Genomic DNA, 72,089 nt, shown 5'->3' with positions numbered 1-72,089 from the left:
GCCATCCATTCCTTGGTGATACTTTTTCGCAGGGTCGAATGCATTATGCATTTCGCTCCATATTGAATACCCCTATAAGTGGGGTAAACCATTGGGCGATGATTTCCCTCAGTTTCTCTAAGAGGTTGTCGGCGGTGTGCCTCTTACTGAAACCGGTGATACACAGCACAACCTGCCTTGGAATGAGCTGGCGTTTCTGAGATGCTGCTATTGGTGACACTGCTGCATAAGGCGATACATCTACCCAGTGGGCTGTCACAGTCATATAGTCCTTAGGCTGCCCTGTTCCACATGTCTGTGGTTAAGTGGACATTGGGTACAACCGCATTTTTTAGGACACATTTTCTGACATCTCTGTACATTCTCGGTATCGCCTGCCTAGTGAAGTGGAATCTAGATGGGATTTGGTACCAGGGACACACTATCGCCATCAATTGTCTAAATCCCACTGCACTAATGACGGATACAGGACGCACGTCTAACACCAACATAGCTGTCAAGGCCTCAGTTATCTGCTTTGCTTCAGGATGACTGCTGTCATACTTCATACTCCTCGCTAAGGACTGTTGGAGGGTCAATTGCCTAGTAAAAGTAGTAGTGGTGTTCCTACTTCCTCTGTGGGATGATGAACGACTCCCAGCAGCAGCAGAAGCAGTAGGCGTAGCAATGCAGGATCCTCCGGAGGAAGCCCAGATAGGAGAGAGTCAGTCATGCCAGTGACATGCCTGCAGGACTACTTCTGATCCTGACTGAGGAGGAAATTGACGGTGAGCTTTGCAGGTGCTTGGATACAACAGGACAAAGGGATTTAGGTGTCCCTGGACTGCTTACGGTCTTAGCCACAGTTTCTGAACTTGACAGTAACTGTTTATGAATGTGCTGCAGGTGACAAATAAGGGAGGATGTTCCTAGCTGGTCAACGTCCCTACCCCTACTTATTACACCTTTACATATGGCAAGACAGTTGTTGTCCAGATTTGGATAGAAATATTTCTAGACCAAAGAGGTGGAATGTTTGGTCTTCTGCCCAGGCATGACCATAATGGGATTTTCATCCACAGACAACAACTGTCTCCCCCGGTGCCTGATTTAAACAAACCACCTCACCATCAGAATCCTCCTCATCAACTTCCTCCTCAGTGCCAGTTACACCAATATCCTCATCCTGTTGTACTTCAACAGTGACATCTTCAATTTGAACCAGTCTGACTGAGTCGACTGTGGGTGCTCCTTCCAGCACTTGCAGAGGGCGTGCAAATTGTGGAAGGAGCCACCTCTTCCCGTCCAGTGTTGGGAAGGTCAGGCATCGCAACCGTCTCCACACTTGGACAATCCATGTTGATTTATGATAGGTTAAGTTCTTAGAATTAGAATGCACAGTTCTTTGCTGTGCTTTTGGCAGCTTAACTCATTTCATTTTACTAGTGGGAGGAGGGCATCCATCGTCATGTGAAGCTGAACCACTAGTCATGAACATAGGGGGGACCATAGCCATTCCTTGCCACTCAGTGTCATAAATGGCATATAGGCAAGTTTACGTTTCTCCTTAGACGATTTGAATTTTTTAAGGTAATTTTCCTGAACTTTGTCATTTGGGACTTTATATGCCCTCTACTATGACATTGGCCTTGGCAGACGACGTTAATGGCATTTTATCGTCTGTCATGACTAGTGGCAGCAGCTTCAGCACTAGGAACAAGTGGTTCTTGATCTTTCCCTATTTTATTTTTATCAAACAAATTTTTGTCCTCCATCTATGTGGCTATCAGCCTAGGGTCGGGGTACCCTGGAAAGGGAGACCTCTTTATTGGAGGAGTCTCCAACTCCCCAGGGATCCCTGGCCTGGGCTGACTAGCGGTCAGGGCTGATGCTGCGGCTGGGGGCCCGGTGATAGGGCTCCCCTGGCTGTGGCATCAGTCCCCCATTAGAAAGGGTCCTGGGCTGGTTCTGTGGATTACAGGGAGACCATACGCAATTTTTTCCCTGTAACTGCAGAACCAGCACTGATTCCCATAGCCCAGTGCTGGTTGTTCTAAGTACAGGGAGACCCTACGCAATTTTTTCCCTGTACTTAGTCAACGAGAACTGGGTTTGAACAGTCCGGGGCTGGTTCTGTTTTTGGGGGGGGGTACCTCACATCATAATTTTTTTTTTAACATTGAACTCTATATTTGCTTTTTACAGTTAGATACATGCAGGCATCTCACTGATGTCTGCATGTATCTGTGTGATAATGAACTGCTCATGCTGAAAGTGAAAGCATGAAGCAGTTCAATGCAGTCGGTGATTTGCCGTTCGATTTATACATGAACATGTCAAATCGAACAGCAAATCACTGTTCAAAACCGACTCAAATCGAATTTGTTTTGCAGATCGCAGAACAAATCGAACATTAGTAAAACTTGCAAAATCACTGGCTTTTCAAAATTCAAAGAGTCGGTTTGAGAAGAGCTAAATCGGTCTTCAAATCAACCTTTGATAAATTTACCCCCTAGTCCACTGGGTGAATACAGTCATGCTAAGCATATGAAGATTGTATTTATAACACAAACTTACTTTATTTATCTTGTATAGCTCTACACTTTATATGATCTCCATAATATTCCAGTACATCCCATACTCCGGTTCTATCTGAGGTCATGCTGAAAACCTATGTTCATCTCGTTCCCTCCAGAATACCTCTAAGGGGCATATACAACTAGGTGCAGGGTTTACCTCACAGGATAAAGCTCCAGGTTCCACACCCATAGGTATTTGCTATTTTCCCAGTGTGGTAGACTCTATGGGTTTTCCCACATGTTAAATCCAAGAGGGTGCATGTTAATGCAGATTTTCCTTGCAGCTCCAAGGCTGTGAGGTAAAGTGCACCCTCGGTGCTTAATGTGTGCGGGATACAGGCAGGGGCATAGGGAGGGTGGTTCCACCAGAGCGCGAGCACCAGGCACCTTAGTTGCCAGAGGGTGCCCTGAAGTCGGACTCCGGAAGCAGCTGTCAAGTAGCTGACAGCCCGCCGGGTCCATGTCCAGCCTACCAGGTGCTGTGGATATAGAGCAGCAGCATCCTGTCCTGTCTTCCTGCTGCTCTAGTGAGACTCCGTGGTCAGAGGAGCTTGTGCTGAGCCATGATTGGTGGAGTTCAGCAGATGTTTATCTGACCCCAGCTGAGGGCGAGGCTACAGCAGAATGACAATGAGGAAGAAGCTGCAGGGTCCACATTAAGGTGAGAGAGGTTATACCCCAGTTATGTCTATCATCCTCCCTGCCTGTATGTGTAACCCTTCATGTCTGTACATCTGTATGGATTCTCGCGGGTTTTGGATTCTATAAAAGGTCCCCGCGTCGGTGCCAGTTTTCACTCCGGCTGTGGACAGTAAAGAGGGAGGATGGGAGTTGTGCTGCTGGTGTCCATAGCGGCTGTGTCCACTCCAAAGTTCAAAGGGGCCGGCTGGGCTGTGTTGTGCAGTGTCCTATAAAGGCTGTATTCCTAAAGGGGTGCTATAGTATTGTCCATAGGGGGTGCTCCTCCCCCCCCAAGTGCAAAATAAAATGTTTTTCTGTTTGTGTGCGCTGTAGCCGCACGTGCATCAACAAAGTAGCATCGCCACGTGTGCTCCTGTGTCATAATTAAAGGGCCGGCTGGCTCGTCTGTTGAAGGGCGGTGTAACCCCCAAAGTGCCGGGAAAAAAAATATATTTTTGTGTGCGCCTTAGCCGCACGTATATCAATATCACATAGATGGAGGACAAAAATTTGTTTGATAAAAATAAAATAGGGAAAGATCAAGAACCACTTCCTCCTAGTGCTGAAGCTGCTGCCACTAGTCATGACAGACGATAAAATGGCATCAACGTCGTCTGCCAAGGCCAATGTCATAGTAGAGGGCATATAAAGTCCCAAATGACAAAGTTCAGGAAAATTACCTTAAAAAATTCAAATCGTCTAAGGAGAAACGTAAACTTGCCTATATGCCATTTATGACACTGAGTGGCAAGGAATGGCTAAGGTCCCCCCTATGTTCATGACTAGTGGTTCAGCTTCACATGACGATGGATGCCCTCCTCCCACTAGTAAAATGAAATGAGTTAAGCTGCCAAAAGCACAGCAAAGAACTGTGCATTCTAATTCTAAGAACTTAACCTATCATAAATCAACATGGATTGTCCAAGTGTGGAGACGGTTGCGATGCCTGACCTTCCCAACACTGGACGGGAAGAGGTGGCTCCTTCCACCATTTGCACGCCCTCTGCAAGTGCTGGAAGGAGCACCCACAGTCGACTCAGTCAGACTGGTTCAAATTGAAGATGTCACTGTTGAAGTACAACAGGATGAGGATATTGGTGTAACTGGCACTGAGGAGGAAGTTGATGAGGAGGATTCTGATGGTGAGGTGGTTTGTTTAAATCAGACACCGGGGGAGACAGTTGTTGTCTGTGGATGAAAATCCCATTATGGTCATGCCTGGGCAGAAGACCAAACATTCCACCTCTTTGGTCTAGAAATATTTCTATCCAAATCTGGACAACAACTGTCTTGCCATATGTAAAGGTGTAATAAGTAGGGGTAGGGACGTTGACCAGCTAGGAACATCCTCCCTTATTTGTCACCTGCAGCACATTCATAAACAGTTACTGTCAAGTTCATAAACTGTGGCTAAGACCGTAAGCAGTCCAGGAACACCTAAATCCCTTTGTCCTGTTGTATCCAAGCACCTGCAAAGCTCACTGTCAATTTCCTCCTCAGTCAGGATCGGAAGTAGTCCTGCAGGCCATGTCACTGGCATGACTGACTCTCTCCTATCTGGGCTTCCTCCGGAGGATCCTGCATTGCTACGCCTACTGCTTCCGCTGCTGCTGTGAGTCGTTCATCATCCCACAGAGTAGATAATGTATTGTAAAAATAGAATAATAAAAACATTGGCCCTGATTCAGAGCCGGACGCTCTGACCAGAGCGCTCGCTCTGAATCAGGGCCCACCTCCATTAATATGGAGCGTCCTCCTGGACGCTCGTATAGCTGTGGGTCACCACCCACAGCATATACGAGCGTGCAGGATGATGGTCGCGATGGTCTTGACCATCGCGACCATCGAAACTGCGAGCAGAAGCCTGCGGTTGAGTTTTTCAACCGTAAGGCCAGGAGTGATTTTGGCTCTATCAGAGCCAAAATCACTCCCACTGACATCACTAGTGATGTCAGTGGGGCAGCTTCAGACGGTAGGCGTTCCCTTGGGAACGCCTCCGTCTGGCAGGCACGCCCCCGGCATGCCCACCAAAGGGGGCGTGCTGTCAGTCAACATCGAAAGCACGCCCCCTTTGATGAGACACTCCGAGCGAAGGAAAGTCCTTCGCTCGTCGCGTCTTGCGCATGCGCACGACGGAGCTCCCTCCGTCGTGCGCATGCGCAGTGCAGACCATCGACCCACTTGCGAGCGGACAGCCGCTCGCGAGTGGGTTTGAATGAGGGCCATTGTCTTTACAGTAGAACTGCAGGTCCCAGCAAGCCTCCCCCGCATGCTGGTACTTGGAGAACCACAAGTACCAGCATCTGGGGCATTAAGGGCCCACTGGGACCTGTAAAGAAATGTTGAAAGAAACACACACACGCACACCTTACACAGTAGAAGTTTTATACATTCTTACATACACACTCACACATACTCACCTATATTACCTTAAGTGGTCCCCTTGTCCATTAGGCATCCAAGGTGTTAAAACAACAAATCGATAAGCCCGACCCTCGCACTAAGCAATAATCATCCTAACCAGGATGATTATTACTTCCCGAATGAAGCGCTCAGATGTGGCTGAAGCATGAAGCAGGTCTATTCCTTTGGTGATTTGAATTTTGATTTGAAGTCCGATTTTGAGGTAGATTTCAAATCGAATGATAATTAATAATTGTTTTGTGTGTGTTGGGCTATGTAAAAGTACCAATGTTTTTTCGATGTTCGATTTCAGGTTGATTTGACACAATTTTGCTTTGACATTCGATTTTACATTCGATTTAGCTTTTAGTAAATACCCAAAATTAAACTCGAATACAAATTGAATGAAAATCACACCTCACATCACTCAAAATGCCAAATCAACCTTTAGTAAGTATACCCTTAGGGGTAAACTTACATTTACTAAACTGCTGGTTTTTAAAAGTGGAGATGTTGCCCATAGCAACCAATAAGATTCTAGCTATTATCTTCTAGAAGGTGCTAGATAAATGTTAATTAGAATCCAATTGGTTGCTATGAGCAACATCTCCACTTATAAAAGCTCTCATTTTAGTAAATATACCCCAAGTACTTGGTAGAACCACCTTTTACTGCAATAACAGCTCCAAGTCTGTTGGAGTAAGTGTCTACCATGTTTGCACACAGTTTGGGAGTGATTTTTGCCCATTTATCCTAGCAAAGTTACTCCAGGTTATTCGGATGATGCTTGTGAACTGCAATTTAAAATAGTGCCACAGGTCACATTATTGTCTAGAATAACCTGTGTCTCATTTGTAATATTGTCCAATCTGTTGACTTTTTAGGGGGTTGTATACTTTAGCAAGCCACTGCTTATTATATTTTTGTTTAACTTTATTCAGTGCTTGGTCCAGGATCAGTGGTAGAACAAGGGAGCTGCATATGGGGTACCATCTGTCAGGCCTGGCAGAGGGGGGGCACCACTGGTCTGAGCAATGTCTAGTGCTAGGATCAAGTGTTGATCCCAGAACTGGAAGTCCTATAGTCTGGTGAGTTGTGTTCTCCGCGGGACACATCTCACCAGACTGTTCCCAGTGGCAGGTGACTTTGATGCCAGCTGCACCTCGCGACTGGCCAGCTGCTAACCAATTAGGTCTTGTAGACCGGCAGCCAATAGAAAGCGCCTGCTGCAAGACAATTGTGACCATCCATGTCATGGCTGGCTCTGCCCATTTCTTCTGACATCAGATGCAACTGGGCAGAAAAATCAGTTCAGCGGAGGATGGTGACAATACAGGAAAAAGTCTGGCAGCCATGGATGAAGCCAGAAGACATGGGGCTCAAGACAGAAGAGCTCTGGTGGAGCTGCTGCTGGCAAGGACAAGCCAGTGGCAGAATAATGCAGCTGAGGACCACACAGGTAGGCTACCATTAATCCCTCCCTAGATCACCAGGTTGTCGGGCACTAGGCCCATTGGGTAATTAGGCCTATGACACTGATAGGGTGGGCACAGTTTATTCCCTTGCCTTGGGTATCAAACCCCATAGTTACGCCCCTGTCCAGGATGTATATATCTATTCCATCCTATTAACATTGCTAGTGTTAATAAGATGGAATAGATATAGACGTCCTAGACCAAGCACTATATCAAGTCAAGCAAAAATACAAATTTATCCAGTACTCCTTTACGGTAAAATATAACACAAATTTGGATAAAATGTTACTTGAAACAATTATTAATAATATTATTGAGGGGGGGGGCTTACGGTCATTATTTCCTCTTTGGTCTTTACTGAACTAGCACTCCATCTGCCAATTATTTCGGGAATTCAATTACCCACTGTAAATTACCGCAGGTAATAATGGAAGGTAGCCTCTGGTTTTAAACACTGGTGCTATTTCATTATCCTCCGGAATTCGCCAGATAGCCTTATTAACACACGTTAAACATGTGCGTTCACACAGGATCCATGATACATTTGCGGACCTCTGTGTTAACTGGCAGTAATCACCCGATAACTGCTCAGTTAATGGGAAATTATTTTCAGGTCTCGGGAGACCAAAATAGAAATCCCAGATAAGCGGGGCTAAATGAATATGGGCCGGTGATCAATTAGCACCCGTTCAGTTAATGGGGCTAATTGAATCCCGCCTGTAATCTTGTTTGTTTTACTCATTTACATTTAACAATAATATAGGACTTCACTACTACAGTGCAAACATCTGTGGTTTTCAATAAATAAGTCAATATAATTTATTTGCAGAATAATTATGTAATGATATATTTAAGTACAATGTAAAAAAATAACCTCGTTGTCTCACCTGTAATGGCCTACATTTAATGGAACCAATCAGGCAGGCCAGGAAAAAGAGTACACCATTTCCATCCATCTTGCTCTGTAGTGTCAGTTCTCTGTATCATGTTGTACTATACTTACATGCATACCTTATATTCAGGAGCACATTCTTAACCAATCAGCTACCAGAACAACATTCTATAGCAAATAGACATTTCCTAAGGGTGATTTGATAATGGTACAACAGAAAAAGACAATGGTTCACAGTTAAAACTTCCAGGTTTTAAGTGCTATTGTCTTGTCTAATTAGTAATTGAATCCTCTAATGCACAGGTTCTCAAACTCGGTCCTCAGGACCCCAAACAGTGCATGTTTTGCAGGTCTCCTCACATAATTACTAGTGAAACAGTTTGCTGCACCTGTGGATCTTTTAAAACGTGTCAGTGACTAATGAATACACCTGTGAACCTGCTGGGTGAACTGCAAAAAGTGAACTGTGTGGGGTCCTGAGCAGGGGCGCCGAGGGGGGGGGGGGAGCGGGTACAGATTACCAGGGCCCGGGCTTCCTGAGGGGCCCTCAGCGTGTGCTGAGCTGCAGTGGAGACTGCTCGTGGCTGCCGAGCAGCAGCCACAGCAGTCTCCTATGCCTGTGGGGGGGGGAGCGATCACACTGATCGCACCCCCCCTGGCTTTGAGCAGGGCTGAGGGGACCCAGAGCGCCCCCCTCCCCAGCTGCAAATCTTTTTTTTTTATTTATTTATGTTCGGGAAGGGGGCGTGGTCACGCCTCCCACGATTAGGCCACGCCCCCTATTACCCGGGCCCGCCGCGGCTCTCAGCGGGCCTGGTCCTGAGGACAGAGTTTAAGAACCACTGCTCTAATGAATGCAGAAATTACCCTTTCCTATGTATAAATCACCAAGTAATTCAAAGGGACATATAGACAACAAACTATTGCATAGAAGCGAATCTCTAAATCGCAGCATCAGCATTAAGTGGTCCTGTGTTTGTGCTCCATTAAAAATCAAGCGTATGCAAAAAAAAAAAAATAACACATCACCTCTAGCAGGACTACATTGTCCATGTGCAATCTCAAGATATAGTAGTCTTGGTCAGAATTGTAAACCTGGTGTCTTTAAGCTGTGTGCAAGCAATGGGTGTTGCCCCAAAAGAGACTTCTAATTAAAGCCTAATGATGCAAACACAATATACATACACAGATGATACTGAGCTGTTTATATAGATATACACCCCCCAATAAGGTGCATTATAAGGGCCTGATTCAGACCCGGACGCAAGTGGCCGATCGTACGTTCGGCGTATGTGCCGAAATATGTAAATTTAAGCGCTCGCACGTAATTTCGAACGCACCTAAAATTCCACCCCAAAGTCTACCGACCCCTCCTCTAGCTAACGAGCGAGCCAAATAGCGAGCGTACATCCACAATGTGGCTTGCAGGGAACGCACGCACAAGTACAAACCGGAAGTGGGCCTGTCAGATTCCGATTACCTGCTCGTTTATTCTGCCTACCTCCTTCAATCGTATCATGCCAATCAATATATCAATTAGCTTAATTGCTCTTCACATGTGTTCGTTTTTTTGTTTTTTTTAATTGCAATAAACTTTACTCTTGTCCGTGTTTGTGTTTACCCGCAGAATACGTACGGTTTAAACAATAGCTTTCTTTTGCCAAAATACATGTTTGAGCCAATTATCCATTTGTTTTCCGTGTTTTTACCCACGCATATTTTACTGGGTTGATTTATTTATTTAAATTAGTTTACGCATGTCACTGCATCAAGCCTATCATAACTCACAATAGATTTTTGGCCCTGTCGAACACATGACTCATACACTAACCAATAGAATGGTTCCTGTTAATTTCCCAACTACATTAGCCAATCAAAATTATTTTCTGGTCTTTATTAAAACTGTTTTATGAAAAATACACCATTGCCATCATGAGAGCCTCTGCATTCACCAAGCGAGAGCTTCTGGTTTTAACAGAGGTGATGGACAGGCGGATCACCAGCCTCCCCCCATCAGCAATCGTGAAAAGCGTGCCGCCTATGCGGAGGTTCGCGGACGCCTGCGTTCCTTCGGCTAACGCCGACAGATCGGCCAGCTGGAGCGCAGGTGGTCCGACATTCAACGGTGGACGCCCCGCTTGCTGGCATGCTTTCGCATGCGTATAGCGGAAAGTACGTTTTTTTATCTTTGGTTTTCATGTTTATCTTTGTGGCCCTATCTGCGTGTGCATGTTTTCTTGTATGGCCTGTTTATTCTTTGCACTCATATCTGTGTGTGCATGTTTTCTTGTATGGCCTGTTTTTTCTTGGCACTCATATCTGCGTGTGCATGTTTTCTGGTTTGGCCTGTTTTTTCTTGGCACTCATATCTGCGTGTGCATGTTTTCTGGTTTGGCCTGTTTTTTCTTTGCACTCATATCTGCGTGTGCATGTTTTCTGGTTTGGCCTGTTTATTCTTTGCACTCATATCTGCGTGTGCATGTTTTCTTGTATGGCCTGTTTTTTCTTGGCACTCATATCTGCGTGTGCATGTTTTCTGGTTTGGCCTGTTTATTCTTTGCACTCATATCTGCGTGTGCATGTTTTCTTGTATGGCCTGTTTTTTCTTGGCACTCATATCTGCGTGTGCATGTTTTCTGGTTTGGCCTGTTTTTTCTTTGCACTCATATCTGCGTGTGCATGTTTTCTGGTTTGGCCTGTTTTTTCTTTGCACTCATATCTGCGTGTGCATGTTTTCTGGTTTGGCCTGTTTTTTCTTGGCACTCATATCTGCGTGTGCATGTTTTCTGGTTTGGCCTGTTTTTTCTTTACACTCATATCTGCGTGTGCATGTTTTCTGGTTTGGCCTGTTTTTTCTTTGCACTCATATCTGCGTGTGCATGTTTTCTGGTTTGGCCTGTTTTTTCTTTGCACTCATATCTGCGTGTGCATGTTTTCTGGTTTGGCCTGTTTTTTCTTTGCACTCATCTGCGTGTGCATGTTTTCTGGTTTGGCCTGTTTTTTCTTTGCACTCATATCTGCGTGTGCATGTTTTCTGGTTTGGCCTGTTTATTCTTTGCACTCATATCTGCGTGTGCATGTTTTCTTGTATGGCCTGTTTATTCTTGGCACTCATATCTGCGTGTGCATGTTTTCTGGTTTGGCCTGTTTATTCTTTGCACTCATATCTGCATGTGCATGTTTTCATTATTTTGGGTTAAACAATTAGCGTTTAACAAGGTGATGTTCGAAACTAACCTCAATTTGTTTTCCATCATTTAGGGGCCGAGCGAAGACTACGGCGTCATCGCCGGCAAAGACGGCGCTCTCGTCCCCTCTCCCCAACCCCCAGCCAAACCTCCTCTCCCCAAAATACCCAAAATTCCCCCTCCTCCCCAGACCCTGTCGCCCATCCCTCTTTGCTATTTCCCCTCCATCCCAATTCCCCCTCCCCTCAACCCACCTCTCTCTTGACCACCCCATCTCCTGAATCGGTGATAACCCCTCCCACCTCCTTGGGAAATTTGACCACCTCCGAGGAGGACGAGGGAGTGGTTTCGGGGCCAGCCGTCATTCATAACGGTATGTTTCCCTTTTATCCTTTTTTGTGGTTGAAAATGTGTTGATCTAATCCTTTGTCTGTGCCTTTTTCTTTTTTTTTTGTTTTCAAAAAGTTTGGTTATATATCTGTTTGTATTTACATTTCACAGCTGATTTCCCCATACACATATCCCACATGGCAAAACAGTCAAACGTGTATGTCTGGCTTACGGTTGCTATGTTTTTATGGTTTTTTGTTTGTACATTTTTTGGGGGTTCTGGGTTTTTGTTAAAATGTGGTTTTTGCAATACTATTGTCACTTTTTGATAACTGTCTTTTGCTTGTGTTTTTTTTGAGATTCATAAATTATGGATTCATTGTACTAAGCAACACAATTTTCTAACCCACAGAGGACCAGAGGCGTTTGGCGGACCTAGCCGGGTGCGTCCAAGTTATGCGGGGGCACGTGATCGGCCTGCTGGTGGTCCTGGATCGTATGGCAGGGATCCTGCGTCCCTAATTTTTTTGTTTTACCCTCAAATTATTTTTCTAAAATAAACAGTTACATTTTGATTTCAGTCTCATTCCTTGTCTCAAAATCTTAGATTGTTTAAACTTACATAAGTAGACTCTTGCAGCAAGTATTTGCAACTAATGTCACTAAGATTGTGTTATGTTGTTTTTTTAAAGCAGGCACATGAAACAGCTAACACTAACAATAGGTTTAGCGAGTTTCTTTTTTTTTTTTTTTTAAATAAAAATTTACATGTTACAATTTTGTGGGAAACCTGCTTAGGCCGAGATTCCAAAGCATACTGATTCTACATAATACCTTTTGGTGTTGGTTTTGACCCACAAAGCATAGTTAAATAATGTGCAAATTGCCACATTACAGGATTAACCCTTAAGCAAATTTAACGTGGGTGAACCTGCTTACACTTGCTTGTAATGTACAATAAATTTTTTGGGATTCCAAAAACAAAAAAATTGTTCACCACATAAAAAAAAAACAAAGTGTTGGTTCAAAAACAATACACACAGTGATAACAAAATGTAAAAACCAGCAAACACCATAATAAAAAATACAATAAAAATCAAGAACTGGTTGACGAATGAGCATGCCAACATGATTCCACAAATGTTGCATTTCCAAATTGGGTCCAGAATATATATCCAATGTGTCCCCATGAAGTAATTTTTTGGGAGCAGGAAGTAGTCATCGTTTCAGTCCAAAAGATTATGAAATAAAACACAAGATGGGAAATAAAAAACCAATTAATTTGATGGTCCAAAAAATTCCTTACGACATTGTGTCAAATAACTTCTTTTGTGCCAATAATTACCTAAAATATCTGGCCACCACATCATCGCGTATGCCCCCCCACATACTGACCTCCGACCAACCTCGGGGGGGCCATCCTCAGGCAAGGCATCCTCTGGCTGCATTGGGACACCACTCCTTATGGCGATGTTGTGAAATATCCCACACAGGACCACAATTTTCTAAACCATATCCGGCAAATACATGAGCTCGCCACCAGAGCGGTGGAGGCATCTGAATCGGCCTTTTAAAAGGCCGATACAGCGCTCCACCACTTGCCTGGTGGCTGTAAGTGCGGAATTAAAATTACTTTGTGGCCCTGGTGTGGGAGCCACATAAGGAGTGAGCAGCCAGGGCATGCAAGGATAGCCACTGTCTCCTGTGAAAAAGAAGTGACAACATCAGGAACACTGTGTATCAAGCTTAGCATTGGTATGTACTAAAGGTCTCCACTTACCCAGAAGCCACGCATCACCAGCTTGTAGGTTGTCTAATTTTTGCCATATCCCTGATTGCCGGATGGCGAATGAGTCATGTGCACTCCCGAGTAATTTTGCATTCAGGGAGTGATAGTGTTTGTGGTTCCTAAAAATGGCCTCCAGCCGTGCTGGAGGCTGAAGTGGTATGTGAGTACCATCCACAACCCCTATGATGTGTGGGAAGCCAGCTATTTGGTAAAAATTGGCCTTGGCCACACTAAGGGCACCCATATCCAAAGGCATTTTAATAAAATGATGGAGGTGCTTGAAAAGGGCCTCCATCACTGCCCTCAGGATCCTGGAAAAGGAGGATTGGGATATTCCCGCAACTATTCCCACCGTGGTTTGAAAGGATCCTGAGGCACAGAAATGTAACACCGCCATAAATTGCGTAAGTGGTGGTATTGCTGTAGGACTGTCAATTTGCCGCTCAAGATCACTCTCTATTAATGAGAGAGTGTCTATGATGATTTGGGGCGGAAGACAGTAGCGCCTTAACACCTCATCATCGGGCATTCCAAAAAGGGTGACACGTGTTCTATATATCTGGGGCCTTGCACGCCTACGATGCCTACGCCTGGGACGAGATTGAGGTTGGTCGGCTTCCGGGAGCATGGCCACAACAATCCGACCAAGATCAACCTGAAATGGCAAGAATTGAATTTAAGGTTTGTTTGCCCCAAAAAAGAACGAAAAATACTTATCTTTACGATACAATCCAATGATGCTTACATGCCGGGGTATTGTCATGATTTACAAAGCCTAAAAATCAAAATACCAGAACAAGGACAAAATGTTTGGTGGCCATTTAGGATTCTTAATTGGGTAAAAGACAAAACATAAAAGGGGATAAACACACATTTCTCCAAAGAGCAAACCGACAGTGCGCAGACTTCCACAATTTGGGGCCCAAACAACAACCAAGATTGGGAAGGGTAAATATCACCCAATTTAACTACAGAAAATAAGCAGACAAAAATGCGCTAATTAGTTCGCAATTTAACTACAGAAAATAAGCAGACAAAAATGCGCTAATTAGTTCGCAATTTAACTACAGAAAATAAGCAGACAAAAATGCGCTAATTAGTTCGCAATTTAACTTGAGAAAATAAGCAGACAAAAATGCGCTAATTAGTTCGCAATTTAACTACAGAAAATAAGCAGACAAAAATGCGCTAATTAGTTCAGACATTTAGGAAACACAAAAACAAAGAAAAAACTGTAAGGTCCACAAAAGATGCGTAAAATAAGACATGAACATTTAACAAACAAGTGAAAATCCAAACTTACCAATACAGGATATAGAAGTCACCGAACAAAAAGGTCGTTGGGGCAGAGCCAAAAGAAACCTACAAAAGGAGAATTTGTATAAATTTTTGGAGCCAAAAAAAAAAAAAAAAGAAGGATAGCCAAATTTAACAAAATGAAGACGGAAAAAAACTTACCAAAAAAATACACCACAACTAAAAGAACCACACCAAAAAAAGCGAACGGAAAGATAAACACAAATAAAAAGCACTGAAAAAATCGCCAAACACCGCCAAATACAATTCCCGCCAACAATCCACTCCGACCAACGTAACCTCCAACAAACAACACCCGCCACCTAGACTCGAGACGGCCAAAGCCATAAATAGTGTTTCTTTTCCCGCTCAAATTAAGGAGGGATCATAGGAACGCACAATCAATGATGCGGACGAATAATAAGGACGCATGTATAAATACGTCATGACCAAAAAAAAACGGTCTGGTGTATTTCTTGTTTTGGTATGAGAAATGGCTACAGACCAGCCAAACAATGGCCAAGAGGCGGCCGGTAAGTTTTTCTGGCATTTCCAAACATGGATTATTTTGAGGCAGAATATAGTGAAAGTTGGCCAGCTAAAATTTCACAATTTTATTGAAAATAGGTGTGGAGGATGACATGGAAGAGGCTGCTGGGCCCAGTATTCCGGGCAAAGCAGGGAAAAAGAAAAGGCAGCCACAATTCACAAGAAAGGAGATGGAGGTTTTGGTTCAGAAGTGTGTGGACATCCTGCCACAGGCAGACAGCAATATGGGTGCAAGCCAGAAGTGGAGAATGTGGGAGGAGATAGCCAGTGCTGTCAATAGGGTGGGTGATTATGTCCGTCTAGCCCGGGATGTCAAACGGCGGTAAGTAAAAACTTGACCACCCAAAAAAACAGGGTGAAATAATGCAGGAATAATGGCTACTTTTTCACCCACAGATGGCAAGAATATCGCCTGAAACAAAAAATGGCTGACAGGGCTAGGCATGCAAGGGGGACAGGTGGGGGTCCCACCCCTGTGTCATTGGAGTTTAATGATTTGGAAGAGCTGGCACAGGGGTGTGTGCAGGATGTGGAGGTGTTTGGCGTGTCCAACATGGATACGGACATGCCAGACTTTGCGGCTCCTCATGTTGTCCCAGGTAAATGTTGTGATGTAACCAACTCTGAAATGTTAATGTGACAATATGTAGATTGTAATGTTCCTCTTTTCTCTTTTTTCTCACAGAGACACAGGCGGATGAGTCTGCTCCAGAGGGGAGCCTTGGCCGCAGAATTTCTGCTGGCTCTGCAGGGGAGGAACCAGTACATCCGGCTGAGGACCCTGCAGAAGCCAGTCCTGGGCAATCCCCCTCGCAGGCAGTGGCACTCCTCACAGAACTCAATTTTAAATCGGATTCCCATACGGAGATTCTGCAGAGGATGGACGCCAGTCTGCTACGGGTGGCTGAGGCCCTGGAGCAAAATGCGGCGGCCAACGTGACCATTGGTCAGGCCCTGGCTGAAAATACCAGGGCCAACATCAGAATCGCCAATGCCCTGGAGCAGCTCGTTCGCCAGCACATGGTGGAGCCGACCTCCCTTCCTGCCGGAACATCAGGATCCTCCACCTCTGGCACAACAACAGCCATTCCTCCAAATGTGCCTAGCCCTGTGCCTAGTCCAGAGGCCACAACATCTGCCTCTGGACAGGCCAGCCAGAGGACATCCCGGAGCCGGTCTGGTGCCCACCCTACCCCAGCCAAACGGGGAAAGAAACGATGACAGCACTGGCTACTTTGCCCACACTCCTTCTGTGCTTGCCCCATATTCCTTTCTGGCCAAAACTTCCCTCTCCTTTTTTGTGAATTGTTTTTTTTAATTTTGTCTTTTTTATTCAAAAAATATCATTTTATAAAAAATAATGTTCCAAATATTAGTGGGTAACAATGACCCCAAAAATGTACGTGACAATGCACATGATTTGTTTTAAAATGTGTTTTGAAAATAAAACCTACAAATTGTTCTCAACTGTATTGTGACATTAATTGAAAATTGGTTTATAGTTAATTCTGTCCCACAAGGAAAAAACGAAATCTGAGTTTGGGACTTTCCAAAAATCAAGGGTTAAAACAAAATGTTACTTTAAGGAACACTTTGGAAAAAAAAAAAAAAAAGAAGCAGCCTAATGCAAAAGGTTACAATACACACAAACATGATTACAATATTGTTACAAAATGCAAAAATACTAACCAAATTGTAAAATACATTCCTACAAAAAAACGCTAATTGATTGTGTAATCCTGAAATTAGCAGCCGAGATTTTCAGCTGCGTACGGTTTTGTGCTATTCCAAAGGAAAAAAAAAAAAAAAAACATTACAAGCTGGTTTTCAATCCAAAGTTGATTGTTTATCTGACAAGCCGTGATAAATCGATGAAACATCGAGGAGGCCCGAGCCAAAGGACAAGGCCATCGCCATTGTGGTCGAGTAATCCAGACCCTAAGCTGTGCGAGCAGTTTGAACGGAAAGAGGATCAGCCAGTGACGTATGAGTTGGTACGAACACATTGGACGTTCGCATGAGCTAATTTATGTACGCCCCAAAAACGCCTCGCCACGCCTGCGTTTTTCCATCTCCACCCCCGTCAACGCCCAAAAACAGCCTGTTCTGTCCATCACATTTGACATGTCACTTCCTGTTCGCAAATTGCCGAACGAGTGAAAAAAAGCTCGCAATCTGCCGTACGCACATGCGCAGTGTTACACCGACGCATGCGCGGTTTCTCAACATCGGAACGCAACGAGCGTACTGCTGTTAACGAGCGGCTCTGAATGAGGGCCTAAATCTCCTCTATTCAGGAATTAATTTAAGTTGCATAGCAATGACAAATATAGCTAATCTATGTATTAGTAATTATATAAATATCTGAATCATACTATAGCAAGGATACAATAATCCCCACAGGGAATAGCTATTAAAGTATAACTACTTAAGTGATCAAGTTCCATATGACACAATGGGGTAGATGTATTATAGCGGCACTTAACGTGCGGCTATAACTCTTCCCGCTTTGCCTCTTTACCGAGGCGAAGCAGGAAGCACTATCGATGAGATGTATAAACATCTCATCGGCCGGAGAGGGGGAGCGTTAACTCCCCCCACCGGCGCTACCCGCTAGAGAGCACAGCGCATCAGCCTAGTGCTGATGCGCTGTGTCTCTTCCCGGCCGGCTCCACTGAGCATGCGCGGGATCTCGCAAGTATCGCGAGATCCCCGCGTGCAGCCTGGAGCCGGCAGCCACCACAGCAGGGACATCGCTGTCCCTGCTGTGGGGATAGGCTAGCGCCAGGCTGTAGCTGTCGATAACGACAGCTACAGCCGGCCGAACGGTCAGACGATCTGACCGTTCGTACATAGCCCAGGCTATCGGCGCTGCTATCTTGTAGATAGCCGCGCCGATAATGACAGGGGCGCATAGCGCCCCTGTCATTTACCGCCCAGACCCCCGATCATACATCGGGGAGAAGTGGTATCAGCGCACATAACGTGCGCTGATACCGTTTCTGGGCTTCGTACATCTACCCCATAGTCCATATAGGTACAGTACAGAAAAAACAGTCAATTTGATATTACTAAGTAACCTTCATGCACATACATATAACATAAATAAGTGCAATAACTGGAATTAGCATAAGAAGTCCATACCTTGCTGTTAAGCACAAACATATTCCACAGACAGTCACTGCTCTCTAATACCCCTTTTACACCGGAGCTAAAACCTCGAGTGACCCGGCAATCAAACCCAGGTTACTAGCAGGGTTTAACACGGGCGTAGCCCGTGAAACCCTGCTATGAGAACAGCGCACTCCGGGTCACGATGACCTGGAGTGCGCTGCTAGCCGGCCGATTGGTCCGGCTTCAGTGGCGCTTGGAGATGACGTCATCTCCAAGCGACCACTTTCACTCCGCAAAAGCCGGGTCTATGCAGACCCAACTGCAGTGAGAGCGGCTCTGACTCCGGAATATCCCGAGTCGGCGCCGGCAAAATTCCGGGTCTGATCCGGATAGGAACTTTGTTCCAACTCCGGGTCAGACCCGGAATTTGAGGTGGAAAAAGGGGTATAATGGAGGTAATGAATGCTGGTTGCTGCTAGCCCCAATTTAAGCCCAGATACTGGTGACATTACTTCCTCCAATTAGCGAACTACACTAACACATGCCTCATCTATATGGAAAATGCCTCAAATGCATACAGCACTTACCTACCTAATCCACGACAGTTGTCTGATCCTATGTGCCCCCTGCTCACTGGGAGCATATCTACCTATACCTGCCCACAGATAACAGAGTGCTAGCTGGAGCTATGAAAGAAGATTCATTAAAAAATTCCTAACACCTAAACAAATAACTTTATTGTGGGAAAGGAAATACTTCCCTTAATATACCACTTACTAAATCTAACTTGTAACATACAGATGTGCCCAGCTGGTTTGCTGCTCATGGCATGGAGTTCAGGCCTCGGAGTCGTGCCAAGGAGTGGCGCAAGTGTGAAAATTCAACAGCACACTGTAGTAACACAGACAACTGGGCATGCGCAGTGATCATCTTCCATACGCCATGGCATAGCGATCCATGGCGTATGGCTTGGCTCCACTGGGCATGTGCCACAGGTTCCATTTTCATTGTAACCCCTCCACTGGGCATGCACCAGAAATCCCATTTCAACCCCTCCACTGGGCATGCGCCAGAGATCCCATTTGTAACCCCTCGGAGCTGGCTGACAGACACCACAGCGCCAACCATGCTAACATTGATGCAAAATGCAAAAAGGGGCGAGCTGTCAATCAACATCGACAGCCACCCCTTTTGTAGTGAGCTCCGGAGCAAGAGAGTTTCTCTCTCTCTCCGGGGCTTGCGCACGTGCAGTGCGGCCGCTGTGCGTGTGCGCAGGGCTACCCATCGACCCAGTTGCGAGCACATCGGTGCTTGCAACCGGGTCTGAATGACCCCCAGAGCCCACTACCAGTTGCTGGTCATGAGAAATCACTATAGTGTCCAAGTCTGGGACAGCGCCGACATTGACGCAAGTTTGTGCTCTAAGGTATAGTATGTATCAAAAATCCCACTTTCACTGTGTTTGACTCCCAAAGCACTGTGCATGCGCTCCACATGTACTGTATTGAATACTGTAAGTGAAGATTTTAAAAATAATAATAAAAAAAACACCTATATTTTCAAGGTCTTGAACCCACGGGACAAGAAGAAGGGACAAGCAGTGAGACTAGGCATTAGACCGCTAGGCCACACGCTTCACCCATTACTACAGTACTGTAGTTTGTAAAGTAATGAAATCACTACAATGTCTAAGTCTGGGACAGTGCCGACAGTACTTACATTGGTGCAAGTGTGCAATTTCAACAGCACAGTCAGTGTGTAATACAGAGCTTAATGATTTCAAACTTTATTAAACATTCTTCTACCGCTTTATGATACATTCCTGATTCCATGTGGAAAACGCTGTAATACTGTATAGTGTACCAAATCACTGCTTCTATCAGCCAATCATTGGGCGGTGATACAGAACATGCATTGGAAATCAGATGCATGCGCTATGTAGTTTAGGAAAAGTGACACCTGGTGGGCAAAAAGTTGTATTACACGTTATGACTTTTTTCCAGCGCTATGCTACATTACGAAACTTTCTGTGTGGCGTGACTCACGGCGTGGTGTGTGGTGCGCCATGCGTGGCACGCTTCATAGCATATGGAGCAACAAACTAGCTGGGCACATATGTATTAGAGTGCTCCTTGTGTGAAATAAATAGAGTGTATGCAATACCCTAATATAGTGGGGTATTACATACTTCCCCACTGAAAATATGCGTGTCCTCACGCAACAAGAAACATTTAAAGTCCACAAGAGAACAGTCTCTTAAAATTTTTCTTGCAAGAAAAACTACTTATAACTGATATTTACAAGAACATTACCTATTTTAAACATTTAATCCCAGGCTAATGTCTATACTGAGGAAGCGAAGTACCTTTGTGTTTTCTTTCCCGACTTTCCCAGAACTCTCTGCATAATTAATGTTGTCTCACTAGAACTAATTTCAGTATATTCATGATCTGGGAATGTATATTCCGATGGTACAGACATTAAGGGCTCTTTTGCTATGTTATATGGTTCCTCAAAATCAATAAATTTAGACTTTAGCATTGAAGAAACTACGCAATTTGGTCAGGGGACCCCAACCTCTCTGCAATGGGTGAGTGCGAGTCTGGAATTTCTCTGTATTTTCTGTATGTATAGGTGCATTCAACTGTTGTGGACTGCAGGGGACCATATTGGAAGCAGTCATACACTTGTGGTTGACTCTGCAGTTGTGACTGTTTAGGAGATGTGTCAGAAACTGCAAGAATAGTCTGACCAACATCGGTATGTTTTGTTTTCCTCCAACTTGAATATCCATTCCCTCCAGCACTTTACCCTGCACTGGGACATTGGGATATTGTTCTCGGCATCTATATTGTCTCTTTGGATAGAATGGTGGATAGCGATGCCTTCGGTAAGGCAGTTGTTGATAAGCACCCTCTCTATCTGCTGCACTTTCAACTTTTTGTGGCTTCTCTCCACCTTCACTGCATCTATAGTTGTGCTGGCAGTTACAAGGAGGACATCTGTGATGTGGATAATGCCTATAATGGTTGCGACCTGCTGCATATTTGTTGCCTTGGACTGGAACACCACCAGGACCAGTTACATTATCAGCTTTGGCACCCTTCTCTCCAAGCACCAAATTAAACTTAACAATTTCTCCATCCCCCAAACTGCGATGGAATTTTCTTGGTTTGATCTTCTTAATCAGTAATGTACAAAAATATCGCTCTTGGTGTCATCTCGATTTATGAAGCTGTAACCACGTAGCACATGGAACCATACGACTTGACCTGAAATTTTCTTTGTATTGACTGGCAGAACAATGCCTGCACAGGATACACCAACCATTTTAACCTGATTCTGCAATACTGTGTTTGCACCTGCACCCTCATGTTGTTGTTCCTTCAAGGATGGACCTGTTGTCTTTATTCTTCTTGAGCACTTAGGAATATCCCATCTAGGGTTATTTTGCAATCTGCATTCAGATCGCCATTCTTTACATTTGGTTTACATTTGGTTTTAGTTCCTGACACACCTCGGCAAGACCTTGCATAAGCTCTGCTATTTGACCTTTTATTAATCTGATCGAATCGGGACAAGAGGGCACTTCTGGTGCTGGAGGGTCTTTCCTTCCCTTGTAACTAACATTGTAGGGATCTCTGACCTCTGAAGATTCTGCCGATATGGAACAGTCAACTTCAGAACTTTGATTCAGTCCCAGAATTTTCATAATAGTCTCTTTAAATTTGAGGAACGGACAATCTGGATTTTTAAATCTCCACATTTGCAATTGAGTGCGCACCACTTCCCCAAGAGCTCCCTCAATAAACAGGTTAGGTAATGGTTTATCCTCTTGCTGGATCTCTGGAGGGTAAAGGTTTTGTAATTCTTGGAGTGATTCCTGCAAACTAAGAGCAAATTCTCTTAAAGACTCGTGGGGCTGTTGCTTCCTTGCATAAAGGTGCCTCTTTAATTCGGATATGGTTCTTGAGTTGAAAATAGCGACTAGTTTTTCGAAGATATCTTCAACAGTTATCCGGTGTCTGTCAGGCCAAGATTTCACTTCACGTAAAGCGGTGCCTTTTAACTACCCAATTAGGATATCCACTTTCTGTGCATCACTGAGTGGGTATAGTCTGAACATCGATTGTAATTTGTACTTAAATTCCTGAAATGCACTGGTGACCGGTGTAAATGCATCTCCAGAGTAAGTCGGCAGATATGGGGCCCCAAAGTAGTATGGCATAGTAATTAGTGTTGCCGTAGACATAATGGAACTTCCTCTATTCAATCCGTCTCTTTGGCCTGTTTGGTTAACTGGTTGATCTTGCTGTGACATTTTTTGTTGCGTGGAGGGAAGCCACCTGCTTTTGACTCTGTAGTTGATCCTGTTCGCGGACGCCAAATGTAATACCCAAGTGTGTTTAGAATCTGTAGTATGGAATTTGTAAATGTTAAGTTGTTCCTGGTTTTCCTTCTTTCCTATGCCACAGCAGAGAGGCAGGTGGTCCCCATTCCCAACACAGCAATTGACACAGTGTAAAGTCACAATCGCTTTATTAAATAGGAACTCCTCGACAGTGGGGGTTTTCCTTTTATTTCCTTACCTGAATATGTCTTTAGGTAACACTTAATATGCCACAGCAAACTATTGCAACAAATAGGATATACATGTGTCACATATATACATTTCAGGAATTGTGAATTAAAATGACCATTAAATGTCTAGTCTAACCGATATGGGAAAACTTTCAATTAAAGTGCAACACTAACTTATGATTATGTATGCTTTAAGAAACAGTAACCATGCTTCCTATATCTTTACACTGACTCTACACTTTGCTACTATTAATACCCCAGAAATAGAATTATATAATGCTTACAGTGTATTAGAACCTTCAATTGCACACATTAAATAACCACAGAGACTAGCTTAACTCTGCAATATGCATACAAATACAATTCATTAGTAATACACTATACCCATGCTAAACCTGGCAGTCCTGCCCGGCTAGGCCTTCGTTGGTGCACATTATGGAATAAAGAAATGAAAGATGAACTGGCTGGTGAATTGTTCCTGTCAAAGCTGTATCCTGACTTTTTATGTACTGTAGCAGTCCTAGGCTGAGGGTAATTTTGGGAATTACACTGGTAAAACTTGTTGCAGAAGTATAAAATGGCGGTTGATGGCTCCTTTCCTTAAGATGGTTTATTCTGAGCAGTTATGGTAACATCTGATGCATTAGTCTGTAAGGTCACCTGATCCTAAAACGCTGGCTGCTGCATAGTGTGACACCGTCCGATTAGGAGGTCCCTCTCCTGGGTAGGGGACTCCTTCCTTACACACACACACAGCAGCAGGGAAGCAGCACACCAGTCTGGATGCAAGAACAAGCTGGTCGGCGCCAGTCTTTATTGTACAATGTCAGAAACAACATAAAGAAAACATAAACATAAATCCTAGCCCTGTCGGGGCACTAACTTCACAGGTAGTTCCCTCACTACCAGAACCTGGCAGGGCCTAATGCCCTCACCAGCAACCAAGGCACAGCACAACACTTACAGATAGGTTTTCAGTGTCTCTGAGCAAACTCCCTGTCTGCTCTCCCAGGTGAGACAATCAGCCCTCAACACACTAGGCTTATATTGGCCACCCTCAGGTGGGAACCCAATCAAGCCTGTTACCAGGCTGCGAGAACCAAAACCTGGAGTGGCCGTGGGTGGAGCCCTCTCTCTCCTCTCACCCACAACCCCAAGGTCCCAAACCGGCTTTTCAAAAAGCCGAGACTCAAGCCTGCTACACTGCAGACTTTCTCCTGGGGATTTAAAACACATGAGACAGGAATCTGGGATAAATGTCCCTGTCACAGACCACTTTACCAGTGATCCTATCACATATCCCCCCCCTTTGTTTCGACCTATGGGGCGGAACAACTGAAGCCCCCAAACAATGAACGCGTGACAACGCGTCTGCTTTAGACAACAGGCCCCCTGGCCTGTGTTCCACTGAAAATTTAAAAGCTTGTAACGCCAAGAACCATCTCGTAATTCTCGCATTACTGTCCTTATTTTCGGACATCCACTTCAAAGGGGCATGGTCAGTGATCAATTTGAACTTTCTCTAACCAAGTAGTACCTGAGAGCCTCTAACGCCCACTTTATGGCCAACGCCTCCTTCTCCACTGTGGCATCGGGTAGGCATCGAATTTTGAAATACTGTTCAACTTTCGGAAGTTATTGCAGAAACGCACACTCCCGTCGGGCTTTGGAATCAACACAATGGGACTTGACCATTCACTATGTGATTCTTCAATAACCCCTAACTCTAGCATATTTTTAATTTCTTTCGACACCGATGCTCTTGGTGCTTCTGGTAACCTATAGGGCTTTAGATTAACTTTAACCCCTGGGTCAGTGATGATGTCATGTTTAACGACCGAGGTTTTCCCAGGTACGTCAGAGAACAGCACCCTATTTCTGACCAGAAACTCCTTGACCTCTCGTTGTTGAATTGCCGACAGGGTTTTTGCCACTGTCACTTCGGGAACTAAGGGCCCTAGATTTACTGGAGGGGCTCGGACGGCCGACAGTACCGTTCTATCTTTCCAGGGCTTTAACAGATTTATATGGTATATCTATTCCGGCTTTCTTTTCCCCGGCTGGTAAACTTTGTAATTGACCTGTCCCACTCTTTCTAAGATTTCAAAGGGGCCTTGCCATTTAGCCAAAAGTTTATTTTCCACAGTGGGAACCAACGCTAACACTCTGTCCCCAGGAGCAAAGCTGCGTAACCGAGTATTACGGTTGTATACCCTCTGCTGTGCCTGTTGAGCCTGTTTCAGGTGCTCTCTCACTATCGGCACCTCTATAATAGGCAATGGAACTAGTGGACCCTTAAAATGTGGTCTGGGAGCATGATACTGACACTCAGGGCAGGATGCGCAAAAGTCAGATACCTCTTTATGAAGCCCGGGCCAGAAAAACCTCTGCATTATTCGCTCAGTGGTTTTCTCTACCCCTAGATGGCCTGCCGTTATATGACCATGGGCCAGATCCAACACTGTTCTTCTGTAGGCTTTGGGAACTATTAGTTGTTCCACAACATCTTCCCCCTTCTTAGTCACCTGATATAACAAATCCTGACACATTACCATGAGGGGATAGGACAAAGGACTATCAGGGTCTATGGGTTTACCATCAACTACTTTTACATTCTCCCTGGCTTTTACCAAAGTAGGGTCATTCAACTGCTCCACGGCAAAGACCTCTCTTCTGACCTCTAAATCAGGCAGACGATCAACTGGCCCAACAACACTTCCCACCTCAATGGGAGGCACATCAGTTGGCGGGCCACCGTCATGCTCCGCATTCTCTAGTTCGCCAATCATAGTAGAAAATGGGAGTACCTCTGACTCAGAAGAAACTCCCTCCTCCACTACACCGACAACCTTCTCAAATGGATCGGGGTTGTTCACTTCTGGAACAAAACGGCTATCCCACAACTTCCAGAAGTGAGCAAAGTCTCTCCCCAATATTGCATCGTACATCAGACCATGCACCAAACCCACAGAAACTATAACAGAACCACATGGTGTCTCGATGTTCACCTCGGAAGTAACATAATATCGAGTATCCCCATGTATGCAGGTCACACCAACAGTTTTCCCTGTACACCTCAAGGGGTTCACCAGCTCAGCTTTCATAAGTGTCACCAAGCTACCAGAGTCTAACAGTGCCTCTACTCGGTTGCCATCTACAGTGAGTACACACATGTGCTTATCAGTCTCAGCCTGCCGGTCAGCCGTACAGGCTGTCTGTGCAAAGAAAGACCCCCTGCGGTAGACATGAGCAGTATCACATTGCATAGGTTCAGTTGTAAGTGAACAATTAGTGGAAATATGGCCGAAGTCACCACACCGGAAACACTGAATCATATTAATGTCTAGTCGTTTACGGGGCAAGAACCTTCCTGGCCTGGCAGGCCTGTCTCCAGGTTCTACACCCTCAGTCTTAGGTACATCCCACCGCCCAGCACCCTTCTCCCCTGGAACAGTCTTACCAGTGTCTGTGGGAGTTCGCCGGTGCGCCATCGGGGCTCGGTGGGGCATACTCATCAGCTCCTCAGCCGCCACGTACCTCTCCACCAGCTCGACCAACTGGTCCGCGGACTTAGGGTCTGCATGGCTCACCCACTTGCGCAGAGTCGCGGGTAACGATCGCAGGTACCGGTCCATCACGACCCTTTCCACGATCTGTGGTCCCGTCAGCGTCTCGGGCTGTAGCCATTTTGAGGACAGATGGACGAGGTCATGCATCTGTGAACGTGGAGGCTTGTCCATATGGAACTCCCAGCGGTGGACCCGTTGGGCACGAACAAAGGTGGTGACTCCCAAGCGAGTTAGGATCTCCTGTTTTAGTTTTTTATAGTCCTTGGCATCAGCCAGGCATAAGTCGAAATATGCTTTTTGTGGCTCCCCAGACAAAAAAGGTGCCACCAGACTTGCCCACTGCTCCTTGGGCCAACTCTCCCTTTCGGCCGTTCTTTCAAATGCGGCGAGATAGGCCTCCACATCATCGCCCGAAGTCATCTTTTGGAGGAAGTGACTGGCTCGTATGGAGTGAGTGGTGGTGGGAGGACCAGTGGTAACATCTCTGGGCTGGGCGACCAGGTGCTGTACCACCTCTTTTATGGCCTGGCTGTTTTCCGCTAAGGCCCGGCTGTTTTCCGCTAAGGACGCCTCCTCTATGGAACTCCAAGGACACAGTGTTATTTCCACACTCACAAATTGGGTGTCTGTCCCTTTAATTTTTAAACGGAAAGTTTTCCTCTTGCTGCAACTTCAGTGTGTGTGGGTGCCCGCATTCTCCACCATATTGTGACACCGTCCGATTAGGAGGTCCCTCTCCTGGGTAGGGAACTCCTTCTTTACACACACACACAGCAGCAGGGAAGCAGCACACCAGTCTGGATGCAAGTACAAGCTGGTCGGCACCAGTCTTTATTGTGCAATGTCAGAAACAACATAAAGAAAACATAAACATAAATCCTAGCCCTATCGGGGCACTAACTTCACAGGTAGTTCCCTCACTACCAGAACCTGGCAGGGCCTAATGCCCTCACCAGCAACCAAGGCACAGCACAACACTTACAGATAGGTTTTCAGTGTCTCTGAGCAAACTCCCTGTCTGCTCTCCCAGGTGAGACAATCAGCCCTCAACACACTAGGCTTATATTGGCCACCCTCAGGTGGGAACCCAATCAAGCCTGTTACCAGGCTGCGAGAACCAAAACCTGGAGTGGCCGTGGGTGGAGCCCTCTCTCTCCTCTCACCCACAACCCCAAGGTCCCAAACCGGCTTTTCAAAAAGCCGAGACTCAAGCCTGCTACACTGCAGACTTTCTCCTGGGGATTTAAAACACATGAGACAGGAATCTGGGATAAATGTCCCTGTCACAGACCACTTTACCAGTGATCCTATCACAATAGAATAACGTCTATCACAGTTTATACTGACTGTTTTGATATAGCGTCAGTGTGTGTGAGCTGCTGCTGTTAGTGCTGCTGTGAATAAGTCTCCCTCTCCTGAGGTAATATTGGAGCTCAGCACTGCTATATGCAGAATTAACTATACCACAGCCCACAGGTATTTTCTGCCACAGTCAGTTGAGCTGAGCGCTTACTTGCTCTCATTAGCCTCTGGTTCAGTGACATATTATTCTGCACCTAGGGTCCTTAGCTAGCTTCTTGGAGCAGTTTCCTTTAGTCTCTATTTCCTTGCTTAATCAATAGTTCTGTCACTATAAAGGTAAGTGTGCTCTGCCACTAACACACTGCAGAGGGGGAACACTGGGCCTGATTCAGACCCACTCGCGAGCGGCTGTCCGCTCGCAAGTGGGTCGATGTTCTGGACTGAGCATGCGCACAATGGAGGGAGCTCCGTCGTGCGCATGCGCCAGCCGCGACGAGCGAAGGAAAGTCCTTCGCTCATTGTGTCTGATCAAAGGGGGCATGCTGTCGATGTTGATTGACAGCACGCCCCCTTTGGTAGGCGTGCCGGGGGCGTGCCTCCCTGACAGGGACGTTCCCACGGGAACGCCTCCCGTCAGAAGCCGGCCCACTGACATCACTAGTGATGTCAGTGGGAGTGATTTTGGCTCTGATAGAGCCAAAATCACTCCGGAGCTTGCGGTTGAAAACCTCAACCGCAGGCTCCGGCTCGCAGTTTCGATGGTCGCGATGGTCACGACCATCGCGGCCATCAAACTGCACGCTCGTATAGCCTGTGGGTGGTGACCCACAGCTATACGAGCGTCCAGGAGGACGCTCCATTTTCATGGAGGAGGGCCCTGATTCAGAGCGTGCGCTCTGCTCAGAGCGTACGGCTCTGAATGAGGGCCACTATACTCACAGAGCTTTACTATGAGGGGCCGTTCAAGTCAAAATTACAGCTTTCTGGATATGACTTATGCTAAAATGGATATGACTTATGCTGAAATGGATATGACATATGGTGGAATGGATATGACGTATGCTGAAATGGATATGACGTATACTGAAATGGATATGACGTATGCTGAAATGGATATAACATATACTGAAATGGATATAACATATACTGAAATGGATATAACATATGCTGAAATGGATATGACCAATGCTGAAATGGATATAACATATGCTGAAATGGATATAACATACACTGAAATGGATATGACATATGATGAAATGGATATAACATATGCTGAAATGGATATAACATACACTGAAATGGATATGACGTATGCTAAAATGGATTTGACATATGATGAAATGGATATAACATATACTGAAATGGATATGACGTATGCTGAAATGGATATGACGTATGCTGAAATGGATATAACATATACTGAAATGGATATGACGTATGCTGAAATGGATATGACGTATGCTGAAATGGATATGACGTATGCTGAAATGGATATAACATATACTGAAATGGATATGACGTATGCTGAAATGGATATGACGTATGCTGAAATGGATATGACATATACTGAAATGGATATAACATATGCTGAAATGGATATAACATACACTGAAAAGCACATGACAGTGCCAGACAATCACAGCTCTCCTATATAAGCAGGTCTCCTGGGAAGGAAGAGCAGGATTACAGTGTGGCAGAGCTGGAAAGTGGAGGTGAGTGCTAACACCATAGTCAGTGGTGTAATAACTTTAGCTGTGCTGATGATGGTAATGTAATACATAACTACTACTGCATGTACTATTAGTTACAGCTGGAGATAGGAGACTGTCTCTTTTCAGCTTGTTTCTCCTGTGAGGATCAGGCTCCTCTGCAGGCAGGTTATGTATAAATGTTACTTTCACTTTCCTTTCTGTCCTCATTCTCTCTCATCTCAGCTCTTTCTTTACTCTCCTTTCTCTATGTCTGATTTCTTGCCAGTACCCCAGGTCCCTGCTCATGTTAGGGAGTGCCCTGACTCCCAGCAAGACGGCTTATTCATAATCTAGCAGGTGGGGTAGGATTCCCCTATTGTCTGGCTAGATGTACTGTTACTGTATGCAGGCTGCTGGTCAGAGGGTTATAGTCTGCCACAATCGGCAGTAGACTGTGGTTTTCACACCCCACACATGCCAAGTATTATTATAACCATACCACCCAGCTGTCCTGCATTCAGTGGGACAGTCCCGTTTTATTGGGACTGTCCCGCTGTTGGGGGAAGCATACACTGCTGCTCTGCATAGCAGAGTAGTGTGTACGCAGAGCAGGATAAAGCCTGGGGGCAGCCCAGCATCTCGTAGATGCTGGGCACGCCCCTTAGCGATGTAAACGGGGCATGCCGGTAGGTCATGCCCCTTTTCACATAGACCATGCTCCTTTTCGGGGATGTCCCGAGTGGAGCTCTTCAAATGTTGGGAGGTATATTATAACATTTACATGGCTTTGTGTGTTTATTTAGTGCATATACTGTATAGGTGCTGTATGTGCATATCTACATGCAATTCTATGTCTAGGGCTTTATATTGTGTATGTATTTATTCTGCCACTCACAAGTTGGCAGCGGTGGGGGCACAGGTCTGTGTCACATGTTCCCTGCTGGTCTCTCACTTGCGTCCCTGTGCTTAGCTCTATGTACAGCCAGTGGTGGGGGTCCCCTCCCTAGATCAAACATGTAGTGTCCATACTCAGCCACTCTTGGCTTGGGAACCTGGTTGCCTGGACTCACCCATTCTACGGGGCATATTTACTAAAGTGAGTTTTAGAAATGGAGTTGTTACCCATAGCAACCAATCAGATTGTACTTAACATTTATCTAGCACCTTCTACAAGATAATAGTTAGAATCTGGTTGCTATGGACAACATCTCCATTTCTAAAAACTCACTTTAGTAAATACACCCCTACTTGTTATTATATATTACTCTGGTAGTATGTGTTTATAAGGCAGTTGTACAGGTTACTGTATTTGGGTTTATATATACAGTATTATTAGGTGGTTTATTGATTGGTGCAGGTGTCTGTGTATGGTGTGTTTAATTTGCGTCGATGCTCGCATGGGCCTGATGCATTACGGATCACAACTGTGATCACGCACACAGACCCTCTGAGACAATATGATAATGTTTTCAATCGCAATGTCGTTGCAGGCCAATATAAGGATTCCCCTTACTTACATCCATAATACCTTGTAAGATTCCAAAAACATTGGTACCATCAAGAAACATCGGCCCTTCACACAGAATTACAACAGGTCTGACCTTACTGAGGAATTACTAAGCTTGTCGCATGCATTGTGCACTCAAGCTGCGTATCGCAGTGGGTAATTTATGCATGCCGCCTGTAACGGTGTTCAAATGCACTGACACGTCTGCATTTCGTCGACCATCCCCCATCAACACCACCAAATGCTCACTTCCTATCAATCACACTGCGTTGAGTCTGCGTGATCTCTGCGATCGTAGTGCTACATTCGCGCACTCGCACTTGCGATGCATACACATGTGCAGTACGCAACAATCGCCTGATTGAATGCAGAATTGCACCAGTATTCTGTGTTTGTCATACTGTATAGTTTTTCTTATGTATTGGTGTAGTGTTTTTTGTCTTTGCTCTTTGGCTTGTGTTTTGACTATGGGCGTGTGCAGGGGCGCCGAGAGGGAGGGAGCGGGTACAAATTACCTGGGCCCGGGCTTCCAGAGGGGCCCGGCGGGGGCCCGGGTCTGACGCCACCCCCCCCCCCTCCCTCACACCAGCCAGGCACACAGCATCTCCTATGCCTGTGGGGGGGAGCGATCACACTGATTGCACCCCCCCTGGCTTTGCGCAGGGCTGAGGGGGCTCAGAGTGCCCCCCTCGCCAGCACCGCAAAATTTATTGTTTTTTCCCCGAAGGGGGCGTGACCACACCTCCTGCAATTAGGCCACACCCTGTGTTACCTGGGCCCGTCCTGGCTCTTGGCGGGCCTGGGCGTGTGTATATGGTGGATGGGTGGATGTGCAGGGCTTCATTGGCAGAGCCATAACTAGACTTTTTGGTGCCCTGTGCCAGAGAGAGCATTGGCGCCCCCACCCACCCCCATCTTTTAAATAGGGACATAAGGTAGTGCACCTGAAAAAGGGCCATGGCCTCATGGGGAAGGGCCAGGGAAGAGGTAGGGGAGGCCAGGAGATGCTGGGGATAAATAGGGACATAATATAGTGCACCTGAGAGAGGGTCATGACCTCATGGGGAAGGGCCAGGGAAGAGATAGGGGAGGCCAGGAGATGCTGGGGATAAAAGAAGAGGAAGCTACAAGTGAGAATGATAATAAGCAGGAAAATTGACAGGTCCAAACATTGCCCCCCTGCCCTGCGGTGCCCTGTGCCATAGCACCGGTTGCATTACCCTAGTTACGGCCCTGCTAATTGGTATGTTCTGAGCTATTTTACTTATACAGGTTTTTTACCTTAACTCGGTGAGGTTTTAGTTAAATTCCTAAGCACAGTTACTGGTGGAGGAGAGACCTGACTCTGGGGGATTCCAGAGATCTCACTCGAGAGTATCAATAGCTGGGATCCTACAGAGGAAACAAAAAGTATGGTGGTCGCTCACATCAACTTAATGACATTGCACAGGTGCTTGTAAAAGGTGGGGTTTACACTGAGCTACAGAAAAAAAAGGGATTTTCCCTCCAGCACACTGCAGCAAAATCAACAAAAATACTTGAATCCTACATGATAATAGAAATTCAGAGGTATTGGTTTACATACATTTGCAAATATATGAATAAGCGCTAGGCCAACGTCAAGGCTCCTCTATACCAGCGTCCCTAACATTATGGGTTTCACGTCCGAGACGCAGGGAACCCCAAAAGAATCCAGCCAAGGACTATCCCCAGGGCATCACACGAAAAATGGAAAAAAGGTGAAAGTGAAGTGTAAAGTATAGTTGTGTAAAGATAAATCAATAAGTGTTAATGGTAAGGGGTTAAAATTACATAAATAATAGACAAACAAATAGAAAGGTGATAAAAAAATATCTATGTGAATTAATTGGTGCTGCCCTGAAAAAAGGCCCAGCCAGAGCAACTTCGGGGGCCCCACGCCAAACGCTCACCCCAAAATAATTGTTGCTACCTAATAGTAGCACCCACTCTGGGTCATATAATTACAAATTAATGTACTGCATAATAACAGTACATGTATAAGCTGAGAGCAGACTCACCTAGAAGGTGCCCCAGAAACCTCCTAATGGCACTATTCAGACCAACACATCCTCCCAATGCTGGCTCCTTTCATGCCTCACAAAACTGCAAACAAAAAGTATGGTGGTCGCTCACATCAACTTAATGACATTGCACAGGTGCTTGTAAAGGGTGGGGTTTACACTGAGCTACAAGGAGGTTTCTGGGGTATCAAATGGAATTGCACTATGTCTTTTTATCTTTTTATTTGAGTCATATCGAAAGAAAGCTATGGTGTATGATGAAAAACTTTCAAGGAAGAGAACCATCAGCTTAGAAACAATTTTTGGAACTTTATGAGAACATTTGTTGGTTGGTTTTGAAGTAAGAGAGTATTTGTTTATTCAATATACCTGCTTATTGAACATCGATAGCGCCTGATTGGAACTCTTCCCTATATTTTTATTCTGCCTATGGGAAAATAAGGATTCCCTTGAGTCTCCAATAGGCTGCAGTTGTTGCGCATATCTAGAATCGTTTTTGTATTTCCACATGGTAAAAACCAGGGTCGGAAACCCGGAAAATGCATCCCGGGTTGACCCTTGCACACAGAAAAATAGCCGTGTTGATCAGCAAATTGCCGAGTATCTGATAGGTAGAGAATGATATGATCTATTTTGAATTAGTCATTAATGTACTTAAAAATCGAAATTTTCAAATAAAAATTGCTGCACATGACCTGAAAAACAAATACAAGTTCTGCATAATGTTACATTAGTATGCTTTCTGATTGTTTTATTTTTATTTCTTTATCAAGGTTCATTGTTTCTAGAGAACAGATACAATATTTGTGGGAACTAGGCTTTTCATGGACCAGAATAGCTAATTGCTTAAACATAAGTATTTCAACTCTGTACAGAAGACGACAAGAACTTAACCTGCCTACATCCTCTGACAACAGATTCAGTGATATATGTGATGAGGAACTTGACCAGCATATTTTGGGTTTTCTAAATTCTACACCAAATGCAGGTGAAAGTTATATTCAAGGTAGTTTGAGAAGCAGATCGTTGAGAGTACAGAGGTGGAGAATTAGAATCAGACTGCAACTTCTTGATCCTGTTGGCAGAGCTGTTCGAAAAAGACGGGCTATTCAGCGGAGAGTTTACAATGTACCAGGCCCAAATCATTTGTGGTAAGAACATGATTTTGCTTGTTTCTCTCTGCCATGGACATTTTCACTTAAGAGTAAACAGTCCAACAAATCATAAATTTATATCGCTTTTAAGTGTCAATATATTCTTGTTCTGTCTAATGTACATTATCATTGCATAAGGTGCATAGTAATTCTACTACTAATAATGATGACATTTCAAATTATTTTTGATACAATATCAATTTAAAAAATAAAAACAATTACCCTGCATTGTAGACACGAAGGCTGTTCTGCTCTCCTAGATCAATGAGACCTCTCCCAGTAGCAAGGAAGATCACAAACTTAAAATTTTACACACATAGAAAATGCCATCTGAACAGCCGAGACAGGCCTGCTTTTACCCAAACTCTTCCTTTTAACACACTAAAACATTGTGATATGTGGTTGATACTGCTATTGCAATTTAATTGGTGTGCAAGCGCACGTATGCTCTGAGATATGCAGATTTTTAAAACAAAAACCGATCTGCATTCTTCAGCTACGTCGTGATGTACATCTTCAAGAGGTCATTGTGCTTAAATGTTTATGTCACGCTGGGCGGCGGGTTTTTGAAAGCCGAGGTCTGAGGCTGTGGGAGGAGGCGAAGGCGAGGGGCCTGGACGTATGATCTCCGCATCCACAAGTCTTGGTCGTTGGCTAGACCTAGTCAATCGTGCGGAGTCTAACTCACAAGGAGGTGTTCGCCAGTGACCCCTCCAAGCGGGATATGGGCTTGTGCAGCTCCCTGTAAGCAGGTCACGGTCCTTTGACTTGGTGACCAAGGCCTGCAGGGAAAAGAGAATCAAAACACCCGTGGCCCAAGGGTAATGCCTGGAATAGGCACGTGGGGAGTGGGATAGAACTCCTGGCGGAGAAAGGCACTTGAGGTGCTGGCTAGAGAGGTGTGGAGATTTATTGGTAGGCTGAGGTAACAGCTGGATATCCCACGAAGTATACACCGGATTGCCGGCCGGAGATCATGCACTAGGGTGCAATGAGACGAAGGGTTAACCTGCTCACAGGATGTGATGGTAAAAGCACTGCGATGAGATGAAGGGTAAACTTGCAAACAGGCTGTGATGGTAAAAGCTCTGCGATGAGATGAAGGGTTAACTTGAACACAGGCTGTGGTGGTAAAAGCACTGAGGTGAGATGAAGGGTTAACTTGCAAACAGGCTGTGATGGTAAAAGCACTGTGGTGAGATGAAGGGTTAACTTGCAAACAGGCTGTGATGGTAAAAGCACTGTGATGAGATGAAGGGTTAACTTGCACACAGGCTGTGATGGTAAAGCACTGTGGTGAGATGGAGGGTTAACTTGCACACAGTCTGTTGCTTAGTAAAGGCACTGTGGAGAGATGGAGGTTAAACTTGCACACAGGCTGTTGCTTAGTAAAGGCACTGTGGAGAGATGGAGGTTAGCTGCCACACAGGCTGTTGATTAGTAAAGGCACTGTGGAGAGATGGAGGTTAGCTGCCACACAGGCTGTTGATTAGTAAAGGCACTGTGGTGAGATAGCTTAGAAGCTTCTGGAAGAAACACACTGGAAGCACAGGAACCTGGAATGAGACTCCTCTAGTTACACTAGCGGCGACAATGATTGTTCAGGCAACTACCTGGAGCACAGGAGCTGGATATTTACTCCTGGAAGCCTGCTGATAGGCCCACAGCGTCAGCTGACCAGCCGGGCCACTCAGGGAAGGAAGTACTGACCGGGTCGCCTGACACCACAGGTACAGGGTGAATGCTCAGTTCCTCCCACGTCACCGTGCCAGCCGCCCGACTGCCCGGGAAGTCAGAGGAAGCCGGCGGGATGGTAAGAGACGGCCGATCCCCGGCTGAACTCTTGACAGTTTACTTAAGGATGTATCCCTTGGTTCAGTATTACACAATATTTAACCTAGCTCCAGTATCATAATTGTATTATTATATGCTCAATTATTAAAACCTTCATATCTTTTAAAGCAATATAAAATCTTTAATAAGAAAGTCTTGTTAAATTTTATAGAGTATTAAATATTTTTTTTTATTTTTGAAACAGGGTAATCATAATAACCAGTATTTCTCCCTTCTTTTAGGCATATTGACAGCAACCATAAACTAATATTTTGGAGATTTGTATTCCACGGATGCATAGATGGCTTCAGCAGAAATATAATTTATCTTAAAACAGCTACAAACAATAAGGCATCAACCACACTACAATTATTTCAAGAAGGGGTATCCAGGTTTGGTCTTCCATCACGAGTAAGAGGAGACATGGGTGTTGAAAATGTTAACATAGCACGTTACATGATTAACAGAAGAGGACCTAACAGGGGAAGCTTCATAACTGGAAAGAGTGTTCACAATTAAGGTATTGAACGCTTATGGGCAGAATTAAACAGAGTTGTTATCTATTACTTTAAAGATTTATTTTCATGGATGGAGCAAAGAGGAATACTTAATACTAACAATGAGTGCCATGTATTTGCTTTGCATTATGTATATCTGAGAAGAATTAACAGTGCAGTTACAGAGTTTGTACAACAATGGAATAATCACCCCATGAGTACTGAACGATATCATTCCCCAATGCAGTTATGGACTACTGGAATGCTTCATAATCCTATGTATGACACAGATGTAAACATTGCTGATTATGGCATAGATAACTTTGGCTCTATAGCCACAATTGAAACCAATAATAATGTGGTTGTTCCAGATAATGTCATTAGCTTAGATGTTAATGAGATGACAAATCTTTGTCTTCAAATTGATCCCACAATAAATGATTTTAACCATGGAGTAGAACATTTTAAAAGTACCATTGATTATCTGGAACAGCTAAATATTATGTAGTAAAGTTAATGGCTATTTATCTAAAGATTGTAAGCAGGGCCTTTCAACCTCTGTGACTGTATGTTCTTACACATGTTTCGTAACTTTTGTCTCCATTTGTAAAACGCATCAAAATTTGCTGCGTTACATAATAAACTGTAAGTAAATTAATATACACTAATTCTGCACTCTCCTTTATTCATTCATCTGTATATTAACACTGTAATTTAAATTATTAAAGTAGAGCGTGAAACAGTATTAAGTTAGGGGTTTGTACTTGGTGGGGTCTCCATTCTTTAGGTATTGTTACAGCCCTATGTTCACTTTTATAGAGGTGGATTCGCATTAGCAGTTATGGGCTCTGCCCTGCAGCCTGTCTTCAGCACACTTTAACAAGATAATGACTGTTGATTGCACATGGAGGTATACAATCAACAGTCATTACCTTGTTAAAAGATACTTAACAGGTAAGGAAATATGCTCAACCCCTACAGACTGGAGAGACTGTAGGGGTTGAGCATATTTCCTTACCTGGATGCCCTCAGACTCAAGGTTTCTTTGTTCTTAAATCTTTGGAAACAGGTTTCCTTGATGCACCATGTTGTTAACGAGCATTACTGGATTGTCAACCACAAAATATCGTACCTGGTCACTGAAAATAGCCTCCAATAATTGGGTACAATTAACTGTATATTACGCTAAATATGTGCATGGAATCCCATAAAGAGCACATTACATCTATTCCAATGGTTCTCAAAGTCGTTCCTCAGGCCCCGCGCAGTTCACGTTGTACTGTTCATCCATCATGGGAAAATGTATCACCAATTGTCACATTTTAAAACTCCACATGGTGAACTGTAAAACATGAACTGTGTGGGGTCCCTGATGACAGAGTTAAAAAACCTGTGATCTATTCCTTGATACTGGCCAAGTATGCCACTCAAACATCTTCATGTGCTAAGGGTCTCCTACTCATGCTTTAATTAGAGTCATGTCAGAAACAGTTTCTATATGCTATAACAGTTCATTCATTTATTTTAACTGAACTGTTGCACACTGGGTACATGTAGGACTGGAGGTGTTTTTACTCAAATTCAAAGATTCATTTTGTTAATTGTTTTTATTGAAGCACAAAGATTAACATCTCCTAAACAGCAAAGTAAAATTGTATGACATGCTGAGAGTGAAATTACAATTTTCAAAATAGAACTTAAAAAAATTGTACATGAACAATATAAAGATAGTCACTGTAATAGATACAAATTAAAAATCCATAGGGATTGTTTGCATAATATACAGTGTAAACGTTTAATACGATGGTTAGCACAAATAAAATTACACAATTTCAGTTCAACAATGGGTCAAATGGGCGATGAAAGATATGGTTAATGACTAGCAGGAGCGTGCATCATTGGTCGTTGATGGCATACACACTGGCCAATATTGTGAACAATTAAGATATAGTTATCGTTCAAAATAATGGCAAGTGTGTACGTGGCTTAGAGTTGATTATATGGAACTTTAACACTCTCCTATTTATAACTTTTCTAGGCATAGTGGATCTGCCCATATATGTCACAAAACATATTGTAAGTTAACTTTAAAACAAGGTATAAACTACCATTTCCCTTACAAACATTTTTAGCTTCCAAACTAACTAAGGACGACCAAATCCGGGCAAATTTTGGATTCCAAAATCCAAATTTGTCTTAAATTCGTTATAACTTCTGTAAAAGGGAAGTCTTAGAACATTTCCACACGTGTTAGCTTCTGGAAATTTAGAATGTTCATCCAGAAATTCAATAGTTGGCTGTGGGTCAAGCCCAATTGGTGGAATTTGGTTGGCTCCTGTCACAAACAATAGATTATCATAAAGCTGGGTGCTGCATTCTTTCTCTGAAAAAGATAAAGGGCTCTATTTACTACAATCCGCATATTGAATGCGGATTGTAGTGTGATATTACCGAGTGAATTCGCATTGCGAATTCAGGCAATATCACAGGGATTTACTATAAATCCCTTGCAGGGACAGAGCTTGCGATAAAGCTCTGTCCCTGCGGATCCCATCCGCACTCTAGTCGCGGTATTTTCGGAAAAAATACCGCGAATAAGAGCCCGCGCATGCGTCGACCGACCACCGCTACCACCGACGCTAAGCCCCGCTCCCCGGCACTAAGCCCCGCCCCCCACGATCGCAGACCCCCGCGACCCCCCCTCCCCCCCCCCCCCGCGACCCCCCCTCCCTTCATTACACTTACCTGCATCCTCCTGGCCTCCGGTGATCTTCTCCGGGCTTCCCGATCAGGTGATCTCCCATACTGCACTGGGGCCCGATCACCTGATGACCGGGCCCCAGTGTACTATGGGAGACCAGCTGACCGGAGAGGAGCCATCACCGGAGGCCCGATCACCGGTCCCTGGATTCAGGTAAGTAAAGAAAAAAAATTTTAATTTTTTTTTCTTTTTTTTACAGTAATCAGCTTGCGGTCTGCTTAGACCACATAGCTGATTACTGGTACCGGCTCCCGGCTCTGCTCTCCCCGTTAGAGCAGAGGGGGAGCCCGGTAACCGGGGGAGACCCTGGATAACGCCACCTCCAGGTGGCGTTATTATCACAGGGCTTCCCCCGGTATTTTTTTACAATTTATTTTTAGTAACTTAGGTCGGATCACATTTCCCATTACAATTATGGGAAATGCGATCTGCTTTACTAAAAATAAGTGATACTAGGGGTTGGAGTAGAATTTTCCTAATTCTACTCCAATTGCCCTGTAATAACTACAGGTGAAACTAAAATAATGTGAAAAGGGTGTGAAAACACCCTTTTTCACTTTATTTTAGTAAAAATAATGTTAATAAATAGAGCCCAAAGGAACAAGCAAATGTTTAAAAAAAAACTAAACACCTTTCTGTTATTTACAATTGTACTAGTCTGTCATAAATATATATATTTCTTACACTCTCACCCGCATTCAGTTAGAAAATAATTAATTTGCCATCACCCAACATGTAATAGCACATTCTTAATATATCAGTTTTATGCCAATGTGTCCGAAGGTAAATTGGCAAATTTAAAGAAAGAATAGCATCCCACCGGTCTGCGATCAGGGCTGCCTTGGATACTGGTTAAAGCAACCAACCTGAAGCTTGCCACTTTCTACAAGTGGGGCACAATTTGCCTATGCCACAGGTTCTCAAACTCGGTCCTTAGGATCCCAAACAGTGCATGTTTTCCAAATAATTGGCTCCATCTTTTAAAATGTGTCAGTGAGTAATGAATACACATATGCACCTGCTGGGTGACCTGGAAAATTTGACCTGTGTGGGGTCCTGAGGCCTGAATTTAAGAACCTCTGGTCTAGTGTAAGAGATGTTGTATGATCAAACAGGTGCATGTCACCCTGCGGAGGTGATAGTTGAATAAAGTTATTGCAGGATGAGGCCGGTGGATTAATGTTTTAAATGTTATTAACACTAATGGACTTAAAAAATATTTACCCTTTGCAGCTTTGGCCACTTAAATGATATTCTAGATTTTTTTTAGGAAAATGAGTCTTATATATGCATAATATATATGTTATGCTATTAATATATACCATTTTAATTATGGAATTCAATTCAACGCAAATTGAATAGTGCTGTGAGGGAGATCCCGTAGCTATCCAATTCAGCATGCTTTTATGTAGGAGAATGCCGATTCTCTCGACTTAACATGGTGTTTAGGTGTGAGAACCGGCATTCTCTGACTAAAGTGCTGGGTGCGTGGCTGTTAGCGCCGCGCTAAGCTAGATAACAGCTGAATGCTCGGCCCTTTTGTTGTATTTCTCCTTGCATCCCCAGGGGGGTGCGAGAAGAAATCCTTAGCCTGTCTAAACTAGGGGTGAGCGGGTTCGGATTTCTGAAATCCGAACCCCCCCGATCCGAGGCAGATCCGAGTCAGGCTCGACTTTTCCCGCCTGACTCGGATCTGAAATCGAGGCAAAACGTCATCATCCCGCCTTCCGAGTCTCGCGGGTTTTGGATCCTATATAAGGTACCTGCGTCGGCGCCATTTTCTTACTCGGCTGTGGACAGTGAAGAGGGAGGGTGGGAGTTAGGGCTGGCTGGGCTGTGTAGTGTAGTGTAGTGCAGTGTAGTGTTGTGCTGTGCTGCGCTGTGCTGCTGTTGTCCACTACTTCAAAGTCCATAGGGGCTGGCTGTGTTGTGCTGTGCTGCTGTTGTTAATAGGGGCTGTGTCCACTACTTCAAAGTCCATAGGGGCTGGCTGGACTGTGTTGTGCAGTCAGTTCTCCATAGGGGCTGTGTCCACTCCAAAGTCCTGTGCAGTGTCCCAGTCCTAAAGGGGTGTTGTAGTGTTGTCCAGGGGGTGCTCTGTCCATCAGGGGTGCTCCCCCCAAGTGCTAAAAAAATAATATTTTTTGTGTGTTTGTGAATTGTGTGCGCAGTAGCCGCACGTGCATCAACAAAGTAGTGCCAAGCGTGCGCCTGTGTCATAGGTAAAGGGCCGGCTGGCTTGACCGTTAAAGGGTGCTGTAACCCCCAAAGTACACTCCAGTCCAAACAAAAAAAAAAATTATTTTCTGTGTTTGTGAATTGTGTGCGCAGTAGCCGCACGTGCATCAACAAAGTAGTGCCAAGCGTGCGCCTGTGTCATAAGTAAAGGGCCGGCTGGCTTGACCGTTAAAGGGTGCTGTAACCCCCAAAGTACACTCCAGTCCAAACCAAAAGAAAAATTATTTTCTGTGTTTGTGAATTGTGTGCGCAGTAGCCGCACGTGCATCAACAAAGTAGTGCCAAGCGTGCGCCTGTGTCATAAGTAAAGGGCCGGCTGGCTTGACCGTTAAAGGGTGCTGTAACCCCCAAAGTACACTCCAAACCAAAAAAATATATATTTTCTGTGTTTGTGACTTGTGTGCACTGTGGCTGCATGTGCATCAACAAAGGAGCAGCGCCAAGCGTGCGCCTGTGTCCCATAAGTAAAGAGCCGGCTGGCTCATTTCATAAAGGGTGGTGTAACCCACAAAGTGCACTACTCTCCAGCAAAAATAAAAAAATATTTTCTGTGTTTGTGTGCGCTTTAGCCGCACGTATATATCAATATAACATAAATGGAGGACCAAACTTTCTCCGATAAAAATAAAATAGGGAAAGATCAAGAACCACTTCCTCCTAGTGCTATTGCTGCTGCTGGGAGTTGTTCATCATCCCAGAGAGGAAGTAGGAACATCACTACTTTTACTAAACAATTGACCCTCCAACAGTCCCTAGCGATGAGGATGAAGTACGACAGCAGTCATCCTGAAGCAAAACGTATAACTGAGGCCTTGACTGCTATGTTGGTGTTAGACGTGCGTCCGGTATCCGCCATTAGTGCAGTGGGATTTAGACAATTGATGGAGGTAGTGTGTCCCCGGTTCCAAATCCCGTCTAGATTCCACCTGCATCCTCAAAGCAGCAGCGACAAGCGTGCGTCTGTCTGTTAAAGGGTGGTGACACCCTCAAAGTGTGCTACACAAACAATAAAAATCTTGTTCTTTTTTTTCGGTCTTTGTGAAATGTGTGGGCTGTAGCCGCACCTGCATCCTTAAAGCAGCAGCGACAAGCGTGCGTCTGTCTGTTAAAGGGTGGTGACACCCTCAAAGTGTGCTACACAAACAATAAAAATATTGTTCTTTTTTTTCTGTCTTTGTGAATTGTGTGGGCTGTAGCCGCACTTGCATCCTCAAAGCAGCAGCGACAAGCGTGCGTCTGTCTGTTAAAGGGTGGTGTAACTCTCAAAGTGCTCCAAAAAATAAAAAACTATTTTTTTAATGTGTTTGTGACTTGTGTGCGATGTAGCCGCACTTGCATCCTCAAAGCAGCAGCGACAAGTGTGCGTCTGTCTGTTAAAGGGTGGTGACACCCTCAAAGTGTGCTACACAAACAATAAAAATATTCTTCTTCTTTTTTCTGTCTTTGTGAATTGTGTGGGCTGTAGCCGCACCTGCATCCTTAAAGCAGCAGCGACAAGCGTGCGTCTGTCTGTTAAAGGATGGTGACACCCTCAAAGTGTGCTACACAAACAATTAAAATATTGTTCTTTTTTTTCGGTCTTTGTGAAATGTGTGGGCTGTAGCCGCACCTGCATCCTTAAAGCAGCAGCGACAAGCGTGCGTCTGTCTGTTAAAGGGTGGTGACACCCTCACAGTGTGCTACACAAACAATAAAAATATTCTTCCTCTTTTTTCTGTCTTTGTGAATTGTGTGGGCTGTAGCCGCACTTGCATCCTCAAAGCAGCAGCGACAAGCGTGCGTCTGTCTATTAAAGGGTGGTGTAACCCTCAAAGTGCGCTCCACAATCAATAAAAATATTCTTTTTTTTTTTTCTGTCTTTGTGAATTGTGTGGGCTGTAGCCGCACTTGCATCCTCAAAGCAGCAGCGACAAGCGTGTTAAAGGATTACATCGGTGACAGCATCCAAGTAGGCATGTCAGACAGTCCGTACCTGTACTGGCAGGAAAAAGAAGCAATTTGGAGGTCCCTGTACAAACTGGCCCTATTTTACCTGAGTTGCCCCCCCTCCAGTGTGTACTCCGAAAGAGTGTTTAGTGCAGCCGGGAACCTTGTCAGCGAAAGGCATAGGAGGTTGCTTCCACAAAATGTGGAGAAGATGATGTTCATAAAATGAATTATCAACTCTTCCAGGGAGACCAGCCTCCAGAACGTACAGAGGGACCTGTGGTTCCAGCGGGGACAAATTAATACTCTGTGAGGATGAGGATGTACACACTGAAGAGGGTGAGGAATCGGTGGATGAGGAGGATGAGGATGACATCTTGCCTCCGTAGAGCCAGTTTGTGCAGGGACAGATTAATTGCCAGCTTATTTTGTGGGGGCCCAAACGAACCAATCATTTCAGCCACAGTTGTGTGGCAGACCCTGGCGCTGAAATGATTGGTTTGTTAAAGTGTGCATGTCCTGTTTATACAACATAAGGGTGGGTGGGAGGGCCCAAGGACAATTCCATCTTGCACCTCTTTTTTTTCTTTGCATTATGTACAGTTTGGGGCCTAGTTTTTCAAACTGCCATCCTGTCTGCCACTGCAGTTTCACGCCTAGATGGGTCACGTGTTTGTGCCGCCCACTCGTGTCGCTTAGCATAGTCATCCAGCTACCTCGGTGCAACCTTTTGGACATAAAAACACTATTGTGAGGTGTGAGGTGTTCAGAATAGACTGGAAATGAGTGGAAATTAAGGTTATTGAGGTTAATAATAGCATAGGAGCAGAAAAACCTACAAATTCTGTGATTTTAGCTGTTTTTATGCTTTTTTTCAAAAAAATACAGATCCAAAACACAAAACCCAGAACCCAAAACACGGAAGGGTGGTTTTGGCAAAACCAATCCAGATCCAAAACACGAAGAAAGATCCAGATCCAAAACCAAAACACGAAAAGTGGCCGGTGCACACCCCTAGTCTAAACACTGGTGTATTGAATAGCTTCGGGAGCTCCCTCCTGCAGCTATTCACAATTGCGTTGACTTGAATTCTCCCCCCAATGTGAGTAGGCATTATAATTTGTGTTAATGTGTGACAAAGCTTTTGCAATGCATTGTACTGCAGTTTTTGACATATAATTTTTCATTCATTTATTGTACTCTTTCAAGTTAAGGTGTTATGTTAATTTCCTTGGGAATGGGGTAGACACAGTGAGTCAGGCACTTAGTAACTGACGTCATGTTCTTGTGTCTCTGGAATCTGGATGGGTGTTGGGTCCCATTCCGGTGTTCGCACTGCACGTGGGTGGTTCTCTTTGGGAATATTAGGTAAGAATTTTCTATGTTTTCTTTTATATTCAGAAAGCAGTCCTAAATAAAAGAGGAATGAAATGTTGAAATCTAACATTGGCACTCGTCATTGATTATGACCTGAGTTCTGCACTTCTGTGGATGTTGTACAATATCTCAGTGAAGTTTCCGGGAACAGCATTGTAGCTTTGGGAATCCCAACAGCCAGCATATCGATTGTAATTATGTTGTTCTGGGTTACAGTTAAGCCATGTGGGTGCAGTGTTTTGATGTTAGGTTTAGGTACTAGAGGCTTCGTGTTAGGCTGGGAAGGGGGGGTCGATATGGTGAGGCAGCAAGGAGGATGGGTAAGGCTCTAACAAGCATGGTTTAGGGTTATGCACTAAGGAAGAGGCTTAAATTTAAGCAATAACTGGGTAGGGTTAGCTTTGGACACTACAGCGAAGGTTAAGGGTTAGGCTGCAGTGGTGGGAGGGTTATGGAGCATACACACTAGACGATATTCTCCCTGAGTGATATAGTCTAGTGTGTCCCCGGCAGGATGTCGTTCTTGACATTGAGCACAGCCACTGAACGATATCATTAACAATATCATTCAGCACCGGGTTCTCTCCCCCATTCCTCAACATGCAGCAACCTGACAATATTGTCAGGTTGGCCTGCATGTTTGCCCGATGAACAATAAAGATGAACGACCTGCGGGAATACGTTGGTCGTTCGTCGTTATCATTCATCGTTTAGGTGAAAAAATGGATGATAAAGTCCATTATCGTTATCATACAGTCGTCCACTTTAATCGCCCAGTGTGTACGCAGCTTTAAAGTTAGGCATTGTGTAGGAAGGCTTAGGGGGAAGAGGGCTATTATACTTATCCAATGGTTGTTGGGATCCTGAGCATCAGATTGCTAATGTCTATGTTCTGACCGCAGGCATCCCGAATGCCTTTCATCCGTATGTATTCCATATAGATAGATTGATAGAGAGACAGATACATATAGATATGCATTGATAAGTATTAACAATCTAGAGCTTACTTCGTGTAATATACGAACCTTCACAATCCAGAAGAAAATCTCGCCAATAGCCAATAGTTCGCTCTTCCAAAAATCTGGCATTGCTACATACTGCACTATATGATACTTTAAAGAGAGCGGACATATCATCTGCATTCATCACATCCCTCGTCCAGATGAATGCCTTTTTAAATAACTCTGGATGTGCTGTCATTGCATCGAGGACACCTAAAGTCTTTAGTCCCTCTTTAAATCTAAAATGAAAACATTTATGCAATAATAGGTTAGCCATTAATATGTTTTGAAAATAAAAAATATATCTACACATTATGAGTGAGCCATACTGCTTACAACTGTAATAGCCACATTAGTCCATTATCCAAAAACAGGCTCAGGCAGTCAGGGGGTGATGCCATGGCAGAAAAATACCACGGGATTCCCTTGTTAACACATTAACCAATCTCAAAAGTGGTTACCCCAGGCCTTGAATTCCTTAGGAAAGGTTCCCCCTAATAAAGGAGTACCCCCTCCCTAGGAAAAGACCAAGACCTGTGGAAAAGCCAGGGACTGTGCTCCCGGGCGCTGGGCGCGGAGTTTGAACAGTCAAAATTACAAATATTATTCTTTACACTGGGACTGCAGGTCCCAGCAAGCCTAACCAAGCATCCCAGCAATTATAGAATCACTAGCCATAAGTGCCTGAATGTCTGGACTTGTATGGGCCGCTGGCACTTGTACTCTTGCTATAATGAAATTATTCAAAATAAAAAAAAGAATAAGAAATTACAAAGTTTTTATTAAAACTCTATTTTTGCAATTTCGCACTAGAGTTACTTAAAAAGGTAAACCATCCACAATTATTCAATCTTAATTTTAATCACTATATTTAGTTTTGTTTAATTAAATCTACTAATACAGTAACAAATATAATTTTACAGATACTAAAAAAAATATTTTGCATCTATTTTATCTTTATAAATTATTATTGCATACAAGGCAACTTGTAATGGTTTCTAATTAACAGTAAAATACACAATATAGTCATAATAAGACCACTTGAAAATTCCACGCACCTAAAAGAATGTTGCACTATTATTTATAATTTTTAGTCGTTTTATTACCTTTCTTGAGAACGCATTGTTCTACCCCGTAAATACCAATGCAAGTAGTCTTGCACTATTTGGTGTTTATCTTCAACTGTCTTAATTACACGGAGGCAGCCAGCAAGGTTAAGGAGCATGCAGTTTTCATATACCACCTCTTGAAGAATGTCAACTGATGTAGTATTGATTATCTGAAATTCAACAAAACAAAAAAGGTGATAAATCTATAGCTCAACATGACACTACTAATGGTAGATAAGTAAATTAGTAATTGTTATGTGTGTGTTAAAATAAAATAGAACACACACCTAATTAACTAGAAGAAAATTGTAAAAATGATACCTAAGATTTTTACCTTCTGCATAATTTCTTTTGCTTCCACATCTCCTAGACTTTGTAATCCGAGCGGAGTATTTTCCCAACCACAGGTCAGGGTGTTGTATAACACTGGTGAGAGAAAGTTTGGAGCTGGCCCACCGTGCACTAGTGACACTCCGCAAAGCTGTAGAAAAACATTTACATATTTTTTTTAAAAAAGATTGACAGTTAAACTGTGCAAAACAAGTTGGGAATAATAATAAAACACAGCCATTACCTCAATATAAAACTGTAATAACTATCTAAATAAAAGTATAGCTATTAGAAGCCCACAGCAGATTTACGCAGCAGGAGAACTAGCGACAATGTAGCTTGTGCATTGCACAGGGTCACATCACCCTTTCCCTGTAAGTCACCCGCTGTCTACCTTTCACCCTCTCCCTGTCCGTCACCCACTGTATATACCTTTTACCCTCTCCATGTCAACCTTTGCCTATCCCTGTCACCTTCTGCCTGTCTAGGTCACGTTTTCCTTTTTGCCACAACTCTCCCTTTCCCTGCCACCCTTTGCCTCTTATGGTCACCTACTACTGTGTTGCCTATTGCGAACTTGGGGTGGGACAGAGGAGTTGGGGCCCAAAGCATAATTTTGAACCTGTGCCCAACACTACAAATTTACTCCACTGGATCTATGACTACACCCGTTTAAATATCATATTGTGCTTGGCGCAGCAAATGCACATGCAAAGAATTTTATATTGTGTATACCATATCTATAGTCCCTTGAGTAGGATTTCTGGGTAGATAGTGCAGTACTTTCCACATGTTCTCTGGGAGCATGCTACAGATGACCCGAGACCCTCTTCACAAAATAAATGCTGTTTGCTCTTCGCATGGAATAGGATTGACCCCAATTTGTCAGCAGTCAGGGGAGTGTGCACTTTTATATAAATATACACAAGCATTCTGCCCTCTGAATGTGTAGCGCTGTAAACTGTTAATGTGATAAATCACATACCAAAATGACACGTCGGTCATTTTGCTATTCAATTTATCACATTAAAAGTCTATTTTGAAGTCACTGTGTGACACTGCTCTTTTATATATATATATGTACTGTATACATATAAGCTTGAAAACATTTTGATTCTTTTAAACTAATGTTTATGTCAAAGGGATAAAAAAAAATACATGAGAATACATTTTACCTGTTCCAGTCTTTATTTTGATTGTGATCTACACTTTCTTCAGTGCATGCGATGTCCTCATCTGAAACTGGTAGCCCATCCATAAATAGGTCTGTGTAATGTCTGAATGATGAAAATTTGGTCAGCATTCAAATAGGGCAATTCGGAAAAACAAACAGACAAAAAATAAAGCATTAGGAGCCTAGAAAATGCTATCACCTTTGACAAAGAACATCAACTGTTAGTCTACTTTGCCTCACAAAAAAAGGAAAAATGCATCATAAAAAACATGCAAAAAATATAAAACCAAGTACAATTAAATAATTTTTTTTTTAATAACATATATATATATATTCATTAAGTGGCTAGTTGATTTTCATGTTCAGATTTGTGTTAAAACAGTTCAAAATAAGATAAATGTGTATATGCTTGGATATAAATAAAATTTTGGTGGTGTACTTCTGAATTCTGGAGATGGCACAGCGACATGACATGCCACCACCTGAATGAGGGCTTTATGCTGGCCACACACCTGCACGACCAGCTTAAGATAAGATTCACATACGACTCCCCGGAGCTCCCTGGCAGTCTCGGCGGCACAATTTGTTTTTCTTTGCACACGATCTGTGTGCCTCACGCGCTTATCAGGAAAAAGTCATTGAAATGACATGAATGGACGCACGATGCATCGAATGCACAAAATACATGGTATGACCTGCACATGATACGATGGACCATATGGGCTGCACATCTGATCATACGGTCCATTTTAGGAGCTGCGGGAGCACGCATCGGATCGTATCCTACTGCAAAAAACAGGATTTTGGTACTTACCGATAAATCCCTTTCTCCGATTCCACAGGGGACACTGGAGTTCAAGACAGTGGGGTATAGACAGTAGTAGAGCAGAGCCTGGCACTTTAAATAATTTAGAAGTGTGACTGGCTCCTCCCCCTCTATGCCCCATCAGCCCCAGTTTAAGAACTGAGGGGGTCATTCAGACCCGCTCGCGAGCGGCAGTACGCTCGCAAGCGGGTCGATGTTCCCCACTGCGCATGCGCATGATGGAGGGAGCTCCGTCGTGCGCATGCACAAGACCCGGGGAGCGACGGGCTTTCCATCGCTCCGGGTCTCGCACCAAAGAGCCAAAATCACCCCTGGGCTTGCGGCAGCGAGACCCTACCGCAGGGTCTCCGTCGCAAGTCCGATGGTCGCGATGGTCAAGACCATCGCGACCATCTTTTTGGCCGCTCGCATATGCTGTGGGTGGTCACCCACAGCTATGCGAGCGGCCAGGAGGCCGCTCCATTTTCATGGAGGAGGGCCCTGATTCAGAGCGAGCGCTCTGGTCAGAGCGTCCGGCTCTGAATCAGGCCCTGAGCCCAAGAGGAGACGGAGGACAACAGAAAAACAAGGAAAAGGAGAAGACCACAGAACAGAACAAGACCGACTGAAGGAGAACAGAGGAACCCACTGCAGGGAACCATGCAGTCACACAACTATAGAAGGTACCAAACAAAACGGCAGGTACGCAGTGCAGGGCGGGCATCCAGTGTCCCCTGTGGAATCGGAGAAAGGGATTTATCAGTAAGGACCAAAATTCTGTTTTCTCCTTCATCCACTAGGGGACACTGGAGTTCAAGACAGTGGGGACGTCCCAAAGCCAACCTCCTGGGTGGGAAGCGTGGAGAACTTGATGATCCCTGGGCCAAACCGAAACAGGGACCGCCTAGAACCTGTGGCCCAGCTGAAGCTGAGGAGCAAGTGTCGTAAAGCACAGGAGAAAAACACTATTCATCACTAACAGTCACAGAAACTTCCACAACGTACAGCGTAAGTCAAAAGGAACAGAATAGCTGGCGAGAGAACAAACACAGTTGAGAAACGTCATAATCTGTAATCTCAGCTGAAAATAGACCAAACCGGACCGTTGGTAGCAGAGAGACCCAACAAAAATCCCTAGGAGAAGGGCAGTAAACGAGAACAAACTCGAGAACCGTACTAGAGTCTAAACAGGAAGCTGCAACAGCCGCAGACAGCAGAATCCCAGCACTGCTGGACAAAATTGAATATATAGAAGTATAACAATATCAATATACAGATATGGAGCTAATCCTGTCCAGACTCCGAACAAATAGTATGCAGGGAGGCAAAAGACAAGACTGAACAGTCGCCCCGAACCATCTTTGAGGTCCACCTACAACAAAGTTGTTAACGAGTGGAAAGGTTAGACCATAGAAGTCTCCAACGAGTGGAGATCCCACTGGACATGAGACAGAGGCGAAAGAGAGAGGATTGAGACTACAATACCTTTCAGAGGGTGAGACGGAAGTACAACCCATTCTGAAAACAGGGATAAAACAGCAACTGAAACGTTGCCGCTAAAAGGAAAACAACAGACAACTTATAACATGATGGAAGTGCGTAGTTAGTACCAACTGCTGGTCCGAACATAGGGCCCCATTTACAAACGAAGGGAAATACCAGCGGGAATTTTCGTTTAGTATCACTGTGATACAAACAAAAATTCCACTGGTATTTAGTAATACTTACCCCTCCGGCGAGGTCCCGCGAAGTCCAGCGGAAACCTCGTCCTCAGCGAGGTCCTCTGCTGGGCTGCTGGCAGTCTAACGCTGCCAGCGACAGGGCTCCAGGGTCATGCGCATGCGCGACGGTCCGTCTACGCATGTGCATGACAGGGAGACCCGGCAGTGCCTGGAAGGCTTCGTTGAAGCCGGAAAGGCACCGCCGGGTCTCCATTGCCGGCAATGGGGCCCGCATCGCTCTCGCCATCTTTTAGATGGCGAGAGCGATGCTGTACAAACAGCGGTAATCTAAGATTACCGCTGTTTACTAAATACAGCAAGATGGTATAACCCCTTTAGCGAGCGCTAAAGGGGTTATATTTCGTTTGTAAATGGAGCCCTTAGTATGAAAACAACCAGGAACCTAGCAGTAAAACAGCCGAATGCAACAGCCACCCAGGGAGAGCTACCAATATAGGGAAGCATCCCATACAACAAGGCCAGAGCACTAGGACAACTATGTCAGTGTGATAAAAATATCAACTGATACTGAACAGGAACCCAACCAGGTCCCCTGCATGTATCACACTTATGTAAAGATGTGCACTAGCCTATAGGTGCGCTTCAGTCCATAACCCCAACAGATTCTAGTAGAATAGCGTCGCTAATTCAATGTTGTAATTATGCACCCACACACCAGGGAAGCTCTAAAGTGAAGAGCCAGCTGATTAAAAGAGCGGATGGCTGCTAGGACAGCAGCTAGGGTGCGTAAGGGAGAATAAAGCTATGTATGTCAGGTTGCATGAAATAGGAGCATCATCCGAAGCATTTGTAAGGTCTCACCTGTGAGCGACCAGAAGCCCTCTGGACGCTATGTAGAATGTCACTGACCTTTACCATCACAGAGCAGTCTGCCACGTTAGGTATAGGGAGTAGCTTCAGTGGGCTAAGACCAATGCTCTACAGCACAGATTTCTGTCTGGGGATGTGCAGTAGAAAATACTGTGGAAACTAGCAAAATGTTAGTGGAGACAAGAAGGCCGTAGAACAGGACTCTATACCTGAGCCTGTTCCATTAGGGATGTGTATCTGTATAGCCGTGTTAGATTATACATATACCCCAAAAGTGGTCTGCTAGTGTAAGTATCCTTACATAAATATTTATAATGGTGAAGTGCATATTATGCCCACCAATTGAATACAACCCAGGCCTGACCCTGCCTATATCGGCGGGTGGTCCTAGGCCTTCAAGATATGAATCGTACTTAAGGGCCCTTTAGAGACGCATTTTATTGAGATATGCGACATAATATGGAGTACCGGAATCGATACTAAGAAGGGTCCTGTACCTAAACATAGAACACGTTGGTTATCCCAAGCAAAGAAGGGATATATCAGTAGTGATAACCCCAGTAGGGGTTTCTTTTTCAATTATTAGGAAATATTCATACAAGGAATGGGTGTCTTTTAAGTTTACTACCAAATGCACCACTGTAATGATGATAAGTCCCCCAAAACGGGGTGCCTTAGATATAGACTGATGGGAACCGAACTATAACCCCAGGAAGGTGTAAGTACATATCTTTATATACCTGTGAGGACATACAATGAGGCCCCAGGACATGTATAAAGTCCATACTAGAAGCAATGCCTTAGGGAATTGTGACTATCACTATGTAAGCCGCAGCACATGTATGGATATAGCCTACAGCTTCTGGTAATCCCAGGTGGCTTCCCATCCATGGCATTATAGGTAAACCTAATGATTGTGGAATCAGACATAAAACTGGTAAGAACAGATCCTACCGCTGCTCTTACGGTAAGGATAAAGGCCCTCATTCAGAGCCGCTCGCTAGCGGCCGTACGCTCGTTCCGAGCGATGTTCGCACATCTGCGCATGCGTACGGTTTTTAGTACGCATGCGCGAACCAGTCAGTGCGGCCGAAAATCGTTTGTACGCTATATAGCGAGTGCCTGCTAATTTGAGTGACAGAATGAGGCGTATGTGGGTGGTAACAGGGGAAGGTGCTTGTAAACGGGGGAGTGGAATTCGAACGCAGGCGTGCTTAAAGGTCAAAACGGGCGTTTTAAGGGAGTGCATAATTAATACAGCAGCGTCATTGACCACGTCACTTGGTTTTTTTAAACTCAGAACTGCTCGCAAAATAGCGGTTGAAAAAACCAACCACAAGAATAGCGAGCAGTTCATACGCTGGTCGATGTACTCGATTAATCTAATAAATAGCGGACATGACGTATGGTGCGAGCGGCCAGGGGGCGTTTTTAACAAATAAACGAGCGTATGTTTTGCACGCTCGTTCAGACTTAGAGGTGTGAACAGACTGCAATTTGCGAACGGATCATTTGAATAGCCACCCCTTGTTTTTGAACGAACGACCGCAAATAGCGAACGGCTCTGAATCAGGCCCAAAAAGTGATATCCACATATGCATACGCGTACCTACATACAAGTTTAGTAGGTGATGAAAATATTTTATTAGAATATGAGCGATAATTAGAGCCATGGAAGGAACTGAGCCCAAGAGCAAAATTCACTCCAGCATGTATATGTTCTATAACAGGGCTTAGTATAAAATACCAATATATATATATATAGATTTTTTTTTTTGAAGAGAGAATCAAAAAGACTGCCTCAGTGCTGTGAGCCAGCAATGCCAACCACTACACCAGCCGTGCGTATCCTCTTCCTGTATGTGCTACCTAAGGGAACACCTAAGATAATTTTATATATATATGCACACATGCATACCTTCTAAGGTAAGCACAGAAAGCTGGTGAGAAAGGTTTTAAGACCACACTATAATGTACGGTATGTGCATGGGAAGAGAACTGCTCCTCTTTAAGGCGAGCCAATGTGAGGCATATGCCTGGGGATGGGACGCAAAAATGTGCTAACCCTGGTTGACTAAAGACCTTGGGTGGGACAAGGGCAGAGTACATTCTGGAACATGTACATTACAAGTCTACAGCTGCTGTCTCCCCTCTGCTTAGTTCCGAGATCAGACAAGACTGGGCGTGTTCAGTGTGTGCTTGCAGGCTGAACTACAAGAAGCAAACAAGTTGGTATATAATCCAACACACTATGAGGCTAGCAAGGCTAACCATAGTGCTGACCTTTGTCCCTGTAGCGCTATCAAAACAGGGACTGTATTGGTCAAGTTTGTATTAATGTATGTGCTGCCGAAGCGAGCACATATAGGCCCTCATTCAGACCCACTCGCGAGCGGCTGTCCGCTCGCAAGTGGGTCTGCACTGCGCATGCGCACAACGGAGGGAGCTCCGTCGTGTGCATGCGCGAGACCCGACGAGCGAAGGACTTTCCTTCGCTCGTAGTGTCTCATCAAAGGGGGCGTGCTGTCGATGTTGACTGACAGCACGCCCCCTTTGGTGGGCATGCCGGGGGCGTGCCTGCCAGACGGAGGCGTTCCCAAAGGAACGCCTACCGTCTGAAGCCGGCCCCACTGACATCACTAGTGATGTCAGTGGGAGTGATTTTGGCTCTGATAGAGCCAAAATCACTCCAGGGCTTGCGGTTGAAAAACTCAACCGCAGGCTTCTGCTCGCAGTGGCGATGGTTGCGATGGTCCAGACCATCGCGACCATCATCCTGCACGCTCGTATATGCTGTGGGTGGTGACCCACGGCTATACGAGCGTCCAGGAGGACGCTCCATATTAATGGAGGTGAGCCCTGATTCAGAGCGAGCGCTCTGGTCAGAACGTCCGGCTCTGAATCAGGGCCATAATATGTATTAGTGTATGTGCTGCAAAAGTGAGCACATATAATATTTGGATGTGTATTGACACAGATATCTTACCTAGTATATAAATATATTTATATACCTGTATAGGGGAAGATTACATAGAAGCCTAATCACCAGAGGCCACCGCGGGAGACAGCACACCCGGATATATAATATAGTGTGCTGTCTGCTATGCCTAGCAACAGCATCCTCATAATGAACTGCCTTTAATGAGAGCTCCGCTTATGAAATAGCAGTACTACAAGGAGCACACCGAGGCACAGAGGCATGCGCCGTGGTCTCCTAAACAGCGGGATTTCAGTACCATCAATACTTCTACAGCACCTGGTACTCCCAGGCATTAAAAATATGGAACGCTTCACGAATTTGCGTGTCATCCTTGCACAGGGGCCATGCTAATCTTCTCTGTATTGTTCCAATTTTAGTATATGTGCTGCCGAAGCGAACACCCAAGTACTAACCAGGCCTGACCCTGCTTTTAAAATTGCGGGGTCGCGCTGCAAGATCACGGCTATGGGAGCAGTGGGCTGCCGCGGTCTCCTCTCCAGCAAGACCGGGGAGAAGGAGGAGCCCCCCTGGGGGGCTGATTGGTCACAGTGGCTTAGCGTCGTGGGGACGGCTATTGTCTCCTCCACTCTAACAGAGGAGGCACCATTTTGTGACTGTCTCGGTAGCTCTTAGACACTAGACAGTCCACTCCTGCAAGACATGAGGACTAGTAGTTACAGCCCCCGTGAAGCCAGTGCTGGTGCTTAATACAGAGGGCCCTGCTTAGAGCTCCCTATTCCTCTCCATAGCTATAGAGAGTGCTGACAGCCTGAGCAGGCAACATAGCAGGAGCCGAGCGGATACTGACATGGCCAGGTTGCCGCGAAACCCGGCCCCCAACGCCACATTAATGGCGGTAAACCTCTGAGGGGGGGTCACACGCTGAGAAAATCACCCCCGTATGCTAACGGGGACACCGCTATGTAGGCACTGCCAGACATGACCCCCGACGTGCACACTGCTGTGCAGCAGGGCGGGGTGAGAAAGTCTGTCCAGCAAAGCAGTCATTTACATCCCTCATTAATGAGGAGGGGGAACTGGCCAAGCTGGAAACAGTGAGCCCGTTTACTAGGCAGGCATAACTGATTGTGAGAGCCAGCGTCGGTGCTTTCTTCCTACAAGCACCGGCGCAGCAACCTACAGCTGAGAGCGCTGTGAAGAACAGACACGCTCTCCAGCGGCTCTGGGCATAAGCCAGCACTGGTGCTTCTCTCATACAAGCACCAGCGTGGCAACGAACAGCCGCACTGAGCCGCTCCCCTTGAGTCCCGCCTCCAGCCCCGTTATGCAGGGCTATAGTATAAAGATAGCGGAGCTGCTGTAGACTCCCGTTATGGGAGTAGCGGGACGCGGCAGTCTCCCTCCCTGTTGTGCATAAAGGAGGGACGAGCCGGCATCCTCAGTGACGTCACCAACGCTCCCCTCTGTACAAGACATGTTGTAGAGGGGCCCCAGCGCAGCAACAAAGAGCCGCGCTGAGCGGCTCCTTGAGCCCCTCCCCAGCCCCACTATGCAGTGCTATAATTGCAGGGCTGTACATGTAGACTCCCATTATGGGAGTAGCGGGATGCAGCAGGCTCGCTCCCTGCATAGAGGAGGGAGAAACAGGCGTCTTCAGTGACAGCTGCGGCTAGAACCGTGCCGTCACCAATGCTTTAGTAGAGGGGCCCGCGCGTATTCCTCCCCTCCTATAATTAGGAGGGGGAACAGTGGCTAAGATAAGCCAGAGACCCTGACGCTGACTGCCGAGTGCAGCGGCGGGTCTTATCAGCAGCTCCAACACTGCCACGTTAGCAACGCTGCCAGGGGAAAGGCTGTGCAGCACGTGCTGTTCTGAGCCCAGCGTTTTGGCCCACCACTCCAGCTAGCCAGGAGTGGTGGGATATACTCACAGCTGCTGCGGCCGGGATGCTGGGCTGAGGGGGCGGTGAGGAACCCGGACACATGCCGGTGTCAGCAGTGGCGGGCCCTCGCAGGGTCCGATGACTCCATGTGTGCCCCCTCCATAGGATCACCGGACACAGGCTGCAGAAGCCGTAGTGGTGCCCTTCCCGGCGGTTCCCACGTAGCAGGCAGACTGCCACAGTAAGCAGCCTGCCTGTCCTCAATACTTGTTAAATATAAAATAAAAATTATATGAGAAAGGCTGGAGACAGCCTGATGTGCGACCGGCTTTCTCGGGCACATTCTAAAAACTGGGGCTGATGGGGCATAGAGGGGGAAGAGCCAGTCACACTTCTAAATTATTTAAAGTGCCAGGCTCTGCTCTACCACCGTCTATACCCCACTGTCATGAACTCCAGTGTCCCCTAGTGGATGAAGGAGAAATACACGATTTCTACACGATTCATCGTAAGACTCATCGAAAATCGGGCAATTGGCCCAAAATTGTGTAAGTGTATGGCCAGCATTACTATCTCATGCGAATCCGTGCATAATTCCAAACACATGCCGTTTGTCCACCATCTTTTTCCTGACATAATCCTGTAAATTATATCTTCTGTTACTACCTCACATAGCATACATCACATCAGATTGAAACAAACACTCCACTATTTTACCTTACTCTCTTTCACTAATGCAGGAAAACCTGCCAGCATTGAATACATTGCGATTGTATCAATTACATGTCCTGGGGATGTCATAAGTTTCCTTTCAGTGAAGGGAATCTAGCCGCCACCATGAGAGGTCTTTGACTGAATGGATTTCTGGATAACCAGAAATCCACGCTCTGCTTTATAATATATGAGGACTCAAATAATTAATTTGTGCAACAGCTAATATCTTCAATATGTGTCTGCCTCATCTGGTTGATTTTTTTCATTAACATTGAAAAGGTGGGGTTTCTAGTAGACCAGAACCACCTCTCTGCATGCACCACTATTTCCAAGTGTGTCTTCAACCCTCTCTCTTGACTTCTAGGTCTCCAAAACCCACTATCAATATCAACCTGTATCTCTCCAACCCCCATTATCTTTCCTCTTTTATCTCTAATGCCCATTCTCTACCCCCTGTGTCTCTCTAACCTTCCTCCTTCCATTACCCTCAAACCCCTACTCCCTATTCCCCCATTATTTTTTAATGTAACAGCTTTTCGTGCATGTTCCACTCCCTGTGGCTTCACAGAAGCCCTCCAGCAGCAGGACGGTCTGTTCATTAGACGCCTTCAGTAATCACATGCACTCACCAGCGGTAATGACAACTGACAAGCCTCAGTGGTAAGTGCTCAACATAAACTACATGAATAGGGGTGTTTCCTGTGATAAGCCACCAGCTTCACATACTAAATATGTTGAGCGCTTATCTCTGAGACATATAAATTGCCATTACCAAAGGGGATCTGGAATGCATTTATAATCGGAAGTCGGCACATGAAAATATTGTCCTGATGACAGGCCAGCACTGTAGTGTTTTGTCATTAAAATAAGTTAAAGCAACTCAGCACATATGCACACACCCATGAACTTGCACCCTGGGTGTGGACAACTGATGCACTGACCTCCCTGGGTATAAGGATTAATTCTATATAAACTATAAAAACTGTAGAGAATTTAAAGTTTATGGCCCATATTCAATTACAGGCGAAAAGTCTGGACTTTTCACATGCCAGACTTTTCCCTCCACATCGGTAGTTTTGCATGTGAAAAATGATCGCGTTCTTCCCCTCTTATCCCCATATTCAATTCCAGAAGACGCAAAAACGTGTCCCGGCAAAACTTAAACGGGCGAAACGTGATGGAAGAATTGGGGAAATCAGCCTGACACCCACCAAAATATGTTTTGACTTTAGAGATCACTCTGGATACCCCCAAATAGCCTTGCTTGGGTTTTTTAAATGGTCTCAATCAGAGCATTTTGCATTTTTGCATAAGTGGTGAAGAATAGCATTTAGTTGTTTTTTTTTGGTGAAAATAACAACTCCCATCAAATTTGGGGTACATGAAAATGGGTGCAAGCATGTTTTTAATTGTCTAAAGTAAAGTGTTAGAAAGCAATAAAAACGCATCATCAGCAATTAGCTAAAACAAAAAAACAGCTGGGGCATACAAGTTTGTCCCCCAACTTTGAATTTTTCTACCCCCTTTTTTAAATTGCTTTTTTGGGGTGTTCTTTGTATTTTTTGGGGGGGGTTTTAACGCAGTTAGCATCAGGGGGTGTACAAAGGGTGCAGAGTGGTTTCCGCACCTCTGCACCCCAATTCTACACTTTTTTCAACCTGGTATTCATAGGCAAATCTTTTTCGCCTATTATATTGCATTGCGTTTTCGCACCGGCAAAAAGTCGCTACAATTGAATATGAGGATAAGTTTCTACTGGCAAAATACTTTTTCGCAGATTCTGACTTTTCGCTCCTAATTGAATACGGCCCTAAATTTCAAAATTATGAGCTTAGGTTTTTTTTTTTTTTACCATATTCCCTTCATTTCTACTATTATGCAATAATGGATGCTTACTTTGTAATTCTCAGCAAATGTGGATTGCCCAGAAGGGCTGTCTTGGTTTTCAGTGGCTTGGGAAGCAATAATTGCAGGACCCTGGATGGTCACAATGCTAGCCCCATTAGATGGCTCACAAAGAGAGTCATTAGAGAGCTCCTGGTGGGCAGTCTTCAGTGATTAATCAACAGAGGAAAAAACATGATGATCAGGGGAAACTGTTTTCTCAAAAAATTGCATTATGGAGTCCTCAAATGTTTCGCTATTGTTGACAGTGTCTTGAGTCAACTTTTCATTTATTTCAAGTAAGCAGCTCTCCTAAAAATGAACAAATTAAGTAATGCAAAATATCACATACATATAAATTTAACAATAGACAATCCAAAAATAAAAAATTAGACCATTAACTTACATAATGAGTAACATTATTTTCAGTGTATAGAAGTACTTTTGAAGGCTGGATATAAACGGATTTCTGCTTGAATATCTTTGAAATCATTAGGCCTGTCAAATGCTGATTCTCCATCAGTAACGGCTTAACTAGTTTATTGTGGCAAAGCATCAGTAGATGTATGCTAAAAGAAAATGTAAAGTAAAAAAAAATAACTAAAAAAATGTTGCTGTGTTAATACACTTCTCAAATCTATAAAGGACTGCCTTTTCAAGCTCCAAAGTGTATTGAAATTAAACGCATAATTATAAATAGCATTCAAATATAATTTAAAGGACAAAACTAAATGAATAGGAAATCAAAACAAAACATACTCTGTATCGTCTGTAAGTTTCTTGGAGAATGCCTTTCTGACATTCTCATAGACCTGTTCTTCACTCCAATATTTGTTGAATTCAAAAGCATTTACTATGTGACCCGCTTCATATAGTTCTTGTTTTGATCCTTGCTTTACAACACTATTCGTATTGGGGCCAGGAAGCATGATAAGTTCTTTGTTGAATGTAAGTGGCCCCCTGACATTACTAAAAAACAAATAAAATAAAAATACAATAAGACAAATCAAATGTAATTTTCAAAGTAAAAAAAAATTATAAACATAAGTAAACATACAAATAAATCAACCTAACCTTTGCATTGCTTTTGGATGAGTAGCATTTCTTTTCCTCACAGAACTTCTTGTATAATGAAATTGTGGGCTTTTCCGTGAAAACAGACTTCTTACTTCACTTTCTACACTTTGGCCCTCATTCAGAGCCACTCGTTAACAGCAGTACGCTCGTTGCGTTCCGATGTTGCCTAACCGCGCATGCGTCGGTGTTACACTGCGCATGTGCGTACGGCAGATTGCGAGCTTTTTATCTGTCGTTCCTAAAATAGCGTACAGGAAGTGACATGTCAAATGTGATTGACAGAACAGGGCGTTTTTGGGTGTTGACGGGGGTGGAGATGGAAAAACGCAGGCGTGGCGAGGCGTTTTTGGGGCGTACATACATTAGCAGATGCGAGCGTAAAATGTGTTCGGACCGTCACATACGTCACTGGAACATCCTCTTTCCCTTCAAAATGCTCGCACAGTTTAGGGTCTGGATTACTCTACCACATTGGCGATGGCCTTCTCCTCCGTCCCGGGACTCCACGATGTTGCAGTGATTAATCGCGGGTGGTCACAAAAGCAATTAGTGTTGTATTGAAAACCGGCTTGGTATGTGTTTGGAAAGCAGTTTATTGGGATAGCACAAAACCGTACGCAGGTGGAAATCATACCTGCTAATGTCAGGATTACACAATCAATTGGCGTACATTTTTTGGGGTTTTTTTTGGCCTCAATTTGTTGTTTATGGCCTATTGTGACAATAATGTCATCATGTTTTAATTAGCTCCCCCTTTTTTTTTTTAATGTGCAATTTGCATCGTTATGTGTTTTTTTAAACGTTCCTTCAAGAGGCCTTTTTTTTAGACAAATGAAATGGTTTTTGGTGTCCTTTTTTGCCTTTAGGGCCAGGATTAAATGTAACCCATTTGTCCAATAATGTCACAATACAATGTCAGATTTTTGTCATAAATTTATTGTTTAAACACAAACCAATTGGCATAATATTTTTTTTTTGTTTTTCTGCCAACGATACTTTTTATCCAAAAAAAAAAATCAATAACTGATAACATAAACGTACAAAACTAACTTAAAAACATTTCACAAGAAAGGAGAGGGAAGTTTTGACCAGAAAGGAATATGAGCCAAGCACAGAAGGAGTGTGGGAAAAGTGGCCATTGCTGTCACCGTTTTTTCGCCCGTTTGGATGGGGGAGGGTGGGCGCCAGACCGGGTCCGGGATGCCATCGGGCTGGCCTGTCCAGAGGCAGATGTTGTGGCCTCTGGACTAGGCACAGGGCTAGGCACATTTGGAGGATTGGCTGATGTTGTGCCAGAGGTGGAGGATCCTGATGTTCCGGCAGGAAGGGAGGTCGGCTCCACCATGTGCTGGCGAACGAGCTGCTCCAGGGCATCGGCGATGCGGATGTTGGCCCTGGTATTTTCCGCCAGGGCCTGACCAATGGTCACGTTGGCCGCAGCATTTTGCTCCAGGGCCTCAGCCACCCGTAGCAGACTGGCGTCCATCCTCTGCAGAATCTCCGTATGGAAATCCGATTTGAAATTGAGTTCTGTGAGGAGGTCCACTGCCTGCGAGGGGGCACGCCCTGGACTGGCTTCTGCAGGGTCCTCAGCCGGATGTACTGGTTCCTCCCCTGCAGAGCCAGCAGAAATTCTGCGGCCAAGGCTTCCCTCTGGAGCAGACTCATCCGCCTGTGTCTCTGTTTGAAAAATGAGAAAAGAGTCACATTAGAATCTACATATTGGCACAATAGCATTTCAGAGTTGGTGACATCACAATACTTACCTGGGCCAACATGAGGAGCCGCAAAGTCTGGCATGTCCGTATCCATGTTGGACACGCCAAACACCTCCACAGGCTGCACACACCCCTGTGCCAGCTCTTCTAAATCGGTCAACTCCAATGACACAGGGGTGGGACCCCCACCTGTCCCCCTTGCATGCCTAGCCCTGTCCGCGAGTTTTTGCTTTAGGCGATATTTGAAGTCGCCCCATCTGTGGGGAAAAATGGAAGCCATTATCCTTTGGTTTAAAATGGGGTTTGTTTTTAGGGGGGGCAAGGGTTTACTTACCGCCGTTTGACATCCCGGGCTAGACGGACATAATCACCCACCGTATTGACAGCAACGGCTACCTCTTCCCACATTCTCCACTTCTGGCTTAGACTCATATTCCTGTCTGCCTGTGGCAGGATGTCCACACACTTCTGGATCAAAACCTCCATCTCCTTTCTTGTGAAATGTGGCTGCCTTTTTTTTTTGGCCGCTTTGGCCGGAATACTGGGCCCAGCAGCCTCTTCCATGTCATCCTCCTCACCTATTTGTGTAAAATTACAGAATTCACAAAATCACAACTTGCCTCATCTTATGGTTCAAATTAATCGTTGTTAGAAAATGCATGAAAGACTTACCGCCTGACTCTTGGGCATTTTTTCCCTGGTCTGTCGCCATGTCTGCGGTCCAAACAAGAAATACACCAGAATTTGAATGTGTTTTCGTGACGTATTTATACATGCGTCCTTATTTTGCGGCCGCATCATTGATTGTGCGGCCCTATGATCCCTCCTTAATTTGTGCGGGAAACGAAACACAATTTATGGCTTGGTGTGTCTCAAGTCGAGGTGGCGTTTTTGGATTGTTGGAGGTTATCTTGGCTGGAGTGTATTGATTGTGTAGAAAGGAGTTGGAGGTTGTTGAATCGTTTGTTGGTTAGATTTGCTTTTTTTTTCCCCGTTATCTTTGTTGGTTTATATTTTTGGGACCTCGTTTGTTGATTTGGTAAGTTTTGTGAAGTCTAACTTTTGTTCAATTGTTGTTTCATTGTGTTTCGTATATTTTGTAATTTTTGGATACCTAATTTATTCTATTTTAGATTTTTTTTTTTTTCGACCCCAAAGACCTTTTGATTTTGCATCTTAGATATTTGCTCTTGGTAAGTCCATTTTTTATCTTGTATTAGCGAACTAATTAGCGCATTTTTAGTAGTTACTCTTGGGACTTGTATTAGCGAACTAATTAGCGCATTTTTAGTAGTTACTCTTGGGACTTGTATTAGCGAACTAATTAGCACATTTTAAACAGCTTAATAATCATTCTAACTTTTTGATGGTTTAGCTTTCGCATTTTTAAGCCAACATTTCGACCCGTTTTGATGTACTGTGTTAAATGTCGCTTTGCGGTTTTGCTAAATGGGTGTTTGGCATATTTGAACTTTGGTCTAGCACAAAATGTATCCACAAAAATGCACAGAGTGAAATGTGTCAAGTAATTTTGTTGTTTATTTTCAGTTTGGACGTATCATGACAATACCCCGGCATGTAAGCAGCAATGGATGCTATCATCAAGCTAAGTTGTTTTAATATAGTTTTGGGGTGGGTCAAAAGCCTTACTTTAAAATTTTGGATTTTCAGGTTGATCTGGGGAGGATTGTTCTGGCCATGCTCCCGGAAGCCGACCAACCTCAATCTCATCCCAGGCGTAGGCATCGTAGGCATGCAAGGCCCCAGATATTTCGAACACGTGTCACCCTTTTTGGAATGCCCGATGATGAGGTTTTAAGACGCTACCGTCTACCTCCCAAAATCATCATAGACACTCTCTCATTAATAGAAAGTGATCTTGAGCGGCAAATTGACAGTCCAACAGCAATACCACCACTGACGCAATTTATGGCGGTGTTACATTTCTGTGCCTCAGGATCGTTTCAAACAACGGTTGGAATAGTGGCGGGCATCTCCCAATCCTCCTTTTCCCGGATCCTGAGGGCAGTGATGGAGGCACTTTTCAAGCACCTCCATCATTTTATTCAAATGCCTTTGGATATGGGTGCCCTTAGTGTGGCCAAGGCCAATTTTTACCAAATAGCTGGCTTCCCACACATCATAGGGGTTGTGGATGGTACTCACATACCACTTCAGCCTCCAGCACGGCTGGAGGCAATATTTAGAAACAGGAAACACTATCACTCCCTGAATGTAATGGTGGTATGTGATGCCTCCCTCCAGATCCTGTCCCTGAATGCTAAGTTACCAGGAAGTGCACATGACTCCTTCGTCATCCAGCAATCAGGGATATGGCAGAAATTAACCAACCTACAAGCTGGTGATGCGTGGCTTCTGGGTAAGTGGAGACCTTTAGTACATAACAATGTTAAGCTTGATACACAGTGTTCCTGATGTTGTCTCTTATTTTTCACAGGAGACAGTGGATACCCTTGCATGTCCTGGCTGCTCACTCCTTATTTGGCTCCCACACCAGGCCCACAAAGTGAGTATAATTCCGCACTTACAGCCACCAGGCAAGTGGTGGAGCGCTGTATCGGCCTTTTAAAAGGCCGATTCAGATGCCTCCACCGCTCTGGTGGCGAGCTCATGTATTTGCCGGATATGGTGTCGAAAATTGTGGTCCTGTGTGGGATATTTCACAACATCGCCATAAGGAGTGGTGTCCCAATGCAGCCAGAGGATGCCTTACCTGAGGATGGCCCCCCCGAGGTTGGTCGGAGGTCAGTATGTGGGGGGGCCATACGCGATGATGTGGTGGCCAGATTTTTTAGGTAAGTTTGACCCAAACTACAGTGTTTATACCTAATGTGTTTGTGTTTGTTTGCGAACATCTAATTTATTTTTATTTTTTCACCATCTTCTGTTTGTTCACATAATCTTTGCCACTCCAACGCTCACTACTTCCTGCTACCCTTACCAAACCTGGATCTGGTGATTTTGGCCATATATTCTGGAACCCATATCGCAACGCCATGTTTGTGGAATCATGTTGGCATGGTCCTTCGTCAACCAGTTCTTGATTGTTTTTTTAAATTAAATATTTTATTTGTATGTGTTGGATTTGAGATTATCAGTGTTTTTTGGTTTTGGGACTGACCACTTTGATTTCTCATTTAAGTTGTGAATAAATGTTTGGAGAGTGAAATGGTCTTCCTTTTTTTGGACGTTAACAGCAAGTGTAGCCAGGTTAACACACCTTACAATTGACTAAGGGGTAATCCAGTACTGACACCAGTTGATGTAAACTGAAATATGTTTGCAGGTTCCCAACCCACACCAAAAGGAAGCCTGTCCAAACCTTTGGATTTTGAAGATTGGCCTAAGCAGCTTGCACACCAACTAGGAACCTGTAAACTGGCGAAATATCTAATTGACACTACACCCAAAAAGGGAAATGACATTGTTACTGTTATGTGTTTCTTGTGGCTGTTTAACATACAAATACAAAATACAATCTAACTTTTAAAAAATGGAAATCCGTGCAGGAACAGTCTACTTATGTCAGGGAAAACTATTTGTGTTTTGGAAAAAAAAGAATGAGCCAGAACGTATATTAGAACTACAAAATTTATTTACAAAACGAATCAAAAAAAAAAAAACTACTGGCGAAGGATGCCAGACAGCCGGTCAAGGGCCACAAGAAGGCCAATTACATGTTGCCGCATCTGGCCAACACAATCCTCCACCTCTTGACGACGCCTCTGTTCCTCTGTGGGTGAGAAAAGTGTGTGGATTAATAAAACAATAGGGAATCCACATTAAAAAACCAAAAACACAACGAAATCACTCCTAAACCGAAAAAAAAAAAACCAAAACAAAAAGGGGGTGCTGGCAAAAATACAAGGCCTATGTACAAATTCACACAGGTGTGATATGTGTATGTTGAAATCAGCAGGAAGAGGTAAAGGCAAACTGCTAAATCAACAAAAGTAAACCAAACAAGCACGAATAAAGGCACGACACATGATTACATACAAACAGTTTGTGGTTAAAAAAAATGAGAAAGAAAAACATACCGGGAGCCAAAACGGGAGCTCCGGAAGTCCATCCATGTTCCTCCTCGGAGGAGCCTTCATTCCCCAAAGAACGGGGAGGGGTAATGATGGACTCCGGGGAGGGGGTAATTGGAAGAGGGGTGGGTGGAGGAGAGGGGGAAGTGGGACGGAGGGGAAGGAGGCCCGACAGTTCCGGGAGAGGGTCTGGGAAGGCTGGGGAGGAGTGGGGTATAGGGGAAATATTTGGGGTGGAGTGTTGGCTGGGGGTTGGGGATAGTGGCCGGGAACGCCGTCTGGCCGGACGGTGACGGCGTAGTCTTGGCTGTCCTCCTAAAATATGTAATACAAATTGAGGTTAGTTTCTGGGCAAATCCGGGGCCCAAATTTAAAAAAAAAAACCAGCAACAAAAAACATGCAAAAAGGAGTAGAATGAAAAAAACAGAAATAGAGGGAAAACATGCACACGCAGATATGAGGACAAATAATTAATAGGACAGACAGGAAAACATGCACACGCAGATATGAGGACAAATAATTAATAGGACAGACAGGAAAACATGCACACGCAGATATGAGGACAAATAATTAATAGGACAGACAGGAAAACATGCACACGCAGATATGAGGACAAATAATTAATAGGACAGACAGGAAAACATGCACACGCAGATATGAGGACAAATAATTAATAGGACAGACAGGAAAACATGCACACGCAGTTTGCCCCACAAACACAAACATGAAAACCACAATACATAACACTTACTTTCCAGGATCTGCATGCGAAAGCATGCCAGCAAGCGGGGCGTTCGCCGTTGCAGGTCTGACCACCTGCGCTCAAGCTGCCCGATGTTGCGGCGTGAACCCATCGACCGCAGGCGGGACCGTGCCTCCGCATACGCGGAGCGCTTCTGCCGGTTGGTGATGGGTGGAGGCTGGCTGGTGATCCGCCTATCCATCACCTCCGTAAGCACCAGCAGCTCGCGCCTGGTGAATGCGGAGGCTCTCATGATGGCAATGGAGTTTTTCATACAAAACATTTTTGATAAAGTGTGGCCCAAATTTCTGATTGGCTAATGTATTTTGGAAATTAACAGGAGCAATTTTATTGGTTAGTGTATGAGTCATGTGTTCAACAGGGCCAGAAATCTCTGGAGAGTTATGATAGGCTTGATGCAGTGACATGCGTTTGGAAATTTAAATAAAGAAATTAACCCCGGAAAATATGCGGGGATCCACAGCAATAGAACAATTGTTTAATTGTGGTTCACATGTTTTTTGAACAATAAAAGCGAATGTTCCATCCGTACGTATTCTGCGGGTAAACACAAACACGGACAAGAGTAAAGTTTCTTGCATTGTGTTGAAAAAAAAAAAATGAGCTAATTGATACATTGATTGGCATGATACGATTGAGGGAGGTAGGCAGAATAAAGGAGCAGGTAATCGACATCTGACAAGGCCACTTGTGCGTGCGTTCCCTTCAAGCCATTTCGGGGATGTACGCTCGCTATTTCGCACGCTCGTTAGTTAGAGGAGGGGTCGCCTGAGTTTAGGGAGGAATTTTAGATGCGAACGAAAATACGAGCGAGCCATTGAATTTAAATAATTTTGTACGTACGCCTAACGTACGTGCGCCCGCTTGCGAGTGGGTCTGAATCAGGCCCTTTGTGCCCTAGTAGAAGTAGTGGGGCATAAATCATCCCTAGGTTCAGGAATTTCTTGTCTGTGGTCTCTTTTTTGAGCCTGCATTCCAGAATCCAGCATTTGCCCTAGCTCATTTACTTGATCAGGTTTTGACAGCAATGCATGTATAATGTCACACACTGCCTTTGAATGATTACTCATTTTTGTTCCTGTAAATAATATATGAAACATACAGTAGTTACCAACTACTTAACAAATGTTGTACTTAATCATTAATATTGGGTACACACAAAACAATTATTAGCCTGGTATAGTGTGTATTCATAGACAGGTGCTGATTATTGGTCACATGCTGTAATCGTGTTGGGTGTGCTACATAAAATATTTGATAGAGGTCTTCTGACCAGTGTCGTGATTATGTCGCAAGGATTTGGGCTGCCGGCATCCCAAACACAGGCATGTTGACTATAACACACACACACTTAGGGCTTAATTCGATGTTTGGCCAGTGCGCATGCGTGAGACCCGCTACGACCGACAGCGCCGGTCGTAGCGGGTCTCTTTCCAAAGGGGGCGAGCTGTCGATGTTGATTGACAGCTTGCCCCGTTTGGAAGGCGGGCCGGGGGGGTGGCAGGCCAAACGGAGGCGTTCCTATGGGAACGTCTGCCGTTTGGGGGAGGCCCCACTGACATCACTAGTGATGTCAGTGGAGAGCTTCCGGCTCTGACAGAGCCAGAAGCTCTCCGGGGCTTACAACAAGTGAGACCCTACCCTAGGGTCTCGTCGTAAGCCCCGATGGTCGCGATGGTCTCTGACCATCGCGACCATCGCCCGAGCGGTCGTTAGAGCTGTGGGTGTAAACCCACAGCCTAACGACCGAAACAGAGGCGGGCGGTCAGGATGCAAGTGGCCACCCAGTTTCTGAGCGACCGCTTGCATCCTCCGACCGCCTCTGAATGAGGGCCATATTTATCAAAGGAAAACAGATTCATTACCTACCTTTGGTGGAGGATTCCAAAAAACAATAGATATCCAGTGAGGAAAAGGTTCAAGACACTGTAAAGAACACCTATATAAAATGATTTAAAAATATTAAAATAATGAATAATACTTAAAAGCAAAGTTCTGCACTCTTTCCTGCTGTCACTGTCTCTCCCACCATCACACTCTGAGGTAAATGTAGGTTTTAGAAGTGGAGATGTTGTCCATTGAAACCAGATTCTAGCTATTATCTTGTAGAAGGTGCTAGATAAATGTTAAGTAGAATCTGATTGGTTGCTATGGGTAACAACTCCATTTCTAAAACTCACTTTAGTAAATATGCCCCGTAGAATGGGCGAGTCCAGGCAACCAGGTTCCCAAGCCAAGAGTATGGACACTACATGTTTGATCTAGGGAGGGGACCCCCACCACTGGCTGTACATAGAGCTAAGCACAGGGATGCAAGTGAGAGACCAGCAGGGAACACGTGACACAGACCTGTGCCCCACACCGCTGCCAACTTGTGAGTGGCAGAATAAATACATACACAATATAAAGCCCTAGACATAGAATTGTATTTAGACATGCACATACAGCACCTATACAGTATATGCACTAAATAAACACACAAAGCCATGTAAATGTTATAATAATGCTTGGCATGTGTGGGGTGTGAAAACCACAGCCTACTGCCGATTGTGGCAGACTATAACCCTCTGACCAGCAGCCTGCATACAGTAACAGTACATCTAGCCAGACAATAGGGGAATCCTACCCCACCTGCTGGATTATGAAGAAGCCATCTTGCTGGGAGTCAGGGCACTCCCTAACATGAGCAGGGACCTGGGGTACTGGCAAGGAAATCAGACCTAGAGAAAAAAGAGAAAGGAGAGTAAAGAAAGAGCTGAGATGAGAGAGAATGAGGACAGAAAGGAAAGTGAAAGTAACATTTATACATAACCTGCCTGCAGCAGGAGCACGATCCTCACAGGAGAAACAAGCTGAAAAGAGACAGTCTCCTATCTGCAGCTATAACTAATAGTACATGCAGTAGTAGTTATGTGTTACATTACCATCATCAGCACAGCAAAGGTTATTACACCACTGACTATAGTGTTAGCACTCACCTCCACTTTCCAGCTCTGCCACACTGTAATCCTGCTCTTCCTTCCCAGGAGCCCTGCTTATATAGGAGAGCTGTGATTGGCTGGCACTGTCATGTGCTTTTCAGTGTATGTCATATCCATTTCAGCATACGTCATATCCATTTCAGTGTATGTTATATCCATTTCAGCATATGTTATATCCATTTCAGTATATGTCATATCCATTTCAGCATACGTCATATCCATTTCAGCATACGTCATATCCATTTCAGTATATGTTATATCCATTTCAGTATATGTTATATCCATTTCAGCATACGTCATATCCATTTCAGCATACGTCATATCCATTTCAGCATACATCATATCCATTTCAGCATACGTAATATTTATTTCATCATACGTTATATCCATTTCAGCATACGTCATATCCATTTCAGCATACATCATATCCATTTCAGCATACGTAATATTTATTTCATCATACGTCATATCCATTTCAGCATACGTCATATCCATTTCAGCATAAGTCTTATCCATTTCAGCATAAGTCATATCCATTTCAGCATACGTCATATCCATTTCAGTATACATCATATCCATTTTAGCATAAGTCATATCCAGAAAGCAATAACTTAGGTATATGACATATCCAGAAAGCTGTAATTTTGACTTGAACAGCCCCTCATACACTTCTTCAATATTTGTTGAATTATCACTATTGCAGTGACAGCTCCAGCTCCAGCTATCAGTCCTCATAAGCTGCAGCCTATTTATCCCTCTGCAGGCTGAAGGGCTGGTTTTGGGCTGGTCCACTAAGCAACTCCCTACCTTCTGGTGCCATCTGCTGCCTCAGCTCACACAGCCTCGGGTTCCTGTCAGGAGCCTTTTACCAGCATCGGCAGTGTCCTGCTCTCTGAACATTACCTCAGACACTAACTGATCAACTGCTGCTTGCTACCAACTGTCATATGTCTGACCACCTGACACTGGTCATGTGACCTGCTGCTTACCTCTTGAGTAGCTACAGAGATTACTGGGTGTCTGCCTGTTTAATGACAGACATGCTCTGTACTGCAATGCACAGTCGGTATTCAATCGGGAAACCGGCTGACGTAAGCCCGACAGCCGGCTTCTCGATTGCTTTATCCCGGTGAGGGTTAAATGACAGGCATCTAAATCTAGACGCCTGTCATTTTTCCAATGCCGGGAGACCGGCGCCCGGCTTCCCAATCGAAGGGATGCTTGGCGCCGCGAGCGGACAGCCGCGGGCGGGGAGGGTTAGGTTTAGGCACTTAGAGGGGGCAGTGCCAGATTAAGGTCCAGATGGGCCTGGAGCTGAAATCTATGAAGGGCCTATTGTGTGCCGCTGCGACAAGCGCTGCGGCGGTGTGACTAATGATGTGGAGGCATGCATAGTGTGTGGATGTGGTCTACACAGTGCGTGTGACTATCTCCATGGAGGGCATAGGTGGCATCTACCTTCACCCACTTAATAGTGGAACTATAACAAGAAAAAAAAATTGTGAAAGAGTGTGAACTGTATGGTCTACCTTTCCTTGACTGCTAGTTTAGATTAATAAGAAAAGAAAAAATATCTAAATTGTTCACTGATATTGGCATACTTCTACAAGTGTCCATCCCATATTCCTAACCACTGCAGTAAATTAATAAATGAACTGTCTATTTATCTGTTGTTTTAAAAAAATAATGGCAATGATGGACCATGGTGACAATGGTTAACTTTTACCATCCTGGTAGATTTGAGGTTGTTACCTTGCTGCGGACGTAATCAAAATATTGGTGATGTGGTGGCCCATAAAAATATCTCTTCCTGCAAGGTGGTGGAAAATACAAATGTATCTATCATGCAAGAAAGGGTGTGTGAGGTGTCTCGCATGCATATTTGGAGATGGGCAACACTTTTGTACATCCGCACTCTGAGAAAAAAATTCTAAATCAATTACACTATTACCTGCAGGAGCAGTTATGTGATCTATTGTATTAGATGTCCTTGTGTGAGAGACAGAGGAATTCTATATTTCATATATATATATACAGTATATATATATATATATATATATATATATAAATAATAAAATAAAAACATATGTGTATATATAATATATATAGCAGAGAGCATTACAGTGGCCGCCATATATTAGAGAGCAACACAATAACATCCATATAATATAGAGTGCAATACACTGCCATATCATACAGAGAACATCGCAGTGACTGCTATGTAATATAGGGAGCATCACAGTGACCACCAGATAATGCAGAAAATATTGCAGTGACCATCATATAATTCAGAGTGCTTTACAGTGAACAACATATAATGTAGAGAACATTGCAGTAACTGCCACTCC

The 72,089-nt window shown here is 44.5% G+C and overlaps 1 non-coding gene and 3 pseudogenes across 1 annotated transcript; all 4 read right to left on the bottom strand.

Moving 5' to 3' along the window:
* Positions 1-20,802: 20,802 nt before the first annotated feature.
* On the bottom strand, positions 20,803-21,605 carry LOC148475105 (Y-box-binding protein 1 pseudogene; annotated as a pseudogene).
* A 148-nt stretch (positions 21,606-21,753) lies between these two features.
* Positions 21,754-22,596, bottom strand: LOC148475104 (uncharacterized; annotated as a pseudogene).
* A 15,999-nt stretch (positions 22,597-38,595) lies between these two features.
* LOC148475102 (uncharacterized) lies at positions 38,596-67,860 on the bottom strand (annotated as a pseudogene).
* LOC148475103 (U6 spliceosomal RNA) lies at positions 54,999-55,105 on the bottom strand. The gene has a single exon (XR_015872781.1). It is a non-coding gene; the product is annotated as a U6 spliceosomal RNA (small nuclear RNA).
* Positions 67,861-72,089: the final 4,229 nt, after the last annotated feature.

Source organism: Taudactylus pleione, unplaced genomic scaffold (genome assembly GCF_031769625.1).
Source record: "Taudactylus pleione unplaced genomic scaffold, aTauple2 ptg000778l, whole genome shotgun sequence".
Classification (NCBI taxonomy): Eukaryota; Metazoa; Chordata; class Amphibia; order Anura; family Myobatrachidae; genus Taudactylus; species Taudactylus pleione.
Note: the sequence above shows the minus strand (reverse complement) of the source record. Positions and strands in the feature narration are given on the sequence as shown.